The following is a 71242-nucleotide window of genomic DNA, read 5'->3' as shown; positions in this document are numbered from 1 at the left end:
TTGTGTTGAATTCCTTCTCTAGGTGTACCCTAGGGACTGTGAACGTTTGGATTCTCGTGGAGCATGATAAGTAGCTTGTTCTTCAAGTAAGCAAATTGTAAAGCTCCAAGAGGTAAGCTCTATGTTTATGGGGTTCGCTTCTACTTTGTGTTCCGCCATAGTGTACGGACTGTGGTCAGGTTGTATGATATGTATGAGATATATGATATAGATGCATTCATATAGAGCTATATGATAATATGATATGTTTTGTTTTGATGTATTTACTTTGATATGTGTTAATATGATATGTTTTGTTATGATATGACTTCTGTAATATGATTTCAGTAACAATATCTGACCATTGATTGTATAGTACCCGGATGTTCGCTTTGGGGTCCTCCCTCGGGACTGATGGTGTACGCCTCTGATATGTTCTGGTTCCGCTTTGGGGTCCTCCCTCGGGAACACGTGCGTTGATTTCCGCTTGGGGTCCTCCCTTGGGAATGACTGCGTACGCCTCTGATATGTTCTGGTTCCGCTTTGGGGTCCTCCCTCGGGAACACGTGCGTTGATTTTCGCTTGGGGTCCTCCCTTGGGAATGACTGCGTACGCCTCTGATATGTTCTGGTTCCGCTTTGGGGTCCTCCCTCGGGAACACGTGCGTTGATTTCCGCTTGGGGTCCTCCCTTGGGAATGACTGCGTACGCCTCTGATATGTTCTGGTTCCGCTTTGGGGTCCTCCCTCGGGAACACGTGCGTTGATTTCCGCTTGGGGTCCTCCCTTGTGAATGACTGCATACGCCTCTGATATGTTCTGGTTCCGCTTTGGGGTCCTCCCTCGGGAACACGTGCGTTGATTTTCGCTTGGGGTCCTCCCTTGGGAATGACTGCGTACGCCTCTGATATGTTCTGGTTCCGCTTTGGGGTCCTCCCTCGGGAACACGTGCGTTGATTTCCGCTTGGGGTCCTCCCTTGGGAACACGTGCGTTGATTTTCGCTTGGGGTCCTCCCTTGGGAATATCTGTGTACGTTTCTGATAAGATATGTGTATATGTTTTGTTTAGTTATGATGTTTGATTATATGACATGTTTTATGGGATATGTATGATGATTTTGTAAAAGATATTTGTTACGTACGTTGATTTTCGCTTGGGGTCATCCCTTGGGAACGATTGCGTACGTCTCTGATATAACACGTTTTGTTCTGATGTGAGTATTGTGATGATTTTTGTAAAAGATATTTGTTACGGGCGTTGATTTTCGCTTGGGGTCATCCCTTGGGAATGACTGCGTTTGTCTTTGATAAGATATGTATATATGCTTTGTTCAGTTATGATAATTGCTTATATGATGTTTTGTATATTATGTATCTGACTGTCATGCAGGAAGTGAGCCCAGGGTATGGAGGGTTTTTCATAAACCTGGAGTTTACTTGAGATTCGTCTCTAACCCCGTTTGGGGATATGATTTCAGGAACACAGTTAATTGAAGAGCCTCATGGGACAAGGACACTAACCGTGGCTAGAGGTACTAGTATGAGGATGTGGAGTTCTGGGTGGTCGGATGCTACTATTTGTTTTAGACGTATTTTTGGAAAAGATGTATTGTTGCATAGTGTTCATATTCGATACATGTACATTTATGTATTCAGGCATGATGATATGACTATGTAATATTCAGTTATGTTATGTATTGGATTGCATGCTATTAGATTTGTGGCACGGAGCCAAGTTCAGCATGCGCCCATAGATGGGTATCTGAGTATATTTGCATGACTGGTACTTCTGGAAATATATATTGTTTAAACTGTCTATCAGAAACTCTTGAGAGTGGGATTGGAAAATCCCCAGTTGTCCGATTTACAGAGGTTACTCTGTCCGATTTTCGTCTCCGTAAAATAAGAATTAAATTAGAAGAAGTATGCAATGTGATATGTCATGTGAAAAAGGATTAAAGAAAAAGAAAAAGTTAGTTCGTATTTTCGTAAGTTAAGTCTTCCGCTGTTTCTGTTAAGTATCATATGTATGTTAATTGAACCGGCTCGAGGCTGGGGATGTTACAGTACCGTCCCATACCAGCACAGTCTCTGGAATCCCTCTCTTTCGGGTGTTGATTTGATTCATTCATGTACCCCCGTACCTAGAAGCCTGTCAGGAGCCGCTCCTTGTTTGTGCCCTTTCACACCATGCCCTTTCACCCGGCGATCACTCCCCGCCCTCGTCAGCCCCCGGGATGTTACAGTCTGGGGAAAAAGAAAAAAAGAATAGCTTTATTGTTATAACTAAGTATGACCGGTCATACTTAATTAAAAAAGAGTAGTTGTAGATAACCTTATCTATAGTGGCTGTAGAAATACTTTTTCTCATATATATATATATATATATATATATATATATATATAGAGAGAGAGAGAGAGAGGTAGGATCCTTTAACACCGGTGTCAAATTTCAAATTTGACACCTCATCTTATAGCCGTTAGATCAAAAAAGATCAACGACTCTGATTTGTAAGCATGTGACTCCATTGATCTTTTTTGATCTAACGGCTATAAGATGAGGTGTCAAATTTAAAATTTGACATCGGTGTCAAAGGATCCTACCTCATATATATATATATATATATAGGGGTAAACATTTCTACAGCAACTTTAGATAAGCTTATCTACAGCTACCATTTTTAACTATATTCTTCCGGGAGAATATAGTTATAACGTTAAAGTTGCTATTTTCTCTCTCTCCACGTCAGCAAAATAGTTCTGAAAAGTAAATGAGGAGAGAAAAAAAGAGCAATTTTAACGTTATAACTATATTCTCCCGGGAGAATATAGTTAAAAATGACAGCTGTAGATAAGCTTATCTAAAGTTGACGTAGAAATACTTTTGCCATATATATAATAATAACTTTCTCTCTAAGTCACACACACCACACGCATGCAAGCACGTACAAATTCTAAACACTTACCCAACAAATCCGCTTGAAAGTCAATATTATAATTAGATATCAAATAGTGGGACTAGGATGGATAATATGTAACTAAAGTGTACCGTGTGTGCGACGACGCATGTTCGAGTTTATGTGCACCAATTAGCTACCTTTAATATTTTCTGTTTCTCTAACTATTTCTGATTTCACATGAAAATATGTTCTAATAAAGTTTTTATTTTAAAAGAAGAAAAAAAGTTACATCAATAAGAATAAAAAGTATTAGCTGCCATATGATTAACTAGAGGAAATGAGCATGAGAGCTGTTGAATTTGATCTGCAAAGAGTGATGAAACAGTGTCACGTTGGCAACAAATGGCGTCAAAAGATCAAAAGGGAGGATGGAAAAGTTTAGGCTAATACCATATAAGATTCCTGAATAGCTTAGAGATGATGACTCAGTAACCCTGCTCTATTTATTCAAGGTTTACAGTCACTAATTAGGAAAATAATAAATTATAATCCATATTGTGAAATATATATATCAAATCTAGCTTAATTAATTATAAATCAAATCCTAATTGATTACAAGTCAAATCAGAAAACATAGAATCATTATTTTTGTAAAAAAAAAATATCAGATTATTATAATAAACTAGTCATTATTTTTTTATTCTTATAATTTTGAAAAGGAAACATATATTGAGGAAGTGTTTGTGAGTGAGAAAGGAAAAAAATAAATATAAAATGACAATTTTTTTGCAATTTAGATAAGATAGTTTATTCAATAATTAAAAAAAATTATTGCATTACAATAACAAAGAAAATAGAAACTGTGCCAGCCATTTTTATTGAAGGGGTCCTGCTGGTTTTATAATTCACCGTTGAATTGTCGGTTTTATCCAATTTTTACATACAACAAAAAAATGAAGTTGAGATAACGGGACAGTACAAGTAAAACAAACATGGTATAAGTAAATATTTTAAATTAAATATGAAACAAATATTTTTGCATATTTTTTTTCTAGAGAATACCCAAATTACCTTCTTGAGGTGAGTAAACTCCTTCGAATATTGTCGTAAACTTTGGTGTTTTGAACCGTGCCATGGGACTAATCTCGAATGAAGGCGCGTCAAGGATTAAGACATTGAACTCTCCCAAAAATAGTATTGGTAAGAATCGAATGAAGTTACTTAGCAATATTTTTGCGCATTTTGAATCTATCATTTTTTGACAAATCAAACAAAGGCAACATCTTTGGCGATTAGAAATACCTTCGATTCAAGAAAATCACTTTAAAATTTATGACACTTCTAAATAATATTAATTTTTAAAGAAAACCAAAAGGCGAGATGTACTGTGATATAACTAAGTTATTGTTTGTTTTATAAAAGACAATTAATTATAAGGATAGATTATTCTACCTATCTTTTTTTATGTCAATATTTGTCTATCACTCTCCATCATTATATCATAATCTTAATAGGAAAGAAAAATAATAAAGATAATTGATATTTTAATTCAACGGTAGAAAATGGTAGGCAAAAAAAGAGATACCAAGATAGAGTAACTTATCCCTTAATTATAGTAATTTTAATATATTTAGTTACCAAAAATCACAAGTTATCAAAAAGATGATAAAAAAAATTGTTATCAAGAAAATAGTTTAAGGAAAAAAAATATGGGAAATATATTTGTTCTTTTAATGGATATAACCTTATATCATTTTAGATCATAACCGTTGATTTCTGTCAATCAACAGTTAGGATTTGTTGAGTTTAATTGTGAATTACTAATTAATTAATTAATTTGATCCAATAAATCCTAACCGTTCATTGACGGAAATTAACAGTTAGAATCTAAAATGATAACAATTATAGATTTTTATTATTCTTCTTTTACATAAGATAGTTATCTTATGTTGTAGAGAGAAAATGGGTGAGTCCCACCATTGCATAAAAATAGAAAAAGGTGATGTGCGAAAATCGAAGTGAGATAACATGAGAGAAATTATCTTATTTGAAAGGAGAGTAATATTTTTCAAAATTATATCCTTTAAAAGGATAAATTTTTTTCCCTATAATTATATATGTATCATTTGTGTCAAAAAAAATTCATTAAAAATATTTGAAATTAATTTTTTTACTTTAACTATGAGATTTGTAACATCCCGAGCACTGACGAGGGCGGGGAGTGATGGCCGGTGCAAAGAGGCACAGACAAAGAGCGGCTCCTGACAGGCTCCCAGTGGGGGGTTACATGCATGAATGAATCGAATCGACACCCGAAAGAGAGAAATTCCATAGACTGTTCAGGTATGAGACTGCACAGTTTGAGATAGCTTATAAGAATTAATTGGTACTACCTATATTAACAAGCTGCATCTACTTTTCGGTAGCCCGAAACGGAAGAACTTCATAGTTAAGCGTCCTTGACTTGGAGCAATTCTGGGATGGGTGACCTCCTGAAAAGTTTTCTCAAGAAGTGTGCGAGTGAGGAAAAAACACACTGAAGAGTCTTGTGTCAGTATGTGAGGATAGTCATTGATTCTTGAAGCGGCCGGACGTTACAAGATTAGTGTTTGTCGTTCAAAACGATATAAAGTTGTGTATTTTAAGTAAGAGAAAAAGATAAATAATGAAAATTATGGAGGAGAGAGTGAATGAGTGATAGTTTTTATTTAATTTAAATTTTAAACAAAAAGCATGACTTTTAACTAAAAGAACCCTTCTTTAGGGAAATAAATTTATTGGTCCCTTTCTCTCTCTTCTTTCTTTCTCTCTCCTCTCTCCTCTCTCCTCCTCCCCCTCTCTCTCAGGGTGCATTGGGCTGGGAGTGTGCAATATTTGCTCCTTCTTTAGAACGGCAAATATTTTTTGGGAAAAACAAATATTTTTTGGGAAAAACATTTGTTTTTTAAAGGATATAATTTTGGAAAAAGTGTTTATCCTTTTAAGTGACACAACTTATATCCTTTCACTCTCACAAAGAAGTGAGAACCACACCTTTATTTTTTTGTCAACTCTCTCTCCTCCTTTATTTATCTCTTTCTCTCTCATAAAATGACACAACTTTATATTATTTCAAATGACACACACTTTTATTTATAATTTTATATCATTTTAGATCCTAAAAGAACAAATGTTTTTTCCTTAATTATAATATTTAGGCATTGATTAGTTCAGGAAAAACATTAATTTTTCATTTTTGAAAATACGGCAACTAGACAATTATAATAATGGAGGAAAGCAAATATGTAGTTAACTTTTACGGCTAAAAAAACCTTAAGGGTGTGTTTGGTTGGAGGATTTTGTTGAGATTGATAGGCAAATGAGAAGTGGGAATGGAAGGTAACCATGTTTGGTTGAAGGAGATTCCATACTTACCTACCTAAATCACTATCCTACCAAACCAAGTTGCATAGCCATTTTTGTGGATATAGCCGGCGAAAGTTTCCCTCTTGATACGTGGTATTGCTGAAAAGCAACCTATTTGCTCACATTGTTATTTAACCAAAAGACGAGTGTACCCATATTTGAAGCCTGCACCCGAGTCGTCACCCGCCACTGGACTGTGCTCACTGGTGTCGCCGCCGGGGATGGAACATACCCGTATGGAGAAATAGCAGGAGTAGCCGAAGGTGGTGATAAAGATGGAGACTTTAGAGGGGATGGTTGAAGACTTACAGGAGATGGTGGTTGAGCCGGTGGTGGGGTGGTGGTTGATTTATGAGAAGGAGCGGGTGCATTGTCTGGTTGTGCTATAACCAAAACCGAAGAAGCAAACTTGTTGCTCTTCTTGCATGTGATGTTGTTGTTTGAAGAATCAGTGTTGGAATTCAATGGCAAGATTCTGAGCTGGCGAGGGGTGTGTGCGAAGAATCACACCTTTCGCTTGCAGTTTATCGAATTTACAATTTTTTTATCTTCCTAAAATTTTTAAAAACAGGGATATTTTTGCAATTGTCACTTATTTTTCATCTATATTTTATCTCAAACCAAACATAGACTTTATAAATCTTACCTAATTTGCCCGGTAATTTTTTTCCATCCAAACAACTTTTTTTACATTTTCCTATCAAACTCACTTTCCAACCATTTTCCTATCAATTACATTTCTCTAATATTCAAAAAAATTCTCCTCAACCAAACGGTCCCCTAAGAGTTTTTTTTCTCTAAGTTTTTACCAAAAGAAAGAAATGTTTTTGAAGAAAAAGGAGGAGGAAGTGATAGCAGTTGTTGTCGCGGCAAAGTTGACCTTGCGGTCATTGGGATTTTCTGCTTGTTCCCAAAGGTAATAAAATAGAGAAAGAACTGGTGCCGCCAGATCCACATCTGATTTTTTTTTTTGTGAGGATGGAAAACTTAACTTTTATCCAATGGTTTAATGGGTGTTAATCGTAGTGATTAAAAATGATTATTTGAATTTTAAAATTTATAAGTTTCATCCTCAAAACAGTATATTTTAGGTAAATCTTTGACCTATTTTACATCTCATTCGAAAATTGCTGGAACAATATATATATATATATATATATACAGGGGAGAGATCATTTGACTCCAGAGTAAGATTTATAAGTCTTACTCCTCATCCTAACCGTTGATTTCCGTCCATCCAACGGTTATAATTTAGGAAGTTATATTAATTAATTATTAATTACACTATAAATGATAATCGTTGATTTTCGTCAATCAACGACTGAGATGAAGAGTAAGACTTAAAAATCTTACTCTGAAATCAAAAGAACCCTCCCTATATATATATATATAATAAAAGATTTCTTCGGTCAATAGACAAGTTGGTCTTCCATAATGTTCTTCAAAGATGAGGTGGTTTTAGACTATCTAGAGCCTTGCACCCAAAAAAATGAGAGTGTGTGCCAACAATAATGGAGGAACATCACACAACAATCATCTCGTATGATCTTGTCATGTCACATAATACATGACAGCATTTATTCGAATCATATGTAGATATATGTTAATTAACACTTTAGTTTTGAAGTAGTTACTAGAGTTAATTTTTTATTTCTTCTTATTGATTTATTTTTACACGATCATTTAATTATATACCTCTTATTTAGTTATTATATAAGTGAAAAAAAAATTATTCACATAGTAATTCATTCTATGTTGTGTGTGCATCAAAATAAAACCATAATTATTATTGTAATTAAAAATTTTAATCATCAATAATGCATACTATTTGAATTACTTCGTACTGTTATAAAATAAAAATAATATAAACCATTAAAAAGGTCCTCACTTAATACCTTAAGGTTTTGAGTTGATATCAAAGATTCAGTGAACATATATAAAATCACAAGTTCGATCCTCACCTCTCCCACTTTCTAATGGAATTAAATAAGCATAAGGTAAACCAAAAATTAAGTCGGTGTAATATCTACGCTTCAAGCCTAAAGGGCTCTTGCGTGATGGAGTGTGTTAGATAATAATTTAAACTATTAAAAAGGCCTTCACTCAACACTTTAAGGTTTTGGGTTGAATTGATATCATATAAAGAATCAATTCAACTCAACACTTAGGTTTTGAATTGAATTGGTTCTTTCTACGGTATTAGAGATTCAGTGATCATAAGGTCACGAGTTCGATCTTCACTTTTTCACACTTTCTAGTGAAATTGAATAAGTAAAAGGCAAATAAAAAATTGGGTCTATGCAATATACATGTTTCGCCTGAAGGGCTATTGCGTGAAGTGTAACACCCCGTTCTAGAACCGGTTTGTTAACATTGCTTTATGATATTAAGCGCAGTTACAATCACATTGGTTCAATTAGAAATCCGGATAAATTTTTCTTTTTAAACAAGCCGAATTTAAAATAACCAATTACGTGACCATAACCATATTACTTTGCGGAATAGTGAGACTAAGCTTAACATCATATTCTCATTTTATTAGACCATACATCGTTAAAGGTCTTCATCTCTTTTATTATTAAATTAATTCTATACTTCTTTTATAGTTCCCATCTCCTACTATGTTATAGATCTCCTTGTTAGCTTCGAGTGGATTCAAACCGCACTCAAATCGGAGCTCCGTAGCTCGAGTTATGCAAGTTTTACTAAACTACGTATTTGCTGATTTCGAGAAGCGCGTTTTGGCGCCAAAACTAAGCGCTAAAACGTCCACTGTAGCGTTTTAGCGCCCATTTTAGCGCTAAAACATCTAAGGGCAGAGGCCTTTCCTCAATTTTACGAACTTAGAGCGTTTTAGCGTATATTTTAGCGCTAAAACGGCTAAGGGCAGAGGCCTTTTCTCCATTTTACGAACTTAGAGCGTTTTAGCGCCCGTTTCCGCGCTAAAACGCTCTCCGACTGGGCAAAACATGCCCTCCCCTGTTTTCATGTGACACCATGGGAGGTTTCCTCCTACTTTCACCATTCTCCTTACACCTAATAGACATTATACTACTTTAATACATAATCCTTATTTAGGTTAAGACACTCATTCCTCAAATGGAATTCATGAACTTCCATCATGTATACAATATTACACAATTCCAATAATTACAACATGACAAACATACTACGGGTCCATCAATACTTCAAGTTTCAATTACATCATTGTTCTTCCAACTTTTCATATACATGCCAAAGGACTTAGCTACAAAAGGAACATAATCAAAGCTATAAGCCATTTACAACAAGGCATTCATCACTACAATGATCATGCACTAAGTCCCTCAAAATACATATTGTGACATCAAAATATACATATAGCAATTATAAATGGCATGCAACTCAAAATATCCAGCTATCAGGTACAGTCTACTCATGCTTCTTGCCTCGATCAACCTCACATCTATCAGTACTTGAAATTATGCCCCACAACACGGGGTGAGATATACGAATATATCACAGTAAACCAGAGGTCCTTGGAGATCACTCCACCCTAAGGCTCACTTTCGATGTACACATAATCATAATAGCTTAACACATTCTTATCCACAAGCATCACATGGACTTCCAAGAGAGATCCACTAAGGGCTGTTTTTCTTAGGCTCTTACCACATGGAGATCCACATAGGGTTGTTTCCAAGGGAAGTCCTTTCCTCAATCTATTCCAAGAGAGATCCTCAAAGGGCTGTTTCTCTTAGGCTCTTACCACATGGAGATCCACCTAGGGCTGTTTCCAAGGGAAGTCCTTTCCTCAATCTAGGAACCTCCAAGAGAGATCCACATAGGGCTGTTTCTCTTAGGCTCTAACCACATGGAGATCCGCATAGGGCTATTTCCAAGGGAAGTTCCTACCAATCATCCTCATCATAATACTATCATTCATAACCTCAATCACAATCCTCAACCATTACCTCATTCATTATTTCTACTTCTATAACCATTCCTCAATTACTCTTAAACAATCAAACATCAACCAATAATCATTAATCAATCATAACATGTATCAATGCATGAATCAGTGCATGAGCATACAATTACTATCATAATTACATATCACATCTCGTAAACCATTTCTCCTCAACGGAGTATGGTGGAACACTCAATGGGATCAACCCCAAGGTCCAAAGGTTTACCTTGCTCTTGAGCTTTCCTCAATTGCACACAACCACTAGAGTTGGTCACTCCACTTGGTTCTCTTGCCTCAATCCACCAATGGTTGCACAACCAAGGAGTGATAGTTCCTCAAGCTCCCATGGAGGTAGAAGCCATCAATCACCTCAATTTCTCCTAGGGTTCGAATTTTTGAGAGAGAAAATCTCACAACACCAAGCTCCTCACAACAAACCAAGCTTGGATTCAAGAAGAGAGAAGGATTTGGAGTGGTTTAGGCTTTTGAATGGCTGGATTTGATCAACTTTAGGGTTCCCTCCCCCCTCACCTCTCTCTTCTCCCTCTCTTCTCCTTCTTCTCTTCCTTTCTTTTCTTCCTCTCTCTTTCTGATGCTGGGTCGACGAAAATGGGGAGGGGGAATAGGGTTTTGTTTGTTTTTAAGTAACTTAACTTGGTTAAGTGATATCTAATGGGTATTGGTTCATCTATCTATTTAACTCCATTAATTACCAAACTTTACCCAAATGTCTGGAAATATTATTCTAGGAATATTTCTACTTTATTTTTATATTTTGGGTACTTTTGTCTGCACCCTTTTATACCCCTTAATTTTCACTGAGTACACTTTTTACCTCAAAAGTGATCCAAATTCACTTAATTAGGCCTTATACTTAATTTTACTCACTTATACATACTTAATTACTTAATTAAAATTAATCAATTAAATGCTTAAGTTTGGGGTATTATATGAGGGGGTGTGTTAGAGAATAATAAAAATCAATAAAAAAATAGGAAAGTTATACTTACAAATTTTATTTTACAACCTCTTACAACCAAATCTTAACACCGTTGATTTCTGCCAATAAATGATAACCGTTGATTGACGAAAATCAACGGTGTTAAGATATGGTTGTAAGAGATTGTAAAAAAAAAGTTCTAAGTATAACCTATCTCTTAAAAAAAAACTATTACCCAATACTTTAAGGTTTCTGATTAAAATGAATCCTTAGAAATGTATCATTTTTTTAATGTTGATAGTCAATGAAAATTGATAAAAGGCTCATAATAGTTAGGGGTGAAAGTGGGCTGGGCTGGGCCAAGCTTTGTCCTGAAAGGCCCAAGCCTACGTCAAAAAATTTCAATTTGGCCTAACTCAAGCCTAGTACGAGTTTAACTGTTAGCCTGGCTTGACCCATTTATAATAAACACAAATGGCCTGGCCTAGCCCGTTAGCCTGTTAATTTTTAACTTCCAAACAGAAGCATGAATCATCTTTACAAAATACTCAAATTCTGTTGTTAAACCAAAAATCATAATTTCAACGTCCAAACAGAATAATGAATCACAACAAAACTCATACAATCTGCATTTAAGTCAATTTTAAAATCAAAATGCTCAAACTATCAGATCCAACAAACAAATCCATACTATATAAATTAAAATAACTACATGAATCCAACAAACACATCATGATGCATATAGTAAGTATAACATCTTCCAAAAATCTTTTAATATATTCATATACACAATCTAACACGATGAGATGTTAGTTCCTCCTACATAAAAAATAAAGTCAGATTTCTATTAAAATATAATCGAATATAATTAAGTTATAAATAATTGCAATTGATTAAATTTATATCTTTGTTTTATCTTTAAGTCATAGTTATTCTATTCTATTTTATTTAAAATAAATAGTACAACATAGGCTGACCTGTAAGTTTATAGGCTAAGCCTGGTGAAAGTGAGCCTACGGCTTTTTTATTTAACAAGTTTTTTCAAGGCCCAAGCCCGGCCTATTTTATGAAATATACTAGGTCAGATCTGACCTGACGTAAGTCGAACCGAAGGCCCCTGGAGGCCGACCCGGCCCAATTTGACTCCGATCATAGTCAATAAAAGTTAGCGTCACGTAATAATCTTTCCGACGTACAATGCATTAGAAAATAAACTTTTGGAGCTGTTTGGGGAGCACAGAGCGACCTATTCTTTCGCCTTTTACTAAAGAAAAGAAAATTTTGGAGGGAAATGAAAAATATATAAATAATAAATGGCATGAGTTGTCTAGTTGATGATCTCAGGTTCCTTGTTTCAGAAGTGTATTATTATTTAAAGTGAGATATCACTCAGTGTGTGAAAAACTAATAAGTGTAAACATGGAGAGAGAAGATCAAAACGCATCTCTTCGGTCTCCCTTGATTCAAATCTCAGGGCAACATGGAGTCACTGTTGATAATCATATAGAGCAAAACAAGAAAAGGGTCATAGAAATAAGAGAAGTTTTTGAAGAAGTGAAGAAGCAGTTATGGCTGGCAGGGCCTTTGATGTCTGTTGGTCTGCTAATTTTTTCCATACAGATTATATCTGTAATGTTTGTGGGGCACCTTGGGGAGTTGGCTCTCTCTGGTGCTACAATGGCTACTTCTTTTTGTAATGTCACTGGTATTTGCTTGATGGTGAGTTGTGTTTTCCTTACCTTCCCTTTTACTTTTATCTTCATATCTTTAAACACCCTTTTAACCAATTTGGTTATTGGTGATTATGGAAACTGGAAAACATACGGTGTTTATTTTTATTTAGCACTGAAGCTATCACGGTTCTTTTAGCTGAGTGTAATATGCTAAGTGAAGACCTTTTCTAGTTTTCGATTTTCATGCCATAATATATCTTAGGAAGTCAATACAACTAGTTCAAAGTAAAAATTGTTGATCATCGTTAATTGTAAAGTAAATGGTTTAAGTTGCTGACTTATTTTAGAGGCACTAGTTGATATGGATGCATTAAGCTAGCAATATTATGTGATTTAAGATATTCTTGGTTTTTGATTAGGACAGCTGGGAATGGCAAGTGCGTTGGATACCTTATGTGGCCAGTCATATGGAGCAAAGCAGCATCATATGTTAGGAATACACATGCAGAGGGCCATGCTCGTTCTTATGATTGTCGGTATACCGCTAGCAATAATTTGGGCAAACACAGGATCCATTCTGCTTTTCCTTGGCCAGGATCCTGAAATATCTGCAGAAGCAGGAACATATGCTCAGTTATTGATTCCTTGCCTTTTTGCCCACGGCCTTCTTCAGTGCATAAACAAATTCCTACAAACCCAAAATATTGTATTTCCAATGATGTTCAGCTCTGCGGTTACTACTTTACTACATCTTCTTATATGTTGGATTATGGTATTCAAATCTGGACTAGGGAACAAAGGAGCTGCCATAGCATGTTCTATATCTTATTGGGTTAATGTTTTGATACTGACACTCTATGTCATGTTTTCTCCTTCGTGTGCCAAAACTTGGACAGGGTTTTCTAAAGAGGCACTGCTTAACATTCCCTCTTTTATGAGGCTTGCAATTCCTTCAGCTGTTATGGTTTGGTAAATCCCTTCTTTAATAACATATCATGATTTACTCTTTTGTTGCTTTTCTTAACATTTCAATGCTGTTTGAGATCCTAATGTTTTCCATTTTTGTCTCCCTCCCACTTTGCTGAACAGCTTGGAAATGTGGTCATTTGAATTGATGGTTCTCCTATCCGGTCTCCTACCAAATCCGAAGTTGGAAACATCAGTACTTTCTATCTGGTCAGTTTCACAATTGACATTCTTTTCACAATTCTTATATAACTTAGGAGGTCCTACACACACTTGACTTTTTTTGTTATTTTCACCAATCTAATGTTGGTCATCTCAGCTTGAATACAGAATCAACTCTTTGGATGATCGCATTTGGTTTCGGTGGAGCTGTAAGGTAAGTAGTGCTTATCAAGTTTTAGAATTCTATGGCAACCTCACCATTTAACTTAAGTAATTAAGTACACATCTGTCAAAAATGCTAATTTTCCTTTTATTTAGTATAATTATAGAATATAGTTCAAGTAATGCTTGTGTGAGTCTTTGCAGCATTCGTGTATCAAATGAACTTGGAGCTGGTCATCCTTGGACTGCACGTTTAGCAGTGTGGATTGTATTAGTAATGGCCATTATTGAGGGCACCTTATTTGGAACAGTGATGCTACTAATACGAAATATTTGGGGCTATGCCTATAGTAATGAATTAGAAGTGGTCGAATATGTAGCAATCATGTCACCATTTCTTGCAGCATCCAGCTTCATGGATGCACTCCAATGTGTACTTTCAGGTTTTTCTTCTTCCCCATTTCTTTCATTACCTGTGAAGATCGGTAATACTGCAGGATGCCCAAAAAGTTATATTGTAAAATTTGGTTTGCCAAGCATGTAGCATAAGGTTCAGTTCCGTCCTGATTTTGTTTGTGTTTCACTTTAGCTAGTTAGAAGTAATGCTCAATTTGTTAAGTATAATAATGCATGCAGGCACAGCTAGAGGATGTGGTTGGCAGAAAATTGGTGCCTATATCAATCTAGGCTCTTATTATCTAGTTGGCATTCCATCAGCTATCGTATTAGCTTTTGTATTGCATATTGGAGGCAAGGTAAAACAAGTCTTTCCTTTGTGTCATAGCAGCATGGTCCTATTAGTATTATCATATTCACAAAAATTGCTATCATTTGATTTAATTATACCTGGTAAAAACACTTGTGTAGGGGCTCTGGCTGGGGATCATATGTGCACTTGTTGTTCAAGTATTATCTTTACTAATCATCACCTTACGTATTGATTGGGAGCAAGAGGTGAAATTTTGCCTTTTCATTTTATGATGCTGGTTTGCTTGCATATATTTTTCTGAATTATGTTTCTTATTCAGGCAAAGAAGGCTACGGACAGAGTCTATGATTCAATAACACCAGATAACATAATCTCACGAAACTAGCTGTGAGCCTGTGATTGCTTTACCGCTACACTTTCCCAACAAATATTTGGATTAAAGAACGACGCGTTTTTTTGCTGTATTATCTTAAATTTGGTTGATGCTTACCATACTGATCTTGAAATTATAAAGGAAAGAAGATACTATTAGCATGAGTTGTCATGCATTTATTAAATTATGATTTCATAATAAATATTTTAAATTATATTATATGTATATATATAGGAGGCGCTTATAGTTATTATCATTTTGGGCTTACTACTCTTACTGATTGATTACTTGATTACTGTTGGATCAATTTAAAATCAGCAGTTAAAAAAAAATTAATTAGTGTTGATTTCAAATTGATCAAATGTTAACCAATCAGATAGTAAGAGTTATAAGACTATAATGGTAATAAGTATATATAACCTTTTACATATTTTGAATGTTATAAATTTACAGAGAGAAGAAAAGGATTAAAATTCCCTTTCTAAATTTTTTTACAGGGGGCGATTTCTCTGTTTACTTTCTTAAGTTATAATATGTAGCTTGCAACATATAGATTAAGAAAAAGGGATTTAAACAAGTCGTTTGGTAAGAGAGAGTAAGACATTTTAACATTCTGAGTATTTTTCTAGTTTTTGGTGGGGTGCATGATGAGGCAGCTGGGTAATATATATAGTCTGAGGATTGGTAATATATGCTTGATCTCTTCTTGATGAATTCGTGCAAATCTTAAAATAATCTTATGTTTGATTTTAGACGTTAGGTAGTTCTAAAATTAAGAATAGTTAAAGGATTTTATTATCTCCAAAATACAACCACCCTAGGCAGGTTGAGACATTTCAGACACTTGGTTGGTGATATATCTTTTATCGGAAATAATACTCTTATGCTACTGGAGAGTAAAATCTTTTTCTACACAAATTCGTTTTTTGTGTTAATTAATTTTTCTTTTCTTTTTTAATATAAAATATGGGACCCATATTTAACTTGTCTCTACTTTTTTTTATGCTACTATCCTACAACATAAGAAAACTTGAACCCATCTTATATATATATATATATATAAAGGGTTCGTTTTTTCTATAGTTAATGTAGATAATTTATCTACAGTGAGCCCAAAATGACGTCGTTTTGAGGCAGAAATCAAGGTATTTTTGTAATTATAATTTATTTCAGGATTATAATAGTCTTATTTATTATAATTTTTTAATTTTTTAACCCAAAACGACGTCGTTTTGGGAGTGAATGTAGATAACTTATCTTATCTACATTCACTTTAGAAACATTAAAGCCATATATAAATAAATATATATATATATATATATATATATATGGGTCATGTTTATCTCATTTTACATGAGATAAACAACTCTCTTACACACCTTAAAAGGGGTTGGGTCCAACCACTCTTTTTTCTCCCTCCTCTTACCTGTGGGTCCCACTTATACTTTTATTTCTACAACATGAGATAATTTTTTCCTACAACATAAGAAGAATATATCCCTATATATATATATATATATATATATATATATTTCTTATATTCTAAGAGAAACTCATTCTTTGGCAAGTCTGCTGACCACTGTTATTAAAACCGGTAAACCGGTCATATAACCGGTCCGGTTGAAGCAATGGACCGGCCATGCATCAGAATCGGTGTGACCCGATCCGACCTGGCCGATTTTCATGAAAACCAGTGACTCGGTCGATTAACCGGTGACCCGGCCCGGTCCCAAAAAAATTCAAATTATTTATTTTTTCAAAAAAAATCATAATGGACATATTTGAATTTTTTTTTGCTTATTGATTTACATAAGTTATGTACCTACAACACTAATATTATCTCAATTAAGCACTATTCAGAAAATTTTGATTTGATTTATAGTTAGAGATATTGTTTTCTAAACCTAAAGCCTCGTATCACGATCATTATATTTTTGTTTGATCATTTATTGGATAATAATATGTGATTTATTATTTTTTATATTAAAATATTTGAAATTTTTATCATTTTTTTTAGATATTTGAGTATGTTTATAATTTTTTAATATAAATTATAAAATTGCATATAATTATCAGGTCATGCGGTTGAACCAGTGACCCACTGGTTGAACCAGTGACCCAATGACCCAATATCTCGACCGGGTCAATGACCGGGCCGGTTTTAATAACATTGCCGCTGACTTGTCGCTTCCTCCTTCACTTTCAGCTTTGCGTTCACACTACAAAATTTTAAAAACCTTTCCTTCTTTGGTAAATCAGTGAATAAAAAAATATAAAATAAAATCTAATTTTCAATTTAAATCGATGGACAAGATTTCTTCATTTACATCAATGGTCAAGATTTGTTATAAATGGTTGGTGGCAGACAGCTCATTTTATGTAATTGCCCAGCTCTTTTAAAATTCGAATTTTGAATTGATTTCAAATTTTGGATTCCAATTTTGAATTTTAAATTGTAATGTTGGGAAAAGATTTGGAAAGTTTTTGGTGGCAGACAGCTCATTTGATCTTTGACTGCTTTTCTTTTGTTCCTTGCGTCTATAAAAACGAACGTTGTGCATTGTTATTTCGTTCTTTTGTCCGGTCTACAATTTTTGTTAATTGTTTCTTTGAGAATAAAAGCTTCTTTCTTTTCTTCTTTTCGTCTTCCAAAACGAAATGTTTTTAGAATATGATTTTATAAAGGATCTTAATCCTACGAAGGAGGTCTGGAGGATTAAGGTTAAGATGGTTCGATCTTGGAAGGTTCCTAAGTTTCAACGTAAAGATTTCGACGACAATGTTAAGATGGTTCTGTTGGATGAATGGGTAGTGTTGATCATTTTTTTAATGTTTTAAATTTTTTCGTCTCTGTTGTGATTTTAAATTTTTGTGTCTATTGTTATGATTTTCGTTTTCGTTGTTTGAATTTTGGCATTCACTTTTTTTGTGGGGTGGAAGGATCCATGCTACTGTCAAATGATCTTTGCAGGTCTGAAAAAAAATTATGTGACGGAGAGGTGTATTTTATAAAATTTGTATCAGCAAGTGAAATGATCACAACATTCCTTAAGTCTCTGGTCCCAAATGTACGATGTTGATTTATTCGTATGAGATGTCCACGTTTCTTATTCATTGAAATGACTGTTGTTGGTTGTTCTTTATTACAGGATGAAACAACTTTCGATAATGCTCAAGAAAATGAAATTGTATCATCAAAACCAGAAAAGTTGAGGTAATCCATCATTTGAATTTAAATGAGATGTTATCAATAATATGTTTGATTACTTCGTTGTCTAACATGTGTACTTAACGTAATCTTTTTATTTTGTTCAATTGTCCGAACAGCGAAAAAAATAAAGCTAGAAAAAAAATTATGTAGTTTCTAATTTATATTTCTATTGTGACTCAAAAGAAAAAAAAGGGTTCGTTGTTGTCATCTTTGTTGGGGTATTTTTTATTTTATTTTTCTGCAAACGATGTCAAAACCATTTCATTTGTTGATGCAGGTTCAAATTACTGATTTTTGTATTTTGTTACATCTTTTTAAATAGGTTTGATGCATAAGCGTATCCAAACTCACAGTGAAGGGAGCAATTCTGACCGAAGCAGCATATTTTGTGTTTCAGAAACATGTTTTTCTAGAAATTTGTTGTATTTTATAATTCGATATTGTAGTGTCTTTTGTTTATGTGACATTTATTTTAGCTTCTTATCAAACTGCATTTTTTAATAACAAATAAATTGAGAAATACTAATTTTCAAGGGCTATAGTAGTACTAAGGATTGTAAATGAAAATGTTAAAAATACATTAACGAATTTCACATTAATTAAAGTGTACATTGTGAAATTTCTTTTTTGAAGAAAGAAATCAGTGATGGCAAAGTTAAGCCATACATTGATAAAATTTGTTTTCGGTTACAATACAACAGCTGCATTGCAAAACTTTGTACCAAAATATATATATTTTTAATAGCAAACAATAAAAAATGCATATCAAAATATTCTATCACTGTTTTGGATATAAGTTTATGTCAAATCTTGACTCTGAAAAATGTTTTTTTTAACTAGTGGTAAAAAAATTTCATATTTTTTGAATAATAAATTATTACATTTAACAAAATTTTAGAATATCATTATATTTCTTCATAATAAATTGAACTTTCTTCAAAGTATAACTGATCATTTCTAATAATTCCATTTATAAATTTCACAGTATGTTATACTTAAACTAATTTATTTTATTGTTGTTATCGATATTCATTTTATCTTTGTGATTTTTTATTTAGATTTAACTATATTTGAAAATACATTACGGTTTGGGCCTTTAATTTTAAATATAATTTCAAAATCAGAACTGAACATTAAAAAAGTTAAAGCAATAGGGTTTTGTGCCTTGTGTATTAATAGTCTACATACACTTAAAAAATAATCAAGTCTTTTTTTTCTATGATGTTATATTTGTCTATTTTTTTTCATGGATAATTGTTAGCCCTATTAATGTTGCATAAAAAAACAAAAATATTAAAAAATATTGTAAAATAAAAAAATTATTTATATTGTAAAATAAATTCGAAATTTGAAAATAAATTAAATAAAAAATTGTGTGAATAATTTTTGGTGACAGACAACTCATTAAATGTCTCACTGCATTCTACATTGAAATTTTTAAATTAATAATAACTCAACTCTTCTAAATTTTGAATTTACATTTAAATTTAAATTTTGAATTTGAATTTTTAACTTTGTCAGAGTGGGAAAACTTTTGGAAATTTTTTGTGGCAGACAGCTCATTTAATGTCCCACTACTTTTCTTTTGTTGTATATTATAAGTAAAAAAGACCTCTACTTTTCTTTTGTTGTATATCCCACTATTATTTTCATGGATAATTATTAGCCCTATTAATGTTACAAAAAAAAAATATATTGTAAAATAACAAAATTATTTATATTGTTAAATTCAAAATGTTGAAATAAATTAAATGAAAAATTATGTGAATAATTTTTTGTGACAAACAACTCATTCAATGTCTCACTCAATTCTACATTGGAATTTTTAAATTAATAATAACTCAACTCTTTTATTTTGAATTTTTTTTAAAATTAAATTTAAATTTTTAACTTTGTAATGGTGGGAAAATTTTGGTGGTATGAATAAAAAAGACCTCTACTTTTGTTTGTTGTATATCCCACTATTTTTTGCATAGATAATTGATAGCTCTATTAATGCTGCCTTAAAAAAACACAAACATTAAAAAAAATTGTAAAATAAAAAAGTTATTTATATTGTAAAATAAATTCAAAAATTGAAAATAAATTAAATGGAGAATTATGTTAACAATTTTTGGTGGCAGACAACTCATTCAATGTTCCACTACATTCTATATTAGAATTTCAAAATTAATAATAACTCAACTCTTCTAAATTTCGAATTTACCTTTAAATTTGAATTTTTTAAATTTGTAATGGTGGGAAAACTTTTGAAATTTTTTTTAGTGGTAGACAGCTCATTTAATGTCTCATTACTTTTTTTTTGTTGTATATCTCACTATTTTTTTTCATGGGTAATTGTTAGCTCTATTAATGTTGCATAAAAAACAAAAATATTAAAAATATATTGTAAAATTACAAAATTATTTATATTGTAAAATATATTCGAAATTTGAAAATAAATTAAATAAAAAATTGCGTGAACAATTTTTGGTGGCAGACAACTCATTCAATGTCCCACTCAATTCTACATTAGAATTTCTAAATTAATAATAACTCAACTCTTCTAAATTTCGAATTTACGTTTAAATTTAAATTTTTAATTTGAATTTTTAATTTTGTAATGGGGGAAAAACTTTTTAAATTTTTTTTTGTGGCAGACAACTCATTTAATGTCCTACTATTTTTATTTTGTTTTATATTATGAGTAAAAAATACATGTATAACCAATTAAAAAAATATATAAAAATCATAAATTAAAATAGAAAAAATTATATAACAAAAATATGTACAATTAATATAAATGTTTTTTAAATTTTAAATTTAAATAAAAAAATGACGTCTGTCATTTTGTAAAAAAATATTATTAAAATTTAAGAACTAAAAATGAAAATTTTAATTTAGTACATAAGAAAGAAATTAAACTTTCAATTTTTTTATTGCAAGAGTGTAATTAACACAAATACTTGCAAAAAATAATTATTTATATAAAATGCTGACAGTTAGAGGTGGAAACTCCGGGCCGGCCCGCCAATTGAAATTTTATCCATCTTCTTTTATAATTAAATTACTAAATCTAATTTCAATTTTGGTAAATACAAATTTGTGAAATTCCAAAGACTAACGACACTAATCCTTGCAAAAAAAAATATTTATATAAAATGCTGACAGTTAGAGGTGAAAAACTAGGTTCGGCCCGAAGGGCTGCCAATATATTTTTATAATTCAATTGAAATTTTATTCTTCTTATTTTATAATTAAATTACTAAATCTGATTTCAATTTTTGTAAATATAAATTTGTGAAATTCTAAAGACTAACGACACTAATCCTTGCAAAAAAAAAATAATTATTAAATATAAATTGATCCAATATTTAAAATCTAAAATCCTAAAAACAAATATAACAATAAATTAAATTCTAAAAATAAATAAATAGTTACTATTAAATTATTCAAAACACATCTCAAATGTGTTGCTTCCTTTTTTCCAAACAAATCACAATCATATTGCTGCTTCATTTGGACTAGAATTTGATTGTAATTTAGTATAATTTAAATTACCGCTTCTTTTAACAATTGAGTCATACTTATTATGTCACAATTTTGATTGACTCTTCCAAACTTCTTGAATCAATAGTTGGGCCATGTGCAATAGGTCAACTGCATCAATTTAGTTTTTTTTTTCAAGTTAATTAAATTTTAATTAAGAGGTGAAGACAATCAATAATAATTTCAGTGTGACAGATTATCCGTCCTTCGCTTCGTATAGGAAGTAAGAGCATGTTGATGTAAATAATTAATTATAATCAGACGACAACGCGCGCATAATACTTATTTTAGTTATTTATTCATATGCGTACGATAATAAGTAAGCCAATGATTTGTGAATAATAGGATGTTCCTTTCACATGTTTAAAAAAAATTATTTTACAAATTTTTTATTTATAAATTATTTCAAATTATATTATATATTACTGGTAATACGTGCTTAAATGAAATCAGACAGATAAGACATAAAATAATTTATAAATTTGTAAAAAAAGTTTGTCAATATAATTCTCTTTATTTAAAATGAGTCGAGTTCTAAGATATTTCACATGCTAATATTAGTATTACTTTTGCTTTCTTTTATTTATTTTTAGTCTATTCATTTACTTCGTTGTTCGGTGCATTATTTTTCCCCTACCAATCTGAGTGGAACTGAATGTAGTAGTACTTGAATCGTTTGTTGAAGAATGTTTCGTCACATTCAGCTTGCTAGAAGAAAGTTTTTTAACATGGTAGTTCCATTAGTACCGGGAAATTGAGTAGAGGTAGAAGAAAGTATGGGTTCGATTTTCGATTCTCTCTTCAGTATCATTTTTAGAAGTGATTTAAAACTTTAATAACAGAAACCGATCGAAATATCTGGAGAGAAAAAATGCATAATCAATTTATATGGTACAATCCAGATGGTTTAAAACTGATCATAATAATGAATTTTGTATGTGATAAATTGATACAAATCTAGGACAATTAATGGTGCCTTTTTAAGTTAAATTTTCTCTTTCTTTTTAGGGAGTTATTAATCTTATGTCACATAAGATACTTACTTATCTTAAGTGGGTGAAACAAAGTTGTGAGACCCATAATTTTTAAAAAAATATAAAAGAAAAAGGAAAAATGAGCATAAAATTTTATAAGTGTACAACATAAAATAATTGTCTTATGTGACATAAGACAATTATTTCCCTTCTTTTTATCACATACTCAAGAAAACCCATAAAGGGTGATGTGATATTCTAGAGATAAGAGTGATTATGTGATCTAACATGTAATGATGGTGTAATATTCTATTCTAATTAACCGACGGATAGGAAGGGTTTAATGAAATTGTGAGACTTTAGTCTTCTCTTTAGGGTTGGCAAAATGGGTCAACCTGGCTCAACCCGACCCAACTCGTGTTCAACTCGAAAAAAATGAATTGAGTTAGGGTTGACTCGAAAAATAATCGAGCCAGAAAATTCAACCCGACCCGACCCGAGTCGAGTTAGGATTGGCTCGCGGGTTGGCTCGAAAAAATGAAAAATAAAATAAAATTTTATTGATGCTATAACTTCTACATTTTTTTCGTAAATTATTAATTCATTCAATACAAAACATTATACAACAGATAAACCATAGAAAATTTTGCATTTGGACTTGGACTTATTACCAGTTGGCACCACATTCACACTGTCACGCATACTATAAAAAAGGTTCTTAATGCACGGTTTTGGACTTATTGGCAGATGCAAGGTATTTTTGTTTGATTTTTTTGAATTGGAATTTTAGGTTTTAGCTTTCCACTTTGCCTTCATTAATTTTTATACTTTTGTATTAAAAAAAAAACCATAACCCGCGAGCCAACCTGTTTGACCCGAGGGTTGGCTCAATTTTTTTCGAACTGAAACGAGTCAGGCTGACTCAAGTTACTAACTCATTTTTCCTAACCCAACCCGGCTCATTTTTGCCAAGCCTACTTCTCTCTTATGCGGTGAACTGCATTCCATTCTTCTCTTAATCTCTTCGGATTCTATTTTGCACTGAATAGGCTTGAAAAAGTCTTGCCCAAGATGGTTTTGCCAAGCCCAACTTGGTTTGTGTCAGAAGCCCAGCCCACAATGAAGGAGACAACATAAATTAGGTCACGAAATTATTTAATGTATCTAAAACATAAATTCTAAAAAATTATTTAAATACCTATTAAAAAACCTATTAAAAATAAAAATTATTTAAATATCATGTGAACCAATGCTCCACGCACGACATTTCGGAACCAGCGTCGGCTTTGTTGACTGGTAATAGGACTTTTTCTTTCTTTTCTTTTTTTAAATAAATCACATATATCTTTCAGAGGAGGTAATTTTATTCAAAGCGGATTTAAAATTAAGGTTTTAAACATATCTTAAAAATGATACTGGAGGAGAAGGATCAAACTCATACTTTCATCCTCATTTATTTAACTCTTATACACCAACTGAATTACTATTATTTAATTATTTAATGTAACACGACTATTCTTCACAAAAGACATACAAGTTCAATACTTGAAAACATTAAGTTTTTTAAACTTTTAATCCACATCTATTAATTTTTTATTTAGAATTTTAAACTTTTTATTAATAGCAAATTAAACCAATTTTAAAATTTGACATTAATATTTCATTAACATTTGTTTTTTACAATTATACTTCTATAACTCTATTAATCTTTTGACTAAAATATGATAATAAATGAAATAACAAATATAAGTAAAGATACTTGATAATGATTTGAATACTAGATGAAAATGTTAGATTGAACGAAAATGAATGTTAAAAAGAATGAGAAGTGATAGAGAAAAATGAAAATTTAAAAAATTATTTCAAAAAAGTTGATTGAGTTCGAGTTCGTGTTGGACTCTTAAATTAAAAGATATGAATTTTGTTACCAAAAAAAAAAAAGATATGAATTTGAAAAAGGAACCGATAACAATTTATTTAGCTCAAATTATCCAAACTAGTTTATGAACTAACTTAATTGATTCAGTTTTTTATTATAAATTCGACGGGGAATCTTACCCAATAAACATCACTACAGTTTCGAGAGCATTAATGCAGTAGTATTAAATGGTATTTGTAGATCTCAACATAATCATTAAGTTCGTATTATAAACGGGAAAGACGAACTTACCAAATGAGAGAAATTACGTAATTTTTTTTATACTGATCCTAATTATATCTTTGAGGTGAATCAGAACTCTCCAGTTTGAGGCGAATCAAAACCCTCGGTTTGAGGAGGCGAATCAGAACCCTCTGGTATTCCCACTGGTTCGACTCTTTGAGCCGCCTATAGGACTAATCCAGAGTTCGGATGCAAGTCCAAGGATTACAGCACTTATGCCCCTCCCCAGATGGTGTTAGTGGGATTCAAACCGAGGTTCTCATGCAACCAACTGAGCCACCCCACTTGGGTTACGTAATTTTATCAAAAATGACACAAATTTATGTTATTTAAAATAAAAAACACTTTTTTCTCTCTCATTCTCTCTCTCTCTCTCTCTCTATATATATATATATATATATATATATATATTAACTAACACTTGAGTTTTAAAATAGTTATTAAAGTTAATTTTTTATTTCTTCTTATTGATTTATTTTTACACGATCCTTTAATTATATACGTGAAAAAAAAATTATTCACATAGTAATTCATTCTATGTTGTATGTGCATCAAAATAAAAAGATAATTATTATTGTAATTAAAAATTTTAATCACTAATACTGCATAGTGCATACTATTTGATTTACTTTATACAATGCATCATTTTTTTAATGGTGATAGTCAATGAAAGTTAATAAAATGTTCATCATAGTCAATAAAAGTTAGCCTCCCGGCATAATCTTCCCGAGATACAACGCATTAGAAAATAAACTTTTGGAGCTTTGTGGTGAGCACAGAGCGAACTATTCTTTCCCCTTTTATTAAAGAAAATAAACTTTTGGAGGGACGTGAAAAATATATAAATAATTAATGGCATAAGTTGTCTAGTTCATTATCTCAGCCTCAGGTTCCTAGTTTCAGAACTGTATTATTATTTAAAGTGATATCTCACTCAGTGTGTGAAAAACTGATAAGTGTAAACATGGAGAGAGAAGATCAAAACGCATCTCTACGGTCTCCCTTGATTCAAATCTCAGGGCAACATGGAGTCACTGTTGATAATCATATAGAGCAAAACAAGAAAAGGGTAATAGAAAGAAGAGAAGTTTTTGAAGAAGTGAAGAAGCAGTTATGGCTTGCAGGGCCTTTGATATCTGTGGGCCTGCTAAATTTTTGCATACAGATTATATCTGTAATGTTTGTGGGGCACCTTGGGGAGTTGGCTCTCTCTGGTGCTTCAATGGCTACTTCTTTTTGTTCTGTCACTGGTATTAGCTTGTTGGTGAGTTGTGCTTTCCTTAACTTCCCTTTTACTTTTATCTTCATTTCTTTAAACACCCTTTTAGCCAATTTGGTTATTGGTGGTTATGGAAACTGGAAAGCATACTGTTGTTTATTTATTTAGCACTGAAGCTATCAATATCATGGTTCTATTAGTTTAGTTTAATATGCTAAGTGAGAACCTTTTCTAGTTTTCGATTTTCATGCCATAATATATCATAGGAAGTCAATATAACTAGTTCAAAATAAAATTTGTCAATAATTGCCAATTGTAAAGTAAATGGTTTGAGTTGCTAACTTTATTTTAGAGGCACTAAAAAATTGATATGGATGCATTAAGCTAGCAATATTATGGTCTATAGTATAGTGTGATTTAAGATATTCTTGGTTTTTGATTAGGACAGCTGGGAATGGCAAGTGCGTTGGATACCTTGTGTGGCCAGTCATATGGAGCAAAGCAGCATCGTATGTTAGGCATACACATGCAGAGGGCCATGCTCGTTCTTATGATTGTCAGCATACCCCTAGCAATAATTTGGGCAAACACAAGATCCATTCTGATTTTCCTTGGCCAGGATCCTGAAATATCTGCAGTAGCAGGAACATATGCTCAGTTAATGGTTCCTTGCCTTTTTGCCTATGGTCTTCTTCAGTGCATAAACAGATTCTTACAAACCCAAAATATTGTATTTCCAATGATGTTCAGCTCTGCGGTTACTACTTTACTACATCTTCTTATATGTTGGGTTATGGTATTCAAATCTGGACTAGGGAACAAAGGAGCTGCCATAGCAAATTCTATTTCTTATTGGGTTAATGTTTTGATACTGACACTCTATGTCATGTTTTCTCCTTCGTGTGCAAAAACTTGGACAGGCTTTTCTAAAGAGGCACTGCTTAACATTCCCTCATTTATGAAGCTTGCCATTCCTTCAGCTGTTATGGTTTGGTAATTTCATTCTCTAATATTTTAATACGACCTAATAACTGATCAAGATTTACTCTTTTGTTCCTTTTCTTAACACTACACTTTCAATGCTGTTTGAGATCCTAATGTTTTCCATTTTTTTCTCCCTCTCACTTTGCTGAACAGCTTGGAAATGTGGTCATTTGAAATGATGGTTCTCCTATCCGGTCTTCTACCAAATCCGAAGTTGGAAACATCAGTACTTTCTATCTGGTCAGTTGCATAATTGACATTCTTTTCACAATTCTTATATAACCTAGGAGGTCCTACACACACTTGACTTTTTTTGTTATTTTCACCAATCTAATGTTGGTCTTCTCAGCTTGAATACGGCATCAACTGTTTGGATGATCCCATTTGGTTTAAGTGGAGCTGTAAGGTAAGTAGTGCTTATCAAGTTTTAGAGTTCTGTGGCAACCTCACCATTTAACTTAAGTGTCAAAAATGCTAATTTTCCTTTGATTTAGTATAGAATATAGTTCAAGTAATGCTTGTGTGAGTCTTTGCAGCATTCGTGTATCAAATGAACTTGGAGCTGGTCATCCTTGGACTGCACGTTTAGCAGTGTGGATTGTCTTAGTAATGGCCATTATTGAGGGCACCTTAGTTGGAATAGTGATGATACTAATACGCAATATTTGGGGCTATGCATATAGTAATGAATTAGAGGTTGTCGAATATGTAGCAATCATGACACCAATTCTTGCAGCATCCAACTTCTTGGATGGACTTCAGTGTGTACTTTCAGGTTTTTCTTCTTCCCCATTTCTTTCATTACCTATGAAGATCGGTAATACTGCAGGATGCCCAAAAATTTATATTGTAAAGTTTGGTTTGCCAAGCATGTAGCATAAGGTTCAGTTCCGTCCTGATTTTGTTTGTGTTTCACTTTAGCTAGTTAGAAGTAATGCTCAATTTGTTAAGTATAATGCATGCAGGCACAGCTAGAGGATGTGGTTGGCAGAAAATTGGTGCCTATATCAATCTAGGCTCTTATTATCTAGTTGGCATTCCATCAGCTATCATATTAGCTTTTGTATTGCATGTTGGAGGCAAGGTAAAGCAAGTCTTTCCTTTGTGTCATAGCAACATGGTACTATTAGTATTAGGGAAAATGATTTGTTATTTTAAAGGACGCAAGTTGTGTCATTTTAGCGCGTTACAACTGTGTATTTTGAAGAGTACATAATTATAATATTAAAGTTGAATTTTTTTTCTCTCATCGGAAGTTATTGGCTAACGTGGAAAATGAAAAAAAAGTACAATTTTAATATTATAACTATGTACTTCTCGGAATACATAGTTATAAGCAGCTAAAATGACACAACTTGTGTCCTTGAAAAGTACGCAAAAAAATTTCCTTAGTATTATCTTATTAACAAAAATTGCTATCATCTGATTTAATTTTACCTGGTAAAAATACTTTTGTAGGGGCTCTGGCTGGGGATCATATGTGCACTTGTTGTTCAAGTATTATCTTTACTTATCATCACCTTACGTACTAATTGGGAGCAAGAGGTGAAATTTTGCCTTCTTGTTTTATCTTTTTTATCCTTTTTGTGATGCTGGTTTGATTATTTGCCCCCATCTTTTTCTAAAATTATGTTTCTTATTCAGGCAAAGAAGGCTACGGACAGAGTCCATGATTCAATAACACCAGACAACATAATCTCGTGAAGCTGTGATGTCTTCACCGCTACACGTTCCCAACAAATATTTGGATTAAAGAACGACACGTTTTTTTTTTTCTGCATTATCTTAGATTTGGTTGATGCTTACCATACTCATCTAGAAATTATATAGGAATGAAGATACTATTAGCATGAGTTGTCATGGATTTATCAAATACTGATTTCATAATAAATATTTTAAATTATATTTCATATATTAATAGTCAATGAAATGTTTGATGTGTCGAGGAATTCAAGTACGAGTGGATAAAATTCCAAATTGGTTAAGAATAGACTAAGGGGTTGTTTGGTATGGGAATTTTTTTTTTATTTCTGGGCAAAAAAATATCTGAATATGATGAGAAATTTTTGTGTTCGGGTAAGTTACAAAAAAGTGTTTGGTAGGTAAAAAATTTACCGAAAAAGTTGGGTTATTTTTATTAATGCTTTGTTTGGTTGATGGTGAAATATTGATAAAAATGTGTAATGAAATTACGAAATTACTCATTATAGACTTTTTCAAATAAGTTGTACTTGATATAGACTTTTTGAGCGCATTTTTGTCTACAAATAGTAAAATATGTTTCTCCATTCTTGGATTTAAAAAATACCACACTTCAAACTACCATTTTATTTTCCATTGCCTAGTTCAAAAAAAAAAAGTCATGGGAAAAATAATTTACTGGTTTTTTATAACTTTAAGACATACCAAACATGGATAACATATTTTGCCTACCCTACTTTCCCAACATTCTTATTAAATTCTCCATACCAAACACCCCCTAAGACATACCAAACATGGATAACATATTTTGCATGACAATCAATCTGTTCCCTGACACTGTTTCTAAAAAGAAACGATTCTTTTCTATTTATGTGCTTTGGAACAATTTCTGAGAAAAAAAAAATTAAAACATGTTCTATTTTTATTCCGAAATGAGAGTTGTGTTTGATAACACAACAAATAATATAATAAAAAATAATTCTTATTAAATATAAAAAAATCTGGATCATCATTTTCTTTTCCATATTGTGTGGTGGTGGTAATGATGACAATGATGGTGATGGTAGTGTTGGTGACGGTAGTGGCTGTGGCGGTGGTGGTGGTTGTAATGGTTGTGATGGTAATGACAATGGCTACGGCGATGGTAGTGGTGGTCGGAGACAGTGATGGTGGCGGTGGTGGTAATGGTGGCGATGACATGGTGGTGGTGGTGGTGGCAGTGGCTGCGACGATGGCGGTGGTGATAATGGTGGCGATGACATGGTGGTGGTGGTGGTGGTGGCAGTGGCTGCGACGATGATGGTGGTGGTTGGTGGCGGTGGTGGTGATGGTGACAGCAATGACTGCGGTGATGGTAGTGGTGGTTGGTGATGGTGGTGGTGGTGGCGACAGTGACTGCAATGATGATGGTGGTGGTGATGGTGATGGTGGTGGCGGTAGCATGGTGGTAGTGATGGTGGTGACAATGACACTGGTGGTACAACGACAATGACGATGATGGTAGCATTGGTCGTGACGGGATGATGGTGGTGGTGGTGATGATAGTAGAGAAGAGTGATTGAGAGAGACAAGTGTTTCTCATTTTGTGCCCGGGAACAAAAAAAAGAAATTTTATTATTATTTTTTCTCTTCATTAGCACAAAAATTAAACCAGTTCATCTTGAGAACAAAAAATTAAATTGATTTTACAAAAAATCAAAAAAATGATTCCGAAAAGATTGTCATGCACACCCTAAGCGCTTGTTTGAATCCTCTCTTTTTTAGTTTCTCTTCGCCTTATAAGCAGAAATTAGGCCAAATAGGTTTTTACAAAAGCTCTTATAATAAAAAGAGTTTTTTTTTTATAATAAAGAAAAAAGTAAAAAGCCAAAAGTTCTTAGGAGGGGCTTTTTTTTAAGCTCTTACCAGCTATTCTTGAAATGAAGTTTGAGATTTTAAATAATTTTTAAGCTATAATTTTTATGTAATTACCAAATAACTTTTAATTTTTTTTAACTTTAGCTTGAAAGTAGCTTTTAGCTTAAAAAAAGCGGATCCAAATAGGCTCAGGTTAGCACCATATAAGTGGAAACGCTTATGCACCTAATACCTTAAAGTTTTGTGTTTATTGTGGTGTCTAAGTCCACATAATATCATTGCTAACTTAACCCATGGTTAGCTCTCTCTCCCTGCCACGAGCTCTATCCACATATGTTGCACCGATATCGACACGAGACACGACATAACACTCTGACACGTTAATTCTAAAATATATTAGATCTCGACACATTAGGACACATTTTGATATTAAATAATATTTTTAATTTATGTAGTGTATATTATATTCAATATTCAAAAATTTAAAAAAAATAAAGTTAAACTTATATAATACACATCAATTTTGTAAATAAATATAAGATATCACAAATATTTATATTAAATTCAATAAAACGATAATCGTAATTCAACAAATTTAATAATTAGAACTAAAAATCTAACACAATATAACCTTTGATCCCTTTTTTGAGTCTCTGCATCGCGTATTGAAGTTTCGGGAGAGTCGGAGTGTCGAGAATGTCAAAAAGTGTCGATTACGACAAGTTAAATTTTTTGAAGTATCACTCCATCATAGCTATCCACAAAATTGCTGGATGTGAACTTTCTTACAAAAGTAGATTCTAACTTTTTAGAGTTGTTATTGGCTTAACAGCCTTTGGATATGATTTCAGGAATTTTTATTATGATTTTTGTTCAGTTCAAAATGCCAGAGTCTATGATTCAACGAGCAGATGGCATATTCTCATGAATATTATATGATCTATTCACCTACTATATTTTAAATGTTGGCACCATGAACGTTCCTAAATCCAAAAAGAGCTACAATTAAAGTCAACATGGCAAGCTTCTTACAAGCTTTAAAATAGTTTGTTTTGGGGCAAGTGTTCAATGACCAAAAAAAACTATAAGCTACTGCTTTTTAACAATATGATGTTAAGGTTTATCACAAGCACTACGCCACATCAGTTATGCATCCAATCAATGTACTTAATTAATCATGTTGGGTTGTTAATAGGATTTGCTAGATTTGAATATTAATCTACAAAACAGTTTACGGCCGGTGAAACACTCGAATAATCAATTGTTCCTTGCATTTTAATAAGGTGCAAGTCACATCAAGAAGCACACAAATCTAAAACATGCAATATTTTTATTAAAAAGAAAAAAAAATTAAAAGAAAATATAAACAAAATATAGGTAAAAAAGGGGGGAAATTTCTTTTTTAATAAAAAAGAGGAGCAAGTTTCATGCTCCCGGTGCACCAAAAATTTTCTCCATATCTCCACCTAAAACAAGTCATGACAACATACCAAATTTCTCGTATATTGAATTGGATTAATTAATTGTATTATATAGTATTAGAGCTTATGATCAAGTGGTTATGAGTATAATTTCTATCATTTAAATTCTCTTAATAAATATTTAATTGTGAAAGTTTTTAGCCTAAGTAAGTAAATATGATATTATCACTTTTCAAGCTTTTATACGAGAGAGTATGATAGAGAAATCTAATATAAAATTATTAATATTTAAATTTTTAGGTTAGGTTGAATTCATTCTTACAAAAACATAAGAGTGTGTCTGGATTTGGAAGATAAAGAAAATAGAAGGAATCAAACGGAAAGGGAAGGATAAAAAAAAGGAGAGATGGAGGATACATTCTTTGCATGGTTTGGATGTTATAAAAAGTGTCTAAGAGAGAGTTTTTGAAGATTTATGAAAAATCTTCTTTCTCTTTCTCTTTCTCTTTTTTTTACAAAATTCTAAATAAGAGAAAGGCAAACCATATATATTTTTAATTTTTCCCCCCGTAAATCACCACATGGTACAATGGACATACACAAGCTAAATTTGATTTATTTACTAGGTAAAAACTTGCTTGAACCTCATTAAATAATATGGACACGATCTTTATTAATGAAGTCACCCCATTATATAACGGGTGATTTTGACATCAAATTTTCTTTATAATTATAATTAAGTTTCTTTTATATATATATATATATATATATATATATATATATATATATATATATAGGGATTAATAACAATTATGTTACAGGAACATGATTCCTATCATGCGAGACTAGCGACAAAATAAAATTTGTCTTTTTTAATTTTTTTTTATTATTATTTTGCTTGTCGTTTTGTGTTGTAGGAAAAAAAAAAACTTTGCTGTAACAGGACCAATCGAAAGCCCATATATATATATATATAGAGGATGGATATTCTAACTACCAAAATTTTTCACTACCAACTTACTACTTATCTAATCACCATTAGATTAACATTTTCTCTCTCTTCAAAAACTTTTTAACATTCACTCTCTTTGATCGAATGATGATGTGATGGGTAGTAAGTTAATAGTAAGAGTTTTTGGTAGTTAGAATATCCTCACTCATATATATATATGGAAAACATTATCTATTATTGTAGGAAAACATATTTCCTCTTATGCTGATAGATAGAAACTTGTGCCATCTTTTTTTGTTTGATTTTTTTGAAATAAAATGGTGGGCCCATGTATTTATGTGTCTGCAGGAATTATGGTTTATCATCAGCAACATAAGAAAACTAACACCCATACACACACACACAACAAAACTTAAATATTATAACTAGGTATTTCCCGAAATATATAATTATAATGAAAAAATTGGACAAAACTTTATATCCTATAATATGACAAACAATATTGCATATATATATATATATATAGGGGGTTTACATTTCTGCAGCTGCTGTACGTATAATTGAAAACATTAAATGCAGATAATCATAACCATACAAAGGATGAAAGCATTAAATGTGAGGAATCATAACCATACACTTGTCGTTACTGTACGTAAAGTGGCTGCAGAAATGATTTTACTATATATATATATATATATATATATATATATATATGAAATTATTTTTCTCCAACAGTAGGAGATAATTATCTCATGTCATACAGACATAAAAAGACGTTCCTGTAATTTCTTTTCTTTTTTATTTTTTAACTTGTGAGCTCCATATTTTTTGTTAGTGTAGGAAGAAAACTCCTCTCATATTAAATGAGAGAAGTATTACCTATATATATATATATATATATATATATATATATATATATATGAGGCAGGATCCTTTGACACCTCATCTGATAGCCGTTAGATCAAAAAAGATTAACGGTATCAGATGCTTACAAACCAGAATCGTTAATCTTTTTTGATCTAACGATTATCAGAATGGTGTCAAATTTAAAATTTGACACTGGTGTCAAAGGATCCTACTTTTATATATATATATATATATATATATATATATATATATATATATTGTGTAAAAGTGACTTTAGACAAAAGAAAAAACCGTTATCATGTTGCATACATGTTGTGACTCTTCAATTTACATGTAAAATTTATAAAACAAAAAACAAAAAAAAACATATAGAATCTACCACTAATTGAATAGTCACAGAAAATCAAACCCTTAAACAAAATATAGTTCTAAATATGAGAAACACTCCAAAGAAAGACATTATCTTAGGAAATAGAACACTGATAGAAAGAGGAGGTCAGGTAACAGCGAAAGAGAAATTCTATTTGGTTTCACACGTCAATCAAACTCGGTACATGGCACAAGCTCTTATAAATGAAAACAAAGAGTGAGTAAAATATTCAATAAAACAAAACTTCTGACTCATAACTCATGACTCATGACTCAATGAGAGAAGGAAAGCTCAAATAGTGGCGGCAATCTCTCCCTAAGTATAACACAACACATGAGGATCCATTCCCAACACATTCCATTTAACCCTGAAAATTGATAGTGGGTACTGGTTTGTACACTAAAATAATGGGTCTTCACAGTTAACTTTGAGGGTACTCAATGTTTGGCTAGTCTTCACTTATGGAGTACTTACTAATTTGTTACCGTTCAGGGCCATAAACTTGGAGCTCATATAAACTTAAGAGGTTATTACTATCTTAAGTCAGGCATGAGAATCCGGAGACAGGAAGTGGTGGAAGAAGTGAAGAGGCAGCTATGGTTAGCAGTGCCTCTTTGCTCAGTTGGAATCTTACAGTTCAGTCTCCAAACTATCTCTCTTATGTTTGTTGGCCATCTTGGTACATTACCTCTTTCGGGTGCTTCCATGGCCACTTCCTTTGCATCAGTCACCGGCTTCACCTTATTGGTAGGTTCCTCACTATACTTTTTCCATATTTTTCTTTGCATCAAGCAATGCAATTCATCAAACATAATAAGTCAGACATGTATGACTAATATAGTAATGAATTTATACTTGCTTAGATAACAAGTGTTAAATTGTGCTGAAAATGTTCACTTCTCAATTTTTTTTTATAATTATATGCCTCACGTCAAATTAGTACATGTTTTCATCAGATGGGATTGGCTAGTGCAATGGACACATTTTGTGGTCAATCATATGGGGCAGGACAGTACCATATGCTTGGCATACACATGCAAAGATCCATGCTTGTTGTTTCAATAATTAGTGTATTCCTTGCCATCATTTGGGCAAACACAGAACCAATTCTAGCTGCTATGCATCAGGACAAAGTCATATCCAAGGAAGCTGGCTCATATGCCCGTTTCATGATCCCAAGTTTATTTGCATACGGTCTTCTTCAGTGCATTCTCAAGTTCTTGCAAAACCAAAATATTGTCTTCCCAATGATGCTAACCTCTGGAATTGCAGCTTTGCTTCACATACTTTTGTGTTGGGTTCTTGTTTTCAAATCTAGGCTTGGAAGCAAAGGGGCAGCCTTATCCAATTCTATATCTTACTGGGTAAATGTGATCTTGATTTCTCTTTATGTGGAGTTTTCTCCTTCTTGCAAACAATCATGGACAGGCTTTTCAAAGAGGCCCCTGCACAATCTCCTTGACTTCCTTAAACTCGCTGTTCCTTCAGCTCTTATGCTCTGGTAATTTTTTGAACTCCTCCTAAGCAATAATTTAATCCAAACTAAACTCTCAAGAGTTCTTATGCATATTTTTGTCATTAACATTGAACAGCTTGAAAGTCTGGACATTTGAACTGATGGTTCTCATGTCTGGTCTTCTTCCTAACCCAGAATTAGAAACTTCAGTGCTTTCAATATGGTTAGTATCCGAACTATGAAAACACACACTAAGAACATTCTTCAGTGCATCTGCACGTGTTTCTTCGCTTGTGTAATATCCCCTATCTACTAGAAGTGTCTAATTGAGGGCATAAAAATTTAATTGTCTATCTTTCCAGCCTGAATACATTTAGTCTAGCTTGGATGATCCCTTTCGGATACAGTGCTGCTGTAAGGTATTTTATGCACAATCTTAATAACTTACTCAAATAACTCTTTGCTTTTATTATGTACCTGAGCTTATGTCAGTTATAGTAATCAGAGCACACTGGAGACTCTTTAGCATGAAATTGAAGTTTGATATGTGTAACTGGATTTGATCCTATATTTCACAGCACACGGGTGTCCAATGAACTGGGGGCTGGAAATCCACGAGCAGCAAGTCTAGCAGTTCGTGTGGTGTTATCCATAGCCTTCATTGAAGGCATCATTTTAGTTTCAATCATGATTCTACTGCGGGATGTCTGGGGTTATGTTTATAGTAATGACAAGGAAGTAACTGGGTACGTGTCAGCCATGATGCTAGTTTTGGCCACTTCCAGCTTCCTAGATGGGATCCAAAGTGCACTTTCAGGTATTCCTTATACTCATTAAAGATCATGGTACCAATTTTGGCCAACTTTGCCTAAAAAAAAGCCAAACCAAGGTTATCTCATGCAGGACATAGGGTATCACAATGAGCCTTGTAACATCCCCGTCTCGAGCCGGTTCGATTAACGTGCATATGATATAAACAGAAATAGCGGAAGACTTAACTTACGAAAATACGAGCTAACTTTTTCTTTTTCTACTTTAATTCTTAATCGGCGTAAACGAAAATCGGGCAGAGTTTCCTCTATAAATCGGACAACTGGGGATTTTCCAATTCCACTCGGAAGCATTTCCTGATAAACAGTTTATACAGCACATCAATCCAGAAGTACCAGTCATGCAAATATAATCAGATACCCATCCATGGGCGCACGCATAACTTGACTCAGTGCCGCTAATCTAACAGCATGCAATCCAATACATAAACATAACTAAATACTACATAGTCATATCAACATGCCTGAATACAAAAATGTACGTGCATCAAACTGAAGAACATGTACAAGACATATACATGCCATATACAAAGTAAATGATCTAACATCATGATCTATCAAATGCGAACATACGAAATAATATAAATGCACTCCAAAAAGTTAGCAGCCTACAGCTACTCAAAAACTGATCCGTCCCCAACGCCTCAACCACGGGTCGCGTCTCTGCCTAGTGAGGACTCACCGGGAATCTGGGCACCTGAAAATATGTCCCCAAAGAGGGGTGAGATTACAAATCTCAATAAGCTCCAGGTTTATAGAGAATTTTCCATATCCCTGGCCCACTCCTGCATGAAAGTCAGATACAGAGTATACAAATGCATTTATAACAGATATCATAACAGAACAGAACATCTTTCATATCATATCAGAGGCGTGTGCCGTCATTCCCAAGGGAGGACCCCAAGCGGAACCAGAACATGCCAGAGGTGTACATCGTCAATCCCAGGGAAGACCCCAAGAAGACATCAGTGTACCATACATCAATACAGAAATCATATCAAGACAAGTCATATCATGTTATCAAATAACTCTATATGAATGCATCTATACAAGGCATCAAAACAACAGTCATACAGTCCAACCATGGTGTAGCACTCAAGTAGGAAAAGACTCCTTAAACATAGAGCTTACCTCTTGAAGCTTTACCAATCCGCTTTCTTGTGGCACAAGTTACTTATGTAGCTTCAATAAGATTCAAATCCTTTCTCTTCCCTAGGCACACCTAGAGAAGAATCTTCAACAAAATCAATAAAATGATACTATGCCATGACTCTTACATAAGGCATACATTTTATCGCTTATTTTCGTTTCTTTACATGTTTGCCAATCCTATGCCAATTCACAAGTCTAGACCATATCTTTATAATTTCCTTCGATTCATCATTTTATAATCGTTAACGTTCCCTAAATTAACTAAGTATCCACATGAGAATTTTCAACATAATTCATGCCATTTTTCTTTATAAGGTCGTGGGTACACCTAAAGGGAACCAAGGTTTCTTTCAATAATTTTTAAGTCATTTCCTTTCTTTAACTCCTCAATTACATTCATTGGAAAATTATACATTTTAATAAAATAAAATGTAACTAAATTTATCCTTAAACCACCCTATAGGTCGAAATATATAAGGGAATCTCAAAGGATTCTTTTCTTTTTTTCCATTTATTTTCTTCACTTAATTTTTCAACTTACACCTACATGTGTATATATATATATATATATATATATATATATATATATACACATATCCACAATGTCTAATTAAATTTTAAACATTAGACTCCTCCAACATACATCAAGGTCGAAACATAGGAGCATACTACATAGGATTTTTTTCCACTTTGGCATTCTCACTAATGCACCCAATTTCCACTTATTCCAACATATTAAACCTTCCCAATACATACAATAAATCTTTGCACATCACCCCTAATTACCCTATCAAGGCCGAAATCTAGGGCATCTCACCATGTGATTTTTTTCCAATTTTATACATGTTCACATGCTTATTCCACATTCCTATATCCAACACATCAACAATCCATCATCAATTCAAATTTTAAACTAATTTATTTCTCACTCAAAACATGCTCATAAATTTCAAGATATAAATCACAAAAATAAAAGCATAGGATTAGAGGTTTCTCACCTATAGTTGCTATTCCAAGCTCCAAAGAACAAACCCCAAGCTTTGCTCACTCAAAAACCCCACTTTTTCACAAGGATGAATAGTGTCACGAATTGGGGGTGATGAATAACTTTCTCCACAAGCAAAATCAGCTCAAACTAAGTGGTGGAATGGATTCATTGGGTGGTTTACTATTGATTTCATGTAGTGGACTTTGTGATTTAGTTGAAGATTGAAGGAGAAATCAAAGAAAACAAACTACACCCTAGGTTCCTTTCTCCATGGAAGTCGAGCAACAGTGAGAGAAAAGAGGAAGAAAGAGCGTAGGAACAAAGAGAAGGATTCACGTTTTTAATATCAAATAGGTTAAGTTACTTTAACTGGATAACAACTTATCTATCTACACACCTCGATTTAATACCAAACTTTACCCAATGAACTACAATATTTTTCCAGTCATATTTCTAACTTTACTTTTGCATTATGGGTAACTTTTTCTACACACATTTTTATCACAAAAATATCACTGACTGTACTTTTTACCTCAAAAGTAACCCTAATTTATTTAATTAGGTCTTTTACTTAATTTAACTCATTTATGCATGATTAAATATTTAATCACATGCCATTTTCTAATTAAACGGGTTAGGGGTATTATAAACCTACTTATACAATGTGCTTCTCATAGAATAATGTCACTTACCCAACTTACCTTTTCAACTTATGTGTCCACAACCAGGTATTCTTGCAGGATGTGGGCGGCAGAAGATTGGTGCCTATGTGAATCTTGGCTCATTTTATCTTGTTGGCGTTCCTTGCGCTGTTGCATTATCATTTCTTGTACATATGAAAGCCAAGGTAAAACTTGTTATTTAACCTTTATAACTCTTGCCATATCTGGCTTCTGTTTTTCTTTTTCTTTTTTCTTGCAGGTTCTAACTGTATTCTTTTCTATCAAACAGGGGTTGTGGTTGGGGATTATCTCTGCATTTATTGTGCAAGTGATATTTTACATATTCTTTATTATTCGAACTAATTGGGAGGAAGAAGTAAGCAATTTCAGAATTCTCAACGTTTATATGCTGACTTTTGTTCTTCATTTTTGTTAATTACTCTGTTCTGTTATTGCATTACCACAACGCTTATTCTTTATTAGGCAAGGAAAGCTCAAAGCAGAGTTGAGCGCTCAACCATCTCGCCAACTACTACCCTCAGAGACAGCTTGTTACCATATCAAACACAGGAACAAATTCCCTAATCAAGTTATGGTTAATGGTTTTATCATGCTGATCACAAAATCTGTCTCCAAAAAATTTTGTTGTTTACTGCTCCAATCAGGGAAGAAGCACCGGAATAAAGATTGTGAAAGGAAGAACCATTGAATACAAAGTAAAATAGGGACACTTGTATTTTAAAGAACTTTTGGGTACTTACAATGGAAAAAAAAAAATAACCACTCAAATGATTATTTAATTTAAAATGAATTTATAACCATTCCAAGTAATTATTTATTCACTCATTATGATTGAACATCCAATCTTCCCTACAAAATATGGCTTTTGAAGGAAGGCTTAAATCATTGCATAAAATAGAATGGCCAAGCACCATCCCACTCCGTGAGATCAGCTACATAAATCTACTAACACCGTTAGACTTCATTAAAATCTAAATTTTCAATAAAAAAAACATCTCTTTTAATGGCTTTTTATTAAAACAAATTATTGCACAAGGTGGGAAAGAGGGTGCTAGGAGAAAGCAAAAGAATTGGATTCCATACATAGGAAACATGGTGGTGGAATGGAGAGGTGCAAGAGGCAATTAAACAGAAAAATGAATGCTTTAGATCTTTGCATAAAAGTCACAATGAGAATAATTTGCAAAAGTTTAGATCGGCGAGAAAAAATGCAAAGAAAACAGTGGGAGAAGCTAGAGGTAAGGTTTGATTTGTATAAAAACCTTGGGAGCAAGGATGGTGAAAAAGGTATATACATACTTGCAAAAATGAGGGATAAGAAAAGTAAATACCTCACCCAAGTTAGATGCATCAAGGATGAAAACCAAAAACTTTTGGTAAGATATGAAGATGTAAATGAAAGATGGATGAACTACTTTAACAAACTTTTTAATGGGGATGGCGATAAAAGCGAGGTGGGCTTAGAAGATGCTTATGATGATCTGCATAGAAGATTTGTGCGCAGAATCAATACACATGAAGTCAAAGAGGCTTTAAAGAGGATGAAGACTAATAAAGCTTTGGGACCCGATGGCTTACCTATTGAAGTGTGGAGGGACTTAGGGGAGGTGGCAATAAATTGGCTGACCAATCTTTTCCATAAGATTCTTCAAACAAATAAGATGTCTGATGCTTGGAGGAAGAGTGTTCTTGTGCCTATTTACAAAAACAAGGGAGATATCCAGAAGTGTTCTAACTATAGAGGCATTAAGCTTATGAGCCATACTATGAAGTTGTGAGAAAGAGTTATTGAACATCGTTTAAGGAGAGAGACCAAGGTTTCTGTGAATCAATTTGGATTTATACCAGGAAGATGTACCACAGAAGCTATTTTCTTGATGCGTCAAATGATGGAAAGATATCGAGAAAAAAAGAAGGATTTACATATGGTGTTCATAGATCTTGAGAAAGCATACGATAGGGTCCCAAGAAAAATTTTATGGTGGGTTCTTGAGAAGAAAAAAGTACCATTAAAGTATGTAAATGCAATCAAGGATATGTATGATGGGGTTACTATATGTGTGAAAGCTTGTAATGGAACAACAAGTTATTTTCCTGTTAGAGTAGGTGTACACCAAGGTTCGGCTTTGATTCCTTATCTCTTTGCCTTAGTGATGGATGAACTAACAAAAGACATTCAATGCCGTGGTATATACTTTTTGCAGATGATATTGTGCTTATTGAGGAGACTAAAGACAGTGTTAATGGGAAACTTGAATTGTGGAGAAGCATTTTGGAGTCTAAAGGTTTCACGTTAAGCCGGAGCAAGATTGAGTATATGAAGTGTGAGTTTTCTCTGGTAAGACATGGAGATCAAGACCCCGTGCATCTACTTGGTCAAGAGGTACCCAAAAAAGATGTTTTTAGATACCTGGGATCAAATTTGCAAAAAGGTGGTGAGATTGATGAGGATGTAAATCATAGAATCAGAGCAGGATGGATGAAATGGCGGAGTGCATCTGGGTTTTTGTGTAACCGCAAAATTCCACTTAAGCTAAAAGGAAAATTCTATAGAACAGCAGTAGGGCCTGCATTGTTATATGGAGCTAAATGTTGGCCAGCACATAGGCAACTCGAGCATAAAATCAGAGTAGCAGAAATGAGGATGTTAAGGTGGATGTGTGGTTATACGAGGATGGATAAGACAAGAAATGAAGATATTCGACGAAAGGTAGAAGTAATACCGGTAACTGAAAAGATGAGGGAACATAGATTGAGGTGGTTTGGGCACGTAATGAGACGGCCCCTGGATGCTCCTGTAAGAACAAAAGTTTGTTACCAAGAGTTCAACACAAAAAGAGGTAGAGGTAAACCGAAACTTACCTGGAGAAAGGTAGTTAAACAAGACTTAATGGAGTGGAATATAGATTGGCAGACAGTGTGTCTTAGGACAGAATGGAAAAAAAGCTATAAGCAGGGTGGAAGGTTAAACGTGTTGTTATTCCTATATTCCAGATGATCCATTTATAGTCCTTTTCCTCTTCAATCCCCCCTCTCTCTTTTTTCCTCTTCTTGTCTTTTATCTTATTTCCCCCTTTCCCAAATTTTATTTATTTATTTATTTATGTATTTTTTATTATTATTATTATTATTATTTATTTTATTTTTTTAATCTCCTATTATTCATCATTGGGTTCATCTACCACCGACCCCAATTAACTTGGGTTAAAGGTGTTATTAATGTTGATGTTGAAGGTATTTTAAAGAAAAAAGGAAGACCTAAACAAAATATCATCTGTCAGTCTGTGTTGCCATGTACAAAGGTAGAGCACAAGTTCAATATAATGTTTTAAGAGAGGGAATCTACATGTATAAGATTCTATCCAATTTCTTCCATGCACATCTCCACCGAAAACTTCTAATTAATTTAAACCCAAGCAGAAGCATCAGAAGTATTATAGATGTCAGCACTGAATCAAAGTAGTCATTTAATGTCAACAACTACAATAGGAAGCAATTAGCAAAAAATAAAAAAAAATGCATATTAGCTTGGAAAACCAAATTTAAATGAGGTATTCAACTGATTAAAATTGGATTTCACCTGTCTGAAAGTACATATACATTCCAAGTGCATATAAGAATTTCTATTATGTTCAACAACAAAGGTGTGTTCAAATTTAGTTCCCCCAAAAATTTATTTTTTCAAGCACCAGATACAACAATGGCTCAAGAAAATGCCCTCACACTCAATGTCTTCCATGGACTCAAGTATATAAAAATTCTCTGGAAAGGATGAAGAGCAAAAATGAACAAGGGGAACCAGAGTGTGATAACTAAAATTTTTTCTTTAAATAAATAAATAAATAAAAAAGTTACTTCGGTCTCTACAACTAATTTTCTGTGATTGCTACTTCTTCCTTTGAATATCTACATATCCATTGCTACTTCACACAGAAAAACAGAGATAAAGAATGACTTACAAACAAGCCTTCCAGGATTCACTGCATTTCGTCAAATGCATTTTACTCCCCAAAGGCTTGTGATAAAGCTTGGATCATAGAATATTCACTCTGGCTGTTAGAATTCTAGAACTAATTTTCTTTTTAAACGTGATCTGTCAGCACTGCAGAAAAAAAAGATGGAACAAAAATTATAAAACATCATTTACAAGTAGAAACTAAAAGATAAAAACATCTGGCACATTCTTGCAACATTTAGAATATTACAACATATTGTATTAGCACAAGCATATTACAATTTACAACATATCGTGTTATGGCATATTACAATTTCATCATTGTTAATCAGGAACTTCAGTAGAACAATATCCTAAAACGATATGTTTAACATGGTTCTGTATTAGCCTGGCTTATCTTTTTCCAACAGCATTAAAATTTAAAATTAACAAAAGGTTTATGGTTCAATATGCAAGCTGAAGTAATTATTTTAATGTTTGACTCAGTTAAAATTACAAACTATTATGCCACTTTGGATTTGATTGGATGATCAATACGACTTTACCTGTTAATTGTAGGTCTTGTAGGAGATTTTAAGCCAAATACAGACATCGGAGCTGATTCATTCTTGCCTGTATCATCACCAACCGTCTGTCTGAAATCACCAAAATTGCCATCAACCTTATCTGCTTGCAATCCTGGCATCACTCTTCTTGACTTTCTTGGAGGTGATAATACAGTAGGACCCTCCTGTAAATTGAAATCAGAAGCCCTAGATTCCCTCTTGGCGGCAGGTCTAGGGAGCTTGTCTGGATCAGTAGGCAGAGGTGCAGAAGAAAAGTACCTAAAGTAGAAGGAGAGAGATTAATTATGGAGAAAAGATAATTATTGATGTCTTAATGGGATGTTAATGGAAAGTACCTGTGCTCTAGTGCCTGCTGCACTGAAATTCTAGCTTTTGGATCATATGTAAACATCTTTGACAACAGGTCTAAAGCATCATCACTTGCCATTGGAAATAAAGAACTCAAAGGGGGAGCAGGAACATATCGGTATTCGACATAATCAGGTAGGTATACCATATCAGGCCACTGAGAAGGTGTTGGAGTCCCAAATGCTGCAAAAATCTTTCCTAATTGATGTATATCACTTGAACCCTAGCAAATGATAAAAACAAACTAATGAAAAAATCAAAAGAAACATGCTTAATTGTTATGATAATCTATGTAGCACCGATACGACACGCGACACGTCAATCCTAAAAAATTATGGATTTTGATACGTTGGGACACGTTTTAATATTAAATAATACTTTTAATTTATATAGTGTATATTTCATTTAATATTTAATAATTTAACAAAAAAATGAAATTAAATTAATAATATCCATTAACACGTTTTAAAGATGGGAGCTTTAATAAAAAAAATAAGAATTGATATGAGAAAGAGATATAATATCAGATAGAGAGATCAAATCATATTAGAGAGAGATTAGAGAGAAGGAGATACAACAAGAGCGTGATAGGAATTGACAACAATGATGCTGAAATGATCTCTTATCTACTTAAGGGGAAAAAAGACAAAAAAATAAAATTGATATGATCAGAGGGAAGCTTTATTAATATATTTTAAATTTTAAAAAAAATAAAAAAATAATTACAAAAATGTCATTTGAACGTGTTGGACACGGTCAAATTCGCGTGTCGGAATGGTCAACGTGTCAGAAAAAGTTTACCGTGTGTCCGACACCGTGTCGCAGCGTGTCGCCGTGTCGGATCGTGTCAAATACGACTCTCTCTGTTTTTACAAGTGTCGGGACTTCCTTGATCATAATATATAAAAGAAATAGATGAAAAAAATCAACCAATTCAAATTACGTCTACACTCTTGGAAATTGCATTAAAAAAGGGCTAGTAATAAATACAGAGCAGGAATAACACAGAAGCCAAATTAATAGTCAATAATGTACCCAAACACCATAGCCAACAGCTTCAGAGCTGATCCTAGATCAGCAAAACAGCTTTGAATGGTTTAAGATTTTGGATTTAGGGTTTGAAGTGCAATAAGGCAATATAAACTAGTTTATGAAGTTAAATGATTAAACTTTCCAATAAATGGACAACTCTTTGTTATCTACTTCAGAACATCAACCATTTATTATAAAAATAATAATCCATTCGATCTAGTCAACATGACAATCTTTTTTACCTGCAAAAAGGGTCGACGAAGAAGAAGTTCAGCAAATAGACAAGCTGCTGCCCAAACATCAACCCCTGAACCATATTGCTTGGTACCATACAATAGTTCAGGAGCTCTATACCATCGAGCGAAGACCTATTCATGTTTAATAAGCATAAGTGATATGTGTGTAGAAAGTCAATCGACTAACAAAAAGTGAAAAATACAACCATAAGAAGAAACAAGTTTTCAATCACATGCCATAAAGAAGCAAACCTGATGAGTTAACCTTCTATCCGGGCTTCCAAAAATCCGTGCTAAACCAAAATCTGCAAGTTTCAGCTGTCCATTAGGTCCTATCAACAAATTATTTGGCTTCAAATCCCTGAAAATATGTAGCAAACTTTTGAGCTCAGCAATTAAATCAAGTAACAACTTTGTAACAAGTAAATCCGCAACGTACTCTACCTATGCATAACCCATTTCTTGTGACAAAAAGCAAGACCTCTCAGCATCATTTGAAGGTAAGATTTTGTATCAGCCGGGGAGAGAAAAATATTTCGGTCTCTTATGACAGCTTCAAGGTCTGTCTCCATGAATTCAAACACAAGATGCAAATTCCCTTTACGTGGAAATGCATCAATTAACTCAATAATGTTTGGATCTTTGAGCTCTTTAAGCAACTTAATTTCTCTAAGAGCCGTGAAATTTACTCCTTCTTTCTGCTTGCCAAGTCGAATTTTCTTAATGGCAACCGTATGTCCTGTCTGCCAATGCAATGAATTTATTTCTATAAGAACACGTATATATAACCATATCTCCTGGATTTATACATTGCAAGTTACACGAAGAACAGGCCACAACTTTACCAAACCAATGCTGAAACTAATTAAAAAGTTTCAAGCTTTCTTTCCCTTACATTTTCTTGCTGAAACTGATTGTTGAAACAAACGCCCTACATCGAATTCAAGAAAACAAAGCAAATAAACGTATCTTTCCTTTCTACATTACTCTAAGGCCCTATATGAACATTTATTTTACTCTGATTGGTCGATTTTCTTTGCACCAACTGAAAGAGAAGAGACAATTCTCACAACCCAGAAAAAGAAGGGGAAAGATTTTGCTTATAAGGAAGAGGTGACAAAAAGAGAATAGAAGAAGAAAGTTTGGGGGGATTACGTGGGTATCAATGGCTCTGTAAACAACTCCATAGGTACCTTCACCAAGGACTTCTTGCTTTAGATATCTATTGGCTACATTTTTGGATAGATTCAGGTCTGCCATTTTTGTTGCTGATTTGAAAGAATTGAGAATTTAGCAAGTGGGTCATTTGGATAAAATAAAAGTTTTATCAGAAAGATGATAAAAGTGTGAAAATTTAAGAAGAAAGCCTTTGAAACATGAAAGATTAAAGAACTGAAAACAGTAAGTAGCTGAAGCCTCAAAGCGAAAGCAACAGAGGGGAAAGAGCATTACAGCATTTAAAGGTTGTCACAAAGAAATAATTTTTATTTTATTTTATTTTATTTTTAAAAAATAGAGCTTCATGATTGAACTTTAGTTTTAGAATTCCGCACAATAACTAAACAAGTTAAATTTTAAAAAATAAATAAATAAAAAAATTAAAGAGAAGGATATTGTAACAACCAATTAGTATTACTATTAATATTACTATTAATCAATTTCATCGTTAGATTGTTGATCTAACGGTTATATTTATTTTCATCTTTGTATGGTTATGATTTCTTATATTTAATATTTTATATTTATTTTCACTTTTGTATAGTTATAATTTCTCATATTTAATTATTTCACATTAAATATAAGGAATCATAACCATACAAAGATAAAAATAAATATAACCGTTTGATCACCATAATCAATCTAACGGTAAAATTCATTGGTAATAATATTGATAGTAATACTAATTATAGTTACAATATTCCAAAAATTAAACATGATGGTAGCACGTCTCCCCTTAATTATTTTCTTTTATTTCATAATTTCAATGGATAAATAAGTCTCTCAGATATTTCACAATCCCAAAATGGGGTTCATACAAGTAAGAAAGTAATCCTGAAGCGCAATCCATATCATCCTGCACAATTGCTCGAGGCAAGTTGTATGAAACTAGTGCATTATTCGTAAGGTGTTCATCAACCGATCCAAATCGATTCAAACGGCAAAAATCGAACCGAAAAATTGATAACCGAATAAATCGAAAACCGAAAAAAAATCGCAAGTTTTAATTGGATTGGATCGGTTTTCGGATGGGTTGATGAAAATCGATCCAATCCAAACCGATCCAATATATTAATTATCCTCTACCTACTTGTCCTTTCCCCAATCATAGCCCAAAAATTTCTAAACTCAAGACTCATTAACTCATCAACTAAATCCAAGAAAAAACTTAGTCACGTCTCATCAACTATAGTATTGTTTACTGATATTTTTGTATTTCAAATTTTTTTTTTTTACAAAGCCAATGTATACAAAAGATGTTATTTGCACAATAATCATGAAACTAATTTTAGGATATTCAAAAAATTGAAAACCGATCCAATCCAAACCGAAAAAAATTGGATTGGATCGGATCGGATTTGAAAAAAAATCTAAACCGAATGGATGATTACATGATCAAACCGAAGGGAATGGATCGGATGAGTTTTGCTTCCAAAACCGATCCAATCCAGACCGCGAACACCCCTAATTATTCGTGCGATGCACGGAGGAAAAAAATCAAAAATTTTATCGACGACCGTCGTTCTTTAATCTTAAAAAAAAAATATGTTACTATTTTTCTGTATATATTAGTGTATTACCCGTGCGATGAACTGGAGAAAAAATAAATTAGTTTATTTGTCTCGTAAAAATTAATGCAAATCGTAAAACTATATCGCTATATTCTATGCAATTAAGATAATAAATGGTCTTTTGAATTATCACATTTAACTTCAACTATGAAGTGTTTATTAAAATATTAAACGTACTAACTCAAATAATAGGATTACCAATTACACATGCAAAAAATAGTAGGAACAATTAATAGGCTTAACAATTATTCATATAGAAATTAGTGGAAACAATTAATGGGGTTAACAATTTCAATGTAGAAAGTAGTGAGACATTAATATAGTTGTCTGTCACTAACAAATTTTAAAAAATAATGATAATTCAAATTCGAATTGTTTCTAAAAGTGGAAAAAATTTAAGTTGTTTATAGTGTGAACACAAAGTGAAGAATACATGAAAAATTGACACGTCATCAAACTTGCCAACAAATGATTTTGCTTTAAAATAGACGTAGATTACGAGAAGTGTTTGGAGGTTTATTGACCAAAAGAAAAAAAATATTATATTAAATTTATTTTGTATGATCAACGAACAGCGTTGACCATATTAGTTTAAAATATTTGAAAAAAAACGAATTAAACAGACAGTTAATTTGGCCAAACACATTGGTATGGTGAGAAAAACAGTTTGAAAGTAGGAATAAAGGCCAACAATAATATATTATTGTAACGCCCGACCGCTTCAAGAATCAATGAATATCCCCACATACTAACACGAGACTTTTCAGTGTGCTTTTTTCTCACTCCCACACTTCCCGAAAAAACTTCTCAAAAAGTCACCCATCCCAGAATTGCTCCAAGTCAAGCACGCTTAACTGTGGAGTTCTTCCGATCTGGGCTACCGAAAAGCATATGCATCTTGTTAGCATAGGTAGTACCAATTAATTCTTATAAGTTATCTCAAACTGTGCAATCTTATACCTGCACAGCCTTTGGAATCTCTCTCTTTCGGGTGTCGATTCGATTCATCCATGCATGTAACCCCCCGTTGGAAGCCTGTCAGGAGTCGCTCCTTGTCTGTACCTCTTTGCACCAGCGATCACTCTGTTCCCTCGTCAGCGCTCGGGATGTTACAGTGCCCCACCAGCTTCCGTCTGGTTCGTCCTCGAACCACACCGTACTGGATGAGAGGCCCTGCTCTGATACCACTTTTTATTAAATTGGAATTCCTATACTTATTTTATAGTTCTCATCTCACACTATGTTATAGATCTCTCAGTTAGCTTCGCGTGGGTTCAAACCGCGCTCAAATCGAAGATCTGTAGCTTGAGTTGTGCCAATTTCAGTAAACTAGGTTGGGCTGTCTCAAGATGCGCGCCCGAGCGCTCAAATAGGCGCTCGAGCGCCCAACGGCAGCGAATTTTGCCATCTTCAGGTTTTTCAACGCGCTTGGGCGTGCACCGGCGCGCTTGAGCGCCCAAATCAGCGCTTGAGCGCCAAGAGGCAGGGGATTTCACTCATTTTCACGTATATAGCGCGCTTGAGCGCCCAAACCAGCGCTTGAGCGCCCAAACCAGCGCTTGAGCGCTCTACACCTGGGGCAGACTTGGTCTCCCCTGTTTTTGGTGAATTTCTTGGGGAAACTTCCTTCCCCTTTCAAGGGTTATTACACCTAATTGACAAGGAAAAACGCACCATGGTCACACACCATGTGGCACCTACATTCCATAAACTTTTTACCAATTCATCCTACAAATCAAAATGGTAAAGATAACTACATATTCATCAATACATCAAAGTTTCAATTACATCAATGTTCTTCCCAATTTCATATACATGCCAAGGAACTTAGCTACAAAAGGAACATGATCAAAGCTATAAGCCATATACAACAAGGCATTCACCACTACAATGATCGTGCACTAAGTCCCCAAAATACATCATGTGTCCTCAAAATATACATATACATGTGACAATGTAAATGACATATACATCTACTATCCTAGATGAGATGCAATCCAAAATGTCAGGCTATTAGCATATGACCATCTAATCCAAATACAGCCACTTGCCACTAGAGGCTCCTGCAGCATCTGCACCTGAAAGAGGGGTCCCCACAATACGGGGTGAGATATACGAATATATCACAGTAAACCAAGGGTCCTTGGAGCATCTCTCCACCCCATAGTTCACATCACAGTATAATAGCAATACACAGTAAATACATATCTATGCAGTGTGTAAAACATCTCCAGGAGAAATCCCTCGAGCTCTTGTTATCCTAAGGATACTCAGATGCAAATAGTCCTATTGATCAGAGAATCTACCAAATATGATTTACGCATCGTCATGCAACATACAAACATAGGGAAACACCATCCTATGCCACACCCAAAGCATACACATAAGTATAACAAAGCATTAAACTACTTATTGCATTTACATACACTATCAACAACCACTACCCATTCAGGGCTTGGTGGAACAATAAAGGGATTTACACCAAGATCTGAAGGCTTACCTCAATGCTCCAATTCAACCTTTGTTCCCCAACATGTTTGCAACCAATCAACTTTGAATTCAGGCTACAACTTTGCAAAATACACACCTATGTCAAGGTGTCACACAATTCATCAATACAAGTTAATGAATATCAACATATTCATCAACAAAACAACAACTTTACACCACGATTTAGCATGAGCTTACCTATCCAAATGAGTTAATCAAGCTCCATAGCTTGTTCCAATGAGTGGTCACTCAAAGTTGGTCCACTTGCCTCAATCCTAGCAACACAATGACACAAGCAATTATCTAACTCATTAATTGCTCAAAATGCTAGAACATCCATAAGCCCAAGCATGAATTTTCCCACATATTGAACAATAACTAAATGACTATCTAAACTCATTTCTACCGTTTATTTATCCTCTACAACAACTTTTACAAAGGGATTAAGCTTAAATCAAACTCATACCACCCATCATGACACTATTCATCATCTTCCTCAATCTTGCAATCTCCATGAAAACAAAGCTCAAGGAGTAGAAACTTACCACAAATGGTTGCACAACCAAGGGATGTTGATCTCCTAAGCTCCCATGGAATGAACTACCTTCAAACTCCTCCAATCACCAAATAGGTCAAATTTTGGGAGGAAGAAATCTCTCACCACAAGATTATGAGTGGTTTAGGCTTTTGAATCACTAAGATTGGTAGAGAAATGAAGTAGCTAGGGTTTCTCACTCTCTCCCTCTCTCTTATTCTCTCTCAAGTTTGACGGTGGGAAGAAGAAGAAATGAAGCTTCTTCTTGTTAATTCAACTTAACATAGATTAAGTTATTTCCAACGGGTAACAGCTTATATATCTATTCAATTTCATTCACCACCAAACTTTACCCAAAAGTCTGAAATATTTTTCTAGGAATATTTCCACTTTTATTTTTATATTTTGGGTACTTTTGTCTACACCGATTTTTACCCCATAATTTTCACTGACAGCACTTTTTAAATTCAAAGTGACCTTCATTCATTTAATTAGTCCTTATACTTAATTTTACTCACTAATACATGCTTAATTACTTAATCACATATAATGTACTAATTAATTAGGCTAGGGCTATTATAATTACCAACAACAAAAAAGGTCAACAATAATAACCTAATGGGTTCCTCATTTCTGCTGTCACTGCTGATGGAAAAACTTGCAGCAAATATATTTACATAAGATACGGAGCCGGATTCTGAAATTAAAAAAAAAAAATCCAAGATACAGAATCGGATCCTAGTGGAAGTAAGTGTTGTTGTAAATTTTCTGATCAGCAGCAACAGGAGAGCTATTAAAGCCTAACCTAATTATATTGAATCTTTACCACTTTTTGTGCACCACCTTTAACTTATATATATATATATATATATATATATATATATATATATATATATATATATATAGGGAGGGATCTTTTGACTCTAGAGTAAGACTTATAACTCTTACTCTCCATCTCAACCGTTGATTTTCGTCCATCTAACTGTTATTATTTATTTAAAATTAATAATTAATTAATTGGTATAGATAACCGTTAGATGGACGAAAATCAACGGTTGAGATGAGGAGTAAGAGTTGTAAGTCTTACTCTAGAGTCAAAAGATCCCTCCCCATATATATATATATATATGGACTTATTGTGTCTCAAGTTGCTTGAGATAACTTTATCTCCGGCTACTAAATCACAATCGTACAAAGATGGGTACTATATGGGTACTCATTAATAGTATGTGAGTAATTTTATTACAAAGAATAAACCCTTAGTTAATGATTGGAAGACTAATCTAGTTGATAATTTTGGGTACATTTGGAGTGTAGACCCATGGCTTAGATTCGAATTCCATATATTATTAGGATAGGAATTAATTTTATTTATAACTTACTAAGGTCATAGTTACTATACTTTTGTTAAGTGGTATCAGAGCAGGGTCTCTCATCCAGTACGGTGTGGTTCGAGGACGAACCAAGCGGAAGCTGGTGCGCATGTAACATCCCGAGCGCTGACGAGGGCGGGGAGTGATCGCCGGTGTGAAGAGGCACGGACAAGGAGCGGCTCCTGACAGGCTTCCAGTGCGGGGTTACATGCACGAATGAATCGAATCAACACCCGAAAGAGAGGGATTCCAGAGACTGTGCTGGTATGGGACGGTACAGTTGGGAATGACTTATAAGAATTAATTGGTACTACCTATACTAAAAAGATGCATCTACTTTTCGGTAGCCTTGATCGGAAGAACTCCACAGTTAAGCGTGCTTGACTTGGAGCAATTTTGGGATGGGTGACCTCCTGGGAAGTTTTCCCGAGAAGTGTGCGAATGAGGACAAAGCACACTGAAAAGTCTCGTGTTAGTGTGTGGGAACAGTCATTGATCCTTGCAAGTGGCCGGGCGTTACAAGTTGGTGATAAAGGAAGAGAGAGAAAAAGTGAATTATAATCATTCAAAGGTGAATCAATTAATATAAGGAAATAAATAAATAAAACGACGTAGTTTTGGAGTAGCCGGAGATAAACTTTTCTCAAGCTGCTTGAGAAATGTTTTTCCCATGTGTATATATATATATATATATATATATATATATATTGGCTAAACTTTAGTTCAAAAAATAAAATAAAAGGTTAAAAGTTTTTAAGTACATGAAGGGATTTTTTTAATCTTTTTCCTCAGAAATTAAAGAATTCTGTGAATAAGAGTGAAATACAGCTAGGAAGTAGAAAAAGCTTATAGCAGCAGCATCTAATCTCTCTTAACAGTTAAAAGAGACAAGTGAATACTAGAAATGCATTCTCTCCCTGTAAAATTTTCATAGGACAATGTGGTATGACAACTTTGAATCTTTCTTGTAATATACATTAAATAAGTGAAATCTTATTAAAATTTGTAAATATCTATTAAGAGAGAGGCATATGTTAACATAATTTAACCATGTGAAAAAATTTAAATGGAAATATCCCTTCCCATGAATCCGACATTTTAATTGATTGATTCTAGGATTCAGCACCTGATGCACTCGGATTTGGATTATCTCATATGAAAAAAGTGGTCATGTAGTCATGTTATTTGATTACAGCCATTTATTTTCACTCATTGATGATGAGATAAGAAAGAGAAAAATATATGATTTTTAAATGAGTGATTATGATCAAATAACATGACCACTTTTACACATGAGAAGATCCAAATCCAATGCACTATGAGCATAAATTAACAGAGCAGACTTTCCAGTTTCCACTACTTCCTAACTAACTTGGGGGTTGAGGGAGAGTAGGAAAGTTTCATTTTCCCAGCACCAATGGAACATACTTACTAGTGGTAGGGTACCACTTGCAAGCAAATAAGATAAACAAACATTAAATTAGCTGGGACCAGTTTGCTTATTCAATATCCATTTTCAAATTTGTCTTACTCACCAAGGTACACAATGCGATGCCACCATTCATCTTCTATCCTCCACAATTCTAACTCATCTGATTTTCTTGGTTCAAAATGCACCAGCAATCGCCATACTGCATAATCCTTCTAACTTCCAATCATGTGACCATCTTATCTTCTTACTCCTCCAAAGCAACATCATCATTATCATTATAATCATAATCATCATCACCATTCCTTGCAGTATTAGCTTCTTCATTCACTAGGGATGGAAGCTTCCAAGAGCAATCCCAATGCCCATCTCCTAGAAGAACTAGAGACTCTGAGTGAATCCCTTTACAAATCACACACAGCTCGAAGAACAGCTTCCCTTGTCTTGCCACGAACTTCAGTTCCATCTGTTGAAGATAAAGTTGATGATGAAATTAGTAACAGACCACGAGCACGTCGCATGTCCTTGTCCCCATGGAGATCAAGACCAAAGCTTGATGATGCCATCGCCAATGCAGAAATCAAAAAGCTGGATGATAACATATCAACTTCTTCAGGTGACAATGACAAGAAAGGGATTTGGCGGTGGAAGCCTATACGGGCTTTGTCTCATATTGGAATGCAGAAACTAAGCTGTTTGTTTTCTGTTGAAGTGGTCACTGCTCAAGGCCTTCCTTCTTCCATGAATGGACTTAGGCTTTCTGTTTGTGTTAGAAAGAAGGAGACAAAGGAAGGTGCTGTTAAGACAATGCCATCACGTGTTGCACAAGGTGCTGCTGATTTTGAAGAAACACTTTTCATCAGGTGCCATGCTTATTATACCACAAACCATGGAAGTGGAAGGCAGATTAAGCTTGAGCCACGCCCGTTTTGGATATACCTTTCTGCTGTTGATGCTAAAGAGCTTGATTTTGGAAGAAGCTCTGTGGATTTGAGTGAGTTGATTCGAGAATCCATTGAGAAAAACCAACAAGGCACTCGGGTTCGGAAATGGGACACAAGCTTTGGTTTGTCTGGGAAGGCAAAAGGAGGAGAACTTGTTCTGAAACTGGGTTTCCAGATCATGGAGAAAGATGGAGGAGTTGATATATATAATCAAGTGGAGAATAATTCAAAGTCCAGCAACAAGTTGAAATTGAGTACTTTCTCATCTTCTCTTGCTCGTAAACAATCCAAGACATCCTTCAGCATGCCTAGTCCAAGAATGATGAGCAAAAACGATTCTTGGACTCCTTCACAGTCAGGATTAGCTGAGGATATTCAAGGAATGGACGATTTGAATCTTGATGAACCTAAAGAAAAGGTGGAGGATTTTGATCTTCCAGATTTCGAGGTTGTTGATAAAGGGGTTGAGGTTCAAGAGAAGGAAGAAGATGGAGGAGGGGAACCTGAGAAATCAGATTCAAGTGAGGTTGTCAAGGAAATAGTTCATGACCATTTTCACCTTACAAGATTGTCAGAGCTTGATTCAATTGCCCAGCAGATAAAAGCTCTTGAGTCTATGATGGGAGATGATGACAAGTTTATGAAAATAGAGGATGAGACAGAGCCACAGAGGCTAGATGCAGATGAAGAAACAGTGACTAGGGAGTTTCTTCAGATGCTCGAGGATCAAGACAGCAGAGGATACTTGTTCAATCAACCTGAAATACCACCTATGCAACTTGAAAAACATGAGGATTCTACTACAGATGGAGAATCCAAAGTGTATCTTCCTGACCTTGGAAAGGGCTTGGGTTGCGTGGTTCAAACAAAGGATGGTGGCTACTTGGCTTCCATGAATCCTTTAGATATTGTTGTGGCTAGAAAAGATACTCCAAAGCTAGCAATGCAGATATCAAAGCCTTTTGTGTTGGCATCACATCAATCCCTGAGTGGGTTTGAGTTATTTCAGAAATTGGCTGGCATTGGTCTTGATGAACTCAGCTCTCAAGTTTTGTCCTTGATGCCCATAGATGAACTGATAGGCAAAACTGCAGAACAGGTTGCTTTTGAAGGCATTGCTTCTGCCATCATACAAGGTAGGAACAAGGAAGGAGCCAGTTCAAGTGCTGCTCGCATAGTTTCTTCCTTGAAAAGCATGGCAAATGCAATGAGTTCAGGAAGGAAAGAACGAATATCATCAGGACTTTGGAATGTTGATGAAGATCCACTAACTGCAGAGAAGCTTCTGGCGTTTGCAATGCAGAGGATAGAGTCCATGACAGTTGAAGCTTTGAAAGTTCAAGCTGATATGGCCGAGGAAGAACCTCCATTTGATGTTTCTGCACTAAGCTCAAAGAAAGGGGACAGTGGGAAAGATCTTTTGGCTTCTGCTATTTCACTTGAGGATTGGATAAGAGACCAAACCTACAACAAGAACACTGAAAGTTCTGATAGTGAACCACAAAGAGTCACACTAATATTAGTTGTTCAATTGAGGGATCCAATGAGACGCTATGAAGCAGTTGGAAGCCCTGTGATGGTACTTATTCATGCAATACGTGCTGACACAAAGGTCAATGAAGAGAAGAGGTTCAAAGTTATGAGCATGCATGTTGGAGGTTTCAAGGTGAGGAGTGCCACAAAGAAGAATGCATGGGACAATGAGAAGCATAGACTAACTGCAATGCAATGGCTGGTTGCATATGGGTTGGGAAAGGCAGCGAAGAAAGGGAAACAAGCATTGGCAAAGGAGCAAGACCTGTTATGGAGCATTTCATCACGAATAGTGGCTGACATGTGGCTGAAAACCATGAGAAATCCAGACGTCAAGCTTGTAAAGTAATTAGCATGTCCATTCTATTGTTAATTATGCCAAGGAAACAACCTTGCATCCATGTCTCATAGAATGTTCCAACTGCAGGTCCAAGTGAGAAGTTCTTCTCTACACAACTGAGCCACTGCAGTTACCTATAATATTTGTGCAGTGTTATGAATACAAGAATTGTGTATATGTCATGTCATCATTAGTTGTTTTTGTACAAGTCAATAAAATTTCTCAGTCATATATAGAACATGTGATATTTGAATGATAAAGGGTTAGATTAGCTTTATAGGGTCCGAGAAACCCTGTTTCCATTTTTTTTATTCCTTTCTTTTTGTTTTTGTTTTTGCCCCCCGCTTTTGGGTCTGTCAGTTCATGTCTGTTGATTGGGTTGGATTAGACATTAGTACAAAAGCATGCATCTCAGCATTGTGAATATACATGGAAATATAGACATTTGAAGTAGTAACTTGTGAGTTGTAATAGTTTTTTATCCATTTTTTCTTATTGATTGGATATTCAGTTATTTACATAGGGTCAGTTTAAAAATTGTAGTAATAGTTACAATCATAAATTATTCAAATTAACACCACGTACACTAATGCAAAAGTAATTTAACCGAAACAGAGGTGACATATTATTGTTGACCTTAGACCTCGCACCAGATTTCCTTTCCCACTCCCCCTAAAAGGGAAGTTGCTCTTGATAAAAAATCTACACTGTTTGAGCAAGCTACCAAAAGTCATTCTCAAAGATGGAAAATCAGTCTTTAGCCGATTAATGCATCCTTTTCCCATTGGCTATGGAGTAGCATAATATTTTTAAGTCATTGGAGTTTGCTGATTAAAAGAATAAGCTTCAAAAGAACACTTGTCAACCATTTTTCTGCATTTGTTTTGAATACATTATATATTATGGCATCCATCAAATCCAAAAATAATCCAGATTCTGTTTCAACAAGCAACAATGCCAAATCCCGTAATTTCTTCTGCAACACCAAGTACACATTATTATGCTCCTTTAATTTCTGACTCTGAAACAATATTTTGATAGTAGTCCAAGAATCTGTACACTGCAAGAATACAACATTACTAAATCATTCAAAAAGAAAAAACTTGATAAATAGGCAGTTTAAGACGTCCATATAGGGACAATCTAGCTTTGTACATATCTTTTACTGTGATGATGCAAAAAAAATCTGGGGCTTTGATGAGTTTTCTTTAGCTGCTGACATGGAAAGATACTTAGTGACAACATTAAAATAAAGTATTGATTGACACATTATGTTTCCGCCAAAGAGAATATAACTAACGACCAAATTAAAAAGAGCACAAGGAAAATACGTAGTAAATATATTATTTAAAATTTCTTTTCTAGTTAAACACATTCCGAAGCATACAATTTCACATTGACTTGTTCAATTATGTAACTGGACCTGGTGGAGAATCTTTATTTTCTTCCTCTTCTTATCTTACTTTTTAAATCATCTTCTCTTTGATCGTTGAATAATTATTTCCTCACAAATGGCCTGACCCGATTTTCGACAGCAGTGGTCCATCATCATGAAACAAAAACTTCAATCCAAAGTATAAATTTCAGTTTTCTGGTTTTTATGTAAACAGCTATACAGTATACAAGTACAAATAAATTTAACTCCACCTGAACTTCAACTGCTTACAATTATCTACATGAATCTTTGGAGCTAAGAAGAATCAAACGTTGACACGCTGACACCGACACCAAAACGCAGTTCCTCCACTCCGGCCTCGAGCAACAGCTATTTCCTCATCTACATAAAACCATATGAAAAAAGGATCCTTGGTACCTGGTTCCATGTCTTCCTTGTTTCCTAGGCTGATCTGTAGAGGTTTCAAAGGTCCAACTCTTATTCGTAGATTCTCAAAAGTGAAAGCCAATATTCTCTTTTTCCATGAAAGTCTGCCTTCAAATGTTAATTGTCCAATCGGTCCAAGATATACGCCATTTTCGATCCTCTTTGCCTAACAATTCATCAAGATAACTTAATATTCTAAATTAGACAGAAGAAATGAGAAAACTACATAAGCTTTTCTCTAAAGATATTTTAGACATAGTATGATGACTTGGCATATGCAACATTTACAAATAATAAAATAAACAACAGCAATAACACCTTGCTTGCATAAGAAAGAGTAAGGATGCAATCACGAAACTATTTTAGAGGTAAAACAATCTTTCCTGAATGAAGTATATACACACAAGGGTCCTCACAGATAATAGATGAGGTTTTGTTTCCCTGACATCATTTAAGTGGCTAAGAAAAAACAGAGCAACAGTCGATCTTCACCTCAAAATCCTCACAACCTTAGATTAAGATGATAAAAGTAGCTACATCACAATATTCAATGCAAAGTTAACAATTCTCTCTTTTGTCCTTAATAAAAAGAAAAATATAACTTTTTAGTTTAAATGGAATCAGCTCCTAAACTGAGATAGGGGATGAGAATTGGTTCCTCCACAAAGGATACGACGATTCAAGAATGTCTTCACCCGTAGTGGCTCACATGTGCTTTTTAAGTTTTACGAGCTAAGACACCAAATGGTATGATGATTGTCATCAGATATGCTTTTAAAAACAAAGACTGATAATAGAAGCATGGTTGACATTAGATACGAACGAATAATTTCATAAGCCAACAACGAAAATATTGGACTTTAATCTGGAAATAAGTTCATAGAGGACAGAACAATTAACAAGACAATCATGTCCAGAGAAGCAGCTTGTCCATCAAGTGTATAAGAAAAGCCAAATCACATTACTTGGGATTAAGTTCCAGAAAGCTTTTAGAATGAGAACAAGACCCTCAAAACAACCTTTAATTCTTTAGCACCTTTTCTTAACATTCATCTAGTGTTTCTTGTATCGTCATCCCTCTTGCTTTTCCACCTAAAAACAACTTAAAGTTCAAAAACTCAATAATAACACGAAAGATTCAAAGCTTCTCAATAGGCAGATGAATGGTTTTTTTCAATCTTTACACTACAAATGTTGGACTCGTATACATCAAGAATGAAATATAGATAGGATCATGCGAGAGAGACTTACAGCAGCATCAAACCTCTGAACAGCTGTGAGAGGAAAATATCGACCACCTTTTAATTGTTTCTGAAATTCAGCACAAAATTATTTTAAGCATGTATTGCTAAAAAGGTAAAACAAGAAACAGAATCATAGCCAAAAGAAGAGCCACCAAAAGAAAAAAGTGAAAGAAATATGTTAACCTTAGCAGTAAAAATTAGCATCCAGGTCCTCCCAGGGGATTCCTTTCCGCCAAGGGTTTCAAGAAAACCAGAAGGATCAATTTTTGCTTTCTCAATGACAGACAGTGCAGAAAGAACCTCCTCTGCTGCTACCTTTCTTGTCTTAGCTGCATTTTTTAACACTTTCACACTTTCCTCTACTTCCTAAGCAAATATAGAAATTAAAAATTAAATTAAATTAAATTACATAAAGGACCAAGTTTTCATATTGAAAGGTGTTTGCGTTCTCAGGTCCAAAAGATAATAAAACTAGAAAGGCTGCGTTAAAGGTTCAAATTTTAGCGTCTTAAACTTTTCAACATTTTCAACAAAGCTTTGAAACGTTAATGAGAACCCAAATGGATGCAAAGGAAAAGATTATACCTTTTTGGGGTTCTCGTCCTCAACAAGAAGTGGGGTTGAGGAAAGGTTGTCTCTTTCAATGTCATCAAGAGTTGCTCTGGTTCTGGTGGTTCTACTTCTATGTCTGGAAAATAGGTAATGTTTTGTTCCTCTAAGAGAGAGAGGAGTGGCATTGAGAATCAGAGACTTAGAATGTGGTGGTGAGACTGAGATGTTTGATGCTTTAAAGGATGTCAATGGAGATGAATTGGGGAAGGAAGAAATGTACAACACATGTAAGACCATAGCCATTTGCAAATATCTTTCACTTTTCAACAATTTTTATTTTATTTTTTTTATGTAATTTCGGGGTGCATCAAACAGTGACCATATATACATTCATTCATTCCCTATGTGGTCCTCAAAATTCTATTATCGTCATCATTAAATAACATCATTATTACTTATTAGCAGCGGAGCGGGGAAGAAGAAGTTTTTTCAGCAACAATGTTTTATTTTTAAGATTAAATTTTTAAATAAATAATGGAAAAAATGTGTACCATTTTAAATGACACACCTTATATCATTTCGCTCTCATAAAGAAGTGGGACTCACACCTTTAAATCATGTTTCACTTTTTCTCTCTTCCATGATTTATCTTTTTCTCTCATTTAAAATGGCACAACTTTATGTCCTTCAGAACGACACATTTTTTCCATAAATAATTCATGATGTATTTATTATTAATTTGATTATACTCTATAATAATATTAATCTATCAAAATTTAAAAAATATATATACATTTATGCAATTCACTTTCAAAAAATTCACTTCTAAAAAGCTTTCTCATTTTACTTCAATTATAATTTTAAGCACACTTATTTTTATACAAGTTCTTCTTAGCTCAATATAGTTTACATTTTTGTTATAAAACTTAGTCATATGCGCTAACTTAAGAATTTTAAGAGTTACGAAAAGCTAAAATACCACCATAGCTTAGAATATGATAGCATTGACAAGCACAATCCCTTAAAAAGAATTAAATTCATATATTATTTTTTATTGAAAAATATATTTCTGCTTTTGTTGCTGCAAAAATAAGATCACACTTGCATAAAAATAAATGGATCTCATTATACAGAAAAGAGAAAAAAAAATTAATAAAACTCACTTATTTTTATATGAATAAGAAGATCACAAAAACAAAAACAGAAACATTAGATCCTTTTTATTGTAGTTTCCTGAACCCCTAATTTATTTAAAAATCAATATTTTAAAACCAGCAAGTTAACTTTTTAACAACTTGAGCAAAAGAAAAATAATCCCTTGAAGAGTAATATGTCTCGTGGTTTTTAAATTTTATAGTCACTCCAGATTAGTTTATATTGAGTGAAAATTAACACTTTAAAAGTCAAACATGTTAATTCTTTCGACTAACTTGCTAATCGCTATTGTCATTGTTTTAAAGAATTATCTTAAAGTACATTTAAATTAGAGTAAAAAAAATGCAAAACTTTTTAATGACATAATTTTTTTAAAAAATGAAATCACTTTTTAAACTTATTTAAAAAAACAATAATAACTGTTTTTAATGTTTTAACTTTTTTTGAAAAAATTATTTAATTAATTTAAATTTTAAATGTGTTCTTCAATGAATAAATAAAATAGTTTTTTATAAATAAATAAATTAAGAAGAAGAAAAAATGGCTCGTGCACACACATAAAATCAAACATGCTAGTCAACTGTGAGTAGGAAATTTGTTTTAATATCTGTTAGACACTAAAATATAAGTCATCAAATTCCACGTCGAATCAGGTGGAATGATTCAAAACCATCCATTTTAATTGTAATTTATATCTCAAACAGCACGGTTGGAAGCAACCAGGCCTTGCAAGGCCGCATACAAGTAAGTACTCATGGGGCACCAGCGGCAACAAATAACTCATGACTGAAAACTAGCCAAAGTAAAAGCAAAATGAATATCGAGATGAATATATAGCGAACTTGATGCTTTTAATTATATGCCTCTATGCTGCCACTCTCTGCAGGATTCCCCTCCTGTCCACAAAAAGAGCTGTTAGAAAACAAGTATCATAGTTAATTTGAAAAAACAAAGGCAACAAAAACCAAAAATGAAAACTGAAAATTGAGGCTGTTAGCATGCAAGTGATCCAGTGGCCGGTAGCAAATTGATTTGTTCCTCTATTCTCTTAAAATCATTTGATTTGTGCAAAAAAGACTATAACCTTAAAAATCTAGACATGCTGATCGAAACATAATGCCAAATAATTGATATTTTCAGTTTAACCACTAGCAAGTCAGTTTCCAATTCAAGTTCCACATGTTTAAATTTATTGAGATACAAAAGATAAGAGACTAAAGAAAAGGCCCTCTGCATGGCAGATAAGTCAAAATAAATAAATAGAAATATCAGGTTAATCAAACCACATATGCTAGAGAAACAAGGAAAGCCACTTCCAAAAGTGATTTAATATTACCGGGAAAAGCAAGAGCAGGTTGACAAGAAGAATCAATGTATATGAAACATTCTTTACCTCAAATCAAAATTGTTACAATCTCACAGACTAGTGACTTTACCCACAGCAACAGTTTTTCCTGCAGAACAGAGTGAATCTTAATTCTCAAGATATATTAATATCGTAAACACTTTTGCAAGACTATTTTATCTTAATTCTCACCTTCAGTGCGAAGAGTGAATCTCCCAAGTTGTGGAAAATCAGTGAACTTCTCAATGCATATCGCGTTATTGACCTGGTTATACATTTTCAAAACAAGATGAAGCTAAACTTTCATTAATAAGAAAATAAAAAAATATCATCAGCAACAAATTCCTCTCTATTTGAGACTCGACAATCATTCTCCAGGATCATGATGAAGTAAAAACCCCATCATAGCCCTGTGAAGCTCATATACAGCAAAACAATAATAAAAGGCAGCCTAATGGTATGAAGCTCTGCTATGCAGCAGGGTCCATGGAAGGGTCAGACCGCCATGGCCTCACCTAGCACTTGTAAAAGATTGATTTGACGACTAGAACTTATGACCTCCAAGTCACAGGGTGACAACCCCAACCATTACAAGTTTTCTATATTGTACACCAATACTATAAAAAAAGAAAGAAAAAAAAAAAATATATATATATATATATATATATATCTTCAAATTTTCTACCCTAGCTAGTCGAGGTTTAATGAGGGAATGGTTCGATTTCCATATTCACAAGGCAAAAAAAATTGCACCTGAACACGGCAAATGACACCAGCGCCACTCTTCACAAAGAGAACTTTCTTTTTCATGGGTTTCCGTGTCTTTGGATCAATTTGCTGTAAGAGCTCGACAATCTCACATTCCTCAACTACAGAGTGGATGTGCATAACAGCCTTGTACCCAGCTGTAAAAATAGCCTGCAGATTTATGCAAAGATGTTTGTGCCTTACGATTTAATACATAGAAACTAAAGCTAACATCCAAATGCAGAGAGTGAGAAAGAGATAATACATACATTATCCAGCAATTCAAGAATCGCTAACTGAGCAACAAACTCGGTAACTGCTGGTATTGGATTTGCTGCAAAAGGGAATAAAACACACCACATAAAAATAACAAACAAATTTAAAACTTGGGGTGTAAATAAGTCAGGTAAGCCAAGCTTTAGCCTAAATTGGCTAGGCCTATATAAAATATTTCAGGCCTGTCTTGACTTATTAGCCTAACCAAGTAAAATTATAAGTTTTGTCTGAACAAGTTTTACAAGCTACAAGACCAATCAAGCTTATCACGACTTCAAAAATGACAAATTGCACTCTGTAAATTATAGATTATGATTACTTTGTTTCTTTTGTATGTTTAAGTTGATGGAGCCATAACCCAAAACACTAACAATTTAATTACGTTTCTAGAGATCAAAAATCAAATAATGACAAGGATGTGAAAGGCTTAATTGAATTTCAAAATAAAGAAAGATATTCACTCGCTCATTTATGAGCGAATTCCACTCAACAAAAAAGAAACTATTACATCCACATAATTCCTTACACATACATAATAATATAGCCACAAATAAAATACTAGAAAGGAAAAAAAAAGAACAAGTAATTGATTGTCATCATAGGTAGATAATATAACACTACCATATTCCCTAAAAACCAAATCAATAACCAAATTCATAAGAGGAAGGTTAGAAAAGATCAAAAAATAAAAAAATTATTTTATTAAAAATACGGGCCACGCTAGGAGGCTTAGAGGCCAAGACTTTTAAAATAGTCATGTGGCCTAATTTCTAAAGAGGTCTTTAATGAGTTTAAGTTTGTACTATTTTTAAAATAGGTCAAGCCAAGCCATACTAGGATGTAGACCCCTAACAATTGTCTGGCCCATTTACACCCCAATTTATAACTACATGAAGACATAACAACAACAAACATAATGCATTTCAATATTTAATTGACTAGAAGAAGCACATTTGTGGTGGGAAAAGGTCCCACAACCATTCTTGAATCACTATCTATGATTCAACCAAGTTCATAAACCCACCACAATTTGTGCATAACAATACTCTTTGCTCATTTGTTTGGAATAAAAACTGCAATGTGATATTACATTATGATGAGCTTGAAAAGAGTTAGTTAGTATTAGATATATAACTTTGTATCTTACTGTGTTGTATCTTTATTCACTGTACTTACATGTATCTGATTATTTTACTTTCAGTTCGTTACAAGTCTGTTTCAGCTTTCTGTTTGTCCCGTTCAGATCTAACTCATTAGCTGAGTTAGAAATCTCTCACTATATATATTAGGTTGCCTTGTATCTTCTTTCACATAATAGAAATCACACATTCAGTTCTCTCATACTTTCTCTCTCTCTCTCTCATCTATGGCTTCTGCACAGTATTGGAATAGTTAGTTAGGGGATTTTTCTAGAATATTCTTAAGGATAGGATAAAAAGAGGGGGAATGATTGGAGTGGGGTATGTTGTATGCATGTATTGAATGAATATTGGAGATTTAGGATCTCTTATAGCCTAGGTGTGTCGGTTCTAAAGGTGAACTGGGGTCTTTTGGTGTATTATTTTGCAATTAATGTTTGCAAGAAGCTTGTCTCCACTATTGTTTCCTTATAGTAAATAAAATTGGGTTCCATCAATTTGGTATCAGAGCTCTTCTGACCCTTGGGAGAGCTTTATGGTTCGTACGAGAATGGAAAACATTGGAAGTTGTGGAGCAGCAAACGGGACAAATGGAAGAAAAGTTGGGGAAAATAAAAGAGCATGTTCATCAACTAAGGGAAACGGTTCTTGATTTTCTGGAACGACTAAATCGAAGGGATGAAGGATCTGGAACGCGATCTCATGCTGGAAATAGAGAAGAGAACATGATATGGGAGGCAAAACGTCGAAAAATAAAACAAACCCACGAGATGACGAGAGTAGAGCTCATGGTTTTGAGAGAGAAAATCAGGGTGGAAATCCGTCTTCACGCTTAGGCTGAACAGAGTCATACATGTAATATGCAGCCGCTTAAGAATCAATGACTATCCCCCACACACTAACACAAGACTTTTCAATGTGTTTTGTACTCACTCACACACTTTCTGAGAAAACTTCCGAGAAGGTCACCCATCCCAGAATTGCTTCAAATCAAGCACGCTTAACTATAGAGTTCATCCGTTATGGGCTACCGAAAATTAGATGCATCTTGTTAGTATAGGTAGTGTCAATTAATTCTTATAAGCTAACCCCAACTTTGCAGTCTCATATCTGCATAGTCTTTGGAATCTCTCTCCTTCGGGTGCCAATTCGATTTATTCATGTAAACTCCCGCTGGAAGCCTGTCAGGAGTCGCTCCTTGTCTGTGCCCTTTCGCACCGGCGATCACTCCCCGCCCTCGTCAGCGCCCGGGATGGTACATGCCCACCAGGTCTTGTCTGTGCCCTTTCGCACCGACAATCACTCCTCGCCCTCATCAGCACCCAAGATGTTACATGCCCACCAGCTTCCACCTGGTTTGTCCTCAAACCATACCATACTGGAAGAAAGGCCCTACTCTAATACCACTCGTAATGCCCGGCCGCTTCAAGAATCAATGACTATCCCCACACACTAACACGAGACTTTTTAGTGTGCTTTGTACTCACTCACACACTTCCTAGGAAAACTTCCCAGGAGGTCACCCATCCCAGAATTCCTCCAAGTCAAGCACGCTTTACTATGGAGTTCTGTTGTTCTGGGCTACCGAAAAATATATGTATTTTGTTAGTATAGGTAGTACCAATTAATTCTTATAATTTATCCCCAATTGTGCAGTCTCATACCTGCACAGTCTTTGGAATCTCTTTCTTTCGGGTGTCGATATGATTCATTCATGTAAACCCCCCGCTGAAAGCCTGTCAGGAGTCGCTCCTTGTCTGTGCCATTTCACACCGGCGATCACTGTCCGCCCTCGTCAGCGCCCAAGGTGTTACAATACACACACACAAAGATTCGAAAAAATAGAAAAGGAAGAAGAAATAGAAAAAGAAGAACAAGAAAAAGAAGAAGAAGAGGAAAGGGAGAAAGAAGATGAAAAAGAACCAGAAAAAGAACAAAAATGAAAAGGTAACAAAAGCGGAAGAAAGAAAAGAACAAGAAGAAATCACCGAAGAGGAGAAAGAAGCTACTCGGGGTTGAAGCGGGTCATATGCGGGTAAGGGGGGAACCGAGTCAGGGGCTGTAAGCGGGTATTTTGGACTAACCGCTTTGGGAAATAAGGAGGGATGTAATGGGCTGCAAGGAGGGAACACTCATAGGCGAAATGGGCCAACACCTACGGCTCAACATGGAGGGTCCAAATCAAACTTCTAGTGTGGCAAACCCTAATCGTACTGAAGGAGTAGCCCCAAATGCAGCGACAGTGCAAGGCAGAATGGCAACAGCAAACGATGGCCAGGAGAGTTGTTGTGGGTCACGATTTCAACGCCTAACACAAGAGGAGATGGAAAATCGAAGAAGGCGCATTCTATGTCTCATGAAAGTAAAGGATCCTCTGACAAGGGTGGCACAAGAATCGGTGACCTTTACCCCACCATTACGTAACCCACCAAACATGGAGGAGGGGACCTTATCGATTTTACAAACGCTTGTATCAATGAAAGAGCATTGCTCCAGGTCTATTTTTCCTTTGCTATTTTTTCTTGGTTCGCTTTCGCCAATCTTTTCCACTTCCCCATTGCACCTACTAATGTTCCCATCTACAAATGGTGCCATTGAGTTAACCCTAGAAGTGTCTCAATTGGGTTGTGGGTCATGGGCAACTCCTACCCTGAAGAAAATTTTTTAGGCTCCAAAAGAAGTGCTTGTGGCCCAAAGTAATTTTTTTTGCAGGAGGCTTCCAAACGACAAAAAATAGAGCTTGAAGGGAGTAGAGAGGCCCCCTACTCCATGGTTAGGTAAGTTATAGGAAACTAGGCGCAGGTGCAGTATAGCAGCAAGGGGGCAATAAGATCCAGCCGTGGCAATATTTTAACTTCAAGGATTACTTGGTCTATATGCTTCAAACAATGGGATCCGAGTGGAAGTTCTCTCACATTACCTGTCATTTTTCTTCACCTTGAGTACAAGATGAGTTTTGGAAAGGGAGTATTGATGGGCTTGAAAAGAGTTGGTTAGTTAATTACTTAGTTAGTTAGTTGGGATTTTTCTAGAATATTCTTGGAGGATAAGATAAAAGGAGGGGGAATGAGTGGAGTGAGGTATGCATGTATTGAGTGAATATTGAGGATTTGGGATCTCTTAGAGCCTACGTGTGATGGTTCTACGGATGAGCTAGGGTCTTTTGGTGTATTATTCTGCAATTAGTGTTTGAAAGAAGCATGTCTCCATTATTGTTTCCTTCATTTTGTAGTAAATAAAATTGGATTCCATCACATTAGTTGTGGCAACATCTCATGGCATACTATACAGCTAAACTATTCATATCAGAATTCGAAATAAGAAACAAAAACTAGCTTTTACACAATATGCACTGAAATTGTTAGTGTAATTATGTTTTCTAGAACACCTCTCAAATAAAAAATCTCAATATAAATATCTTCTAATATGTACTGCTGCTGCAACACATCTTTCAAGCCAAGCAAAATTTTATAAATGGAAGAAAAAAAAATCCTTACCAACACTGGACAGGACAAACCCAGATAATATGTCTTCTTCTTCAACACCAGATAATCTAATCCGTAAATTTTCACCAGGTCCGGCACGTTTAACCCGATCTTCATCAATAAAAACAGCAACAACTTTTACTTGATCCTGCAAATTATGTGCAGTTGTCACCCATTTAATGATCAGCAAAGACGAAAAAGCAGAAGAAAGAATGGAAGGATAAAGGAATAAAGCTCACAAACACCCCAAAAAACTACCTTATTTGGCATGACCAACAAGGAATCTCCCTCACAAACAGTACCAGATTCCACTTTACCCATCACAACAGTTCCCATGTCTTTGAATTTGTCAATTATAGGCATCCTGCACAAAACAATATAAGCAAAGAAGTTGAACTTTAAAAATAGTAAAAATAAATAAATTATAAAGAACCTCTGGGAGGAAAAAAGAAGCAAAAAAATGTTCAGAAATGCAATACCTGAAAGGACCATTGGGATCTCTCAGAGGAACTTCAATAGCATCAAGGGCTTCAAACAAGCAAGGACCATCCCACCATGAACAAGTGCTTTTATCCACTCTTGTTTTTATGTTTGAACCAAGCAGCCCAGACATTGGTAAAAACAAGACATCTGGTAAATAAAATAATTAGTAAAATAACTTCATTTCTACAATCAATCAACCGGTCAATACCTCTGCATAAAATATGAAATTGTAGCTAGGAAATGATTTCAAATACAGGGCTTTCCATGTCCATTTCAATAAGATTTTCAAATCCTAAACCATAGACATAGCATGCGAAACAAGAAAAGAATAACCTTTGCACAACCTAAATGCCCTAGATTCTAAACCAAACAAGCTGCTGTTCATTCCATATACTAGATTCAGCATCGTCCTCCCATCCCTTGAGAACTTAATACCCAGGATCTCAAACCTGCTCAGCATTTTGTGAAAATAAACTACCAACCTTTCAGCCATCTTCAGCTTGCCCCAAGTTCCATTAGCATTCAGCAAGACATATAACATTCCCCACTCTAGATGAGAACACAAAATTCTTAATAGGGAACTATGGCAGACAGTTTGCAACCCCCATCATGTTCATAATAATATAAAGCATGTCCTCTATGTAAATGCAACATAACCCATCCACTATAAAATATAAATCATGCATTCACACCAGCATCCCAAAATTAAAAAACAGATTAATTAAAAACAGACAAAATAAAGTTCCAGCATATTCTCAAACAAATAGAAGTTAGATACCTTTCTTAACATTGTATCCTGATTGCTTTAGAAATGGACTCATCTTTGACTCAATTTCATCATACCTAGAGGCACACCAGCAGCAAGGAATTTCATTACAATTGCATATATGCACAGAAAGAGGGAAGAGAAAGAGAGGCTAGTGAGAGAGAGCACCTTTCTTTTGACCACTTCACTGTAGGATCATCCATTTTATTGACAACAACAAGCAGCTTGGACACACCCAACGTTTTTGCAAGCTGGACATGTTCACGAGTTTGTCCACCTTTCTCATATCCAGTTTCAAACTCGCCCTTCCGTGCAGAAATTACCTGATTGATGGGTCATAAAATACAGATATATCATCAAATGCTTGTGAAGATGCATATAAAGAAGATCAACAAACAAATAGTCACACATAACAGATCAACTAACCAACACTCCAATATCAGCTTGAGATGCGCCACTGATCATGTTCGGAACATAGCTTTTGTGACCCTGCATGAGCATTGTAATTCAATATTAAATGTTTCCACACAAACACATACAATGATTAAATTATTTTAAAATATAAGAGAAAAAAATGATTAAGTCAAGGGAAGAAGATCTGTCAGAGAAAGCACTCTTAAGATCCAGAACAAAAAACTACTACTCTAAAGAACATGCATGTCCATGATAATAAAAAAAACCAGACCGGAGGAGTATCATGCAATACAGATACTCACAGGTGCATCCAAAATGGTAAACCTTGTTGTCTCTGTCTCAAAATGTGCTCTTCCAACTTCAACTGTCTTTCCCTGCAATTATCACAACTTTCTAACTATGAGTTCTAAGCAAATTCATATAATCAATAAGCAAAAAAGGAAAACTACATCAAATAGGATAAACCAGTTAAATTTTATCAGTAAATTTATTCTTACCTTTACCCTCTCCTCCTCATTTGTGTCCATTATATAAGCCATATACCTAGCATATAAATTTCAAATCATTAATTTAATATAGATTAGTATCAAGTATATTCACTAAGCTAAAAGATCCATCAACCCCTTCAAAATAACAAAAACAAAAAACAAAAAACAAAAACTCCTCTCAACAAA

The 71242-nt window shown here is 34.1% G+C and overlaps 7 protein-coding genes across 13 annotated transcripts in view; 4 read left to right on the top strand and 3 right to left on the bottom strand.

Annotated features, from left to right (window-relative positions):
- The first annotated feature begins 12590 nt into the window (after positions 1 to 12590).
- On the top strand, positions 12591 to 15228 carry LOC133316798 (protein DETOXIFICATION 16-like). Its single transcript, XM_061518576.1, has 8 exons — positions 12591 to 12890; positions 13269 to 13813; positions 13934 to 14020; positions 14130 to 14186; positions 14339 to 14577; positions 14771 to 14889; positions 15002 to 15088; positions 15163 to 15228. Exons 1-8 carry the CDS (start codon positions 12591 to 12593, stop codon positions 15226 to 15228), a joined length of 1500 nt encoding a protein of 499 aa, XP_061374560.1.
- Positions 15229 to 25988: 10760 nt separating this feature from the next.
- LOC133316800 (protein DETOXIFICATION 16-like) lies at positions 25989 to 29150 on the top strand. Its single transcript, XM_061518578.1, has 8 exons — positions 25989 to 26354; positions 26758 to 27302; positions 27447 to 27533; positions 27643 to 27699; positions 27830 to 28068; positions 28259 to 28377; positions 28752 to 28838; positions 28938 to 29150. The coding sequence occupies exons 1-8, from the start codon at positions 26055 to 26057 to the stop codon at positions 28995 to 28997; spliced, it is 1494 nt and encodes a 497-aa protein (XP_061374562.1). The 5' UTR covers positions 25989 to 26054; the 3' UTR covers positions 28998 to 29150.
- Positions 29151 to 35010: 5860 nt separating this feature from the next.
- Positions 35011 to 40134, top strand: LOC133316795 (protein DETOXIFICATION 16-like). Its single transcript, XM_061518571.1, has 8 exons — positions 35011 to 35208; positions 35418 to 35962; positions 36054 to 36140; positions 36280 to 36336; positions 36496 to 36734; positions 39616 to 39734; positions 39839 to 39925; positions 40033 to 40134. The coding sequence occupies exons 1-8, from the start codon at positions 35011 to 35013 to the stop codon at positions 40132 to 40134; spliced, it is 1434 nt and encodes a 477-aa protein (XP_061374555.1).
- LOC133316796 (cyclin-dependent kinase D-1-like) lies at positions 37159 to 46967 on the bottom strand. Its single transcript, XM_061518572.1, has 9 exons — positions 46863 to 46967; positions 46152 to 46450; positions 45960 to 46068; positions 45714 to 45839; positions 44427 to 44662; positions 44071 to 44349; positions 43530 to 43672; positions 37879 to 37981; positions 37159 to 37444 (listed from the first exon to the last, which is right to left on the bottom strand). Exons 1-7 carry the CDS (start codon positions 46965 to 46967, stop codon positions 43627 to 43629), a joined length of 1200 nt encoding a protein of 399 aa, XP_061374556.1. The 3' UTR covers positions 37159 to 37444; positions 37879 to 37981; positions 43530 to 43626.
- Positions 46968 to 54524: 7557 nt separating this feature from the next.
- Positions 54525 to 57614, top strand: LOC133316807 (protein PLASTID MOVEMENT IMPAIRED 1-like). Its single transcript, XM_061518589.1, has 2 exons — positions 54525 to 57145; positions 57228 to 57614. Exons 1-2 carry the CDS (start codon positions 54660 to 54662, stop codon positions 57235 to 57237), a joined length of 2496 nt encoding a protein of 831 aa, XP_061374573.1. The 5' UTR covers positions 54525 to 54659; the 3' UTR covers positions 57238 to 57614.
- Positions 57615 to 57904: 290 nt separating this feature from the next.
- Positions 57905 to 61086, bottom strand: LOC133316810 (uncharacterized). Of its 7 annotated transcripts, none has more exons than XR_009752257.1 (5): positions 60792 to 61086; positions 60390 to 60572; positions 60214 to 60273; positions 58788 to 59128; positions 57905 to 58200 (listed from the first exon to the last, which is right to left on the bottom strand). XR_009752257.1 is itself a non-coding variant. In XM_061518593.1 (5 exons), the coding sequence occupies exons 1-4, from the start codon at positions 61059 to 61061 to the stop codon at positions 58841 to 58843; spliced, it is 801 nt and encodes a 266-aa protein (XP_061374577.1). In that variant the 5' UTR covers positions 61062 to 61086; the 3' UTR covers positions 57905 to 58200; positions 58807 to 58840. The 7 variants fall into 7 exon arrangements, 2 of the variants coding, with proteins under 2 accessions (XP_061374577.1, XP_061374575.1); XM_061518593.1 differs by having other exon boundaries at positions 58807 to 59128; XR_009752255.1 differs by having other exon boundaries at positions 58181 to 58193; positions 58564 to 59128.
- Positions 61087 to 62477: 1391 nt separating this feature from the next.
- Positions 62478 to 71242, bottom strand: part of LOC133316802 (uncharacterized) — a 13231-nt gene continuing 4466 nt past the window's right edge. The window contains exons 7-19 of the mRNA XM_061518583.1: positions 71066 to 71111; positions 70871 to 70942; positions 70581 to 70643; positions 70323 to 70477; positions 70167 to 70231; positions 69385 to 69535; positions 69164 to 69269; positions 68918 to 69053; positions 64275 to 64339; positions 64012 to 64176; positions 63451 to 63523; positions 63307 to 63367; positions 62478 to 62809 (exon numbers count right to left, since the gene is read on the bottom strand). Coding sequence (XP_061374567.1) covers positions 63330 to 63367; positions 63451 to 63523; positions 64012 to 64176; positions 64275 to 64339; positions 68918 to 69053; positions 69164 to 69269; positions 69385 to 69535; positions 70167 to 70231; positions 70323 to 70477; positions 70581 to 70643; positions 70871 to 70942; positions 71066 to 71111 — 1135 coding nt within the window. The 3' untranslated portion in view covers positions 62478 to 62809; positions 63307 to 63329. The remainder of the gene's footprint in view (positions 62810 to 63306; positions 63368 to 63450; positions 63524 to 64011; positions 64177 to 64274; positions 64340 to 68917; positions 69054 to 69163; positions 69270 to 69384; positions 69536 to 70166; positions 70232 to 70322; positions 70478 to 70580; positions 70644 to 70870; positions 70943 to 71065; positions 71112 to 71242) is intronic.

This window comes from Gastrolobium bilobum, unplaced genomic scaffold (assembly GCF_033153095.1).
Source record: "Gastrolobium bilobum isolate Gb01-03AN ecotype WA unplaced genomic scaffold, APGP_CSIRO_Gbil_v1 utg993, whole genome shotgun sequence".
Lineage (NCBI taxonomy): Eukaryota > Viridiplantae > Streptophyta > Magnoliopsida > Fabales > Fabaceae > Gastrolobium > Gastrolobium bilobum.
Note: the sequence above shows the minus strand (reverse complement) of the source record. Positions and strands in the feature narration are given on the sequence as shown.

Bases quoted from the DNA above. Each gene is read 5' to 3' on its own strand.
- LOC133316798 (XM_061518576.1), top strand. From the start codon at position 12,591: ATGGAGAGAGAAGATCAAAACGCATCTCTTCGGTCTCCCTTGATTCAA. The intron at 13,814-13,933 runs GTAAATCCCTTC...TTTGCTGAACAG, and splicing joins CCTTCAGCTGTTATGGTTTG to CTTGGAAATGTGGTCATTTG. The intron at 14,890-15,001 runs GTAAAACAAGTC...ACACTTGTGTAG, and splicing joins TATTGCATATTGGAGGCAAG to GGGCTCTGGCTGGGGATCAT.
- LOC133316800 (XM_061518578.1), top strand. From the start codon at position 26,055: ATGGAGAGAGAAGATCAAAACGCATCTCTACGGTCTCCCTTGATTCAA. The intron at 28,069-28,258 runs GTTTTTCTTCTT...TAATGCATGCAG, and splicing joins ACTTCAGTGTGTACTTTCAG to GCACAGCTAGAGGATGTGGT. The intron at 28,839-28,937 runs GTGAAATTTTGC...TTTCTTATTCAG, and splicing joins GTACTAATTGGGAGCAAGAG to GCAAAGAAGGCTACGGACAG.
- LOC133316795 (XM_061518571.1), top strand. From the start codon at position 35,011: ATGAGAATCCGGAGACAGGAAGTGGTGGAAGAAGTGAAGAGGCAGCTA. The intron at 35,209-35,417 runs GTAGGTTCCTCA...TGTTTTCATCAG, and splicing joins TCACCGGCTTCACCTTATTG to ATGGGATTGGCTAGTGCAAT. The intron at 36,735-39,615 runs GTATTCCTTATA...GTCCACAACCAG, and splicing joins GATCCAAAGTGCACTTTCAG to GTATTCTTGCAGGATGTGGG.
- LOC133316796 (XM_061518572.1), bottom strand. From the start codon at position 46,967: ATGGCAGACCTGAATCTATCCAAAAATGTAGCCAATAGATATCTAAAG. The intron at 45,840-45,959 runs GTTTGCTTCTTT...AAACATGAATAG, and splicing joins ATAGAAGGTTAACTCATCAG to GTCTTCGCTCGATGGTATAG. The intron at 44,350-44,426 runs GTACTTTCCATT...CTTCTACTTTAG, and splicing joins CAGCAGGCACTAGAGCACAG to GTACTTTTCTTCTGCACCTC.
- LOC133316807 (XM_061518589.1), top strand. From the start codon at position 54,660: ATGGAAGCTTCCAAGAGCAATCCCAATGCCCATCTCCTAGAAGAACTA.
- LOC133316810 (XM_061518593.1), bottom strand. From the start codon at position 61,061: ATGGCTATGGTCTTACATGTGTTGTACATTTCTTCCTTCCCCAATTCA. The intron at 60,573-60,791 runs GTATAATCTTTT...ATATTTGCTTAG, and splicing joins AGGACGAGAACCCCAAAAAG to GAAGTAGAGGAAAGTGTGAA. The intron at 60,274-60,389 runs GTTAACATATTT...GCTGAATTTCAG, and splicing joins TGCTAATTTTTACTGCTAAG to AAACAATTAAAAGGTGGTCG.